We start from the raw sequence: 72,089 nt of genomic DNA, 5'->3' as shown, positions 1-72,089 counted from the left end.
GCTTTATATATTGTTCCGGGTGGGCGTTGTATTGGTTTTTCGGAAGTGTTAGCCCTGTAAGAGAAAAATTTAAATGGTTGGGAAAGGCCATGGGATGTAGAAATATTTTTTTCACATTTTATTTCCTTGTAAAAACAGGTAAATCAATAGGGATTTTCGTACGGATAAGTACCCTGTGAACGGTTCGTTTAGCTTTATATATTGATCCGGGTGGGCGTTGTATTGGTTTTTCGGAAGTGTTAGCCCTGTAAGAGAAAAATTTAAATGGTTGGGAAAGGCCATGGGATGTAGAAATATTTTTTTCACATTTTATTTCCTTGTAAAAACAGGTACATTAATAGGGATGTTCGTACGTATAAGTACCCAGTGAACGGCTCGTTTAGCTTTATATATTGGTCTGGGTGGGCGTTGTATTGGTTTTTCGGAAGTGATAGACCTGTAAGAGAAAAATTTAAATGGTTGGGAAAGACCATGGGATGCAGAAATATTTTTTTCACATTTTATTTCCTTGTAAAAACAGGTAAATCAATAGGGATTTTCGTACGTATAATTACCCAGTGAACGGCTCGTTTAGCTTTATATATTGGTCCGGGTGGGCGTTGTATTGGTTTTTCGGAAGTGTTAGCCCTGTAAGAGAAAAATTTAAATGGTTGGGAAAGGCCATGGGATGTAGAAATATTTTTTTCACATTTTATTTCCTTGTAAAAACAGGTAAATCAATAGGGATTTTCGTACATATAAGTACCCAGTGAACGGCTCGTTTAGCTTTATATATTGGTCCGGGTGTGCGTTGTATTGGTTTTTCGGAAGTGATAGACCTGTAAGAGAAAAATTTAAATGGTTGGGAAAGGCCATGGGATGCAGAAATATTTTTTTCACATTTTATTTCCTTGTAAAAACAGGTAAATCAATAGGGATTTTCGTACGTATAAGTACCCAGTGAACGGCTCGTTTAGCTTTATATATTGGTCCGGGTGGGCATTGTATTGGTTTTTCGGAAGTGTTAGCCCTGTAAGAGAAAAATTTAAATGGTTGGGAAAGGCCATGGGATGTAGAAATATTTTTTTCACATTTTATTTCCTTGTAAAAACAGGTAAATCAATAGGGATTTTCGTACGGATAAGTACCCAGTGAACGGTTCGTTTAGCTTTATATATTGATCCGGGTGGGCGTTGTACTGGTTTTTCGGAAGTGTTAGACTTGTAAGAGAAAAATTTAAATGGTTGGGAAAGGCCATGGGATGTAGAAATATTTTTTTCACATTTTATTTCCTTGTAAAAACTGGTAAATCAATAGGGATTTTCGTACGGATAAGTAACCAGTGAACGGTTCGTTTAGCTTTATATATTGTTCCGCGTGGGCGTTGTATTGGTTTTTCGGAAGTGTTAGACCTGTAAGAGGAAAATTTAAATCGTTGGGAAAGGCCATGGGATGTAGAAATATTTTTTTCACATTTTATTTCCTTGTAAAAACTGGTAAATCAATAGGGATTTTCGTACGGATAAGTACCCAGTGAACGGTTCGTTTAGCTTTATATATTTTTCCGCGTGGGCGTTGTATTGGTTTTTCGGAAGTGTTAGACCTGTAAGAGGAAAATTTAAATCGTTGGGAAAGGCCATGGGATGTAGAAATATTTTTTTCACATTTTATTTCCTTGTAAAAACAGGTAAATCAATAGGGATTTTCGTACATATAAGTACCCAGTGAACGGTTCGTTTAGCTTTATATATTGGTCCGGGTGGGCGTTGTATTGGTTTTTCGGAAGTGTTAGCCCTGTAAGAGAAAAATTTAAATGGTTGGGAAAGGCCATGGGATGTAGAAATATTTTTTTCACATTTTATTTCCTTGTAAAAACAGGTAAATCAATAGGGATTTTCGTACATATAAGTACCCAGTGAACGGTTCGTTTAGCTTTATATATTGTTCTGGGTGGGCGTTGTATTGGTTTTTCGGAAGTGTTAGACTTGTAAGAGAAATATTTAAATGGTTGGGAAAGGCCATGGGATGTAGAAATATTTTTTTCACATTTTATTTCCTTGTAAAAACAGGTAGATCAAAAGGGATTTTCGTACGTATAAGTACCCAGTGAACGGCTCGTTTAGCTTTATATATTGTTCCGGGTGGGCGTTGTATTGGTTTTTCGGAAGTGATAGACCTGTAAGAGAAAAATTTAAATGGTTGGGAAAGGCCATGGGATGTAGAAATATTTTTTCACATTTTATTTCCTTGTAAAAACAGGTAAATCAATAGGGATTTTCGTACGGATAAGTACCCAGTGAACGGTTCGTTTAGCTTTATATATTGATCCGGGTGGGCGTTGTATTGGTTTTTCGGAAGTGTTAGACCTGTAAGAGAAAAATTTAAATGGTTGGGAAAGGCCATGGGATGTAGAAATATTTTTTTCACATTTTGTTTCCTAGTAAAAACAGGTAAATCAATAGGGATTTTCGTACGGATAAGTACCCAGTGAACAGTTCGTTTAGCTTTATATATTGTTCCGGGTGGGCGTTGTATTTGTTTTTCGGAATTGTTAGACCTGTAAGAGAAAAATTTAAATCTTTGGGAAAGGCCATGGGATGTAGAAATATTTTTTTCACATTTTATTTCCTTGTAAAAACCGGTAAATCAATAGGGATTTTCGTACATATAAGTACCCAGTGAACGGTTCGTTTAGCTTTATATATTGGTCCGGGTGGGTGTTGTATTGGTTTTTCGGAAGTGTTAGCCCTTTAAGAGAAAAATTTAAATGGTTGGGAAAGGCCATGGGATGCAGAAATATTTTTTTCACATTTTATTTCCTTGTAAAAACAGGTAAATCAATAGGGATATTCGTACGTATAAGTACCCAGTGAAAGGCTCGTTTAGCTTTATATATTGGTCCGGGTGGGCGTTGTATTGGTTTTTCGGAAGTGTTAGCCCTGTAAGAGAAAAATTTAAATGGTTGGGAAAGGCCATGGGATGTAGAAATATTTTTTCCACATTTTATTTCCTTGTAAAAACAGGTAAATTAATAGGGATTTTCGTACGGATAAGTACCCAGTGAACGGTTCGTTTAGCTTTATATATTGGTCCGGGTGGGCGTTGTATTGGTTTTTTGGAAGTTTTAGACCTGTAAGAGAAAAATTTAAATGGTTGGGAAAGGCCATGGGATGTAGAAATATTTTTTTCACATTTTATTTCCTTGTAAAAACAGGTAAATCAATAGGGATTTTCGTACGTATAAGTACCCAGTGAATGGCTCGTTTAGCTTTATATATTGTTCCGGGTGGGCGTTGTATTGGTTTTTCGGAAGTGATAGACCTGTAAGAGAAAAATTTAAATGGTTGGGAAAGGCCATGGAATGTAGAAATATTTTTTTCACATTTTATTTCCTTGTAAAAACAGGTAAATCAATAGGGATTTTCGTACGTATAAGTACCCAGTGAATGGCTCGTTTAGCTTTATATATTGTTCCGGGTGGGCGTTGTATTGGTTTTTCGGAAGTGATAGACCTGTAAGAGAAAAATTTAAATCTTTGGGAAAGGCCATGGGATGTAGAAATATTTTTTCCACATTTTATTTCCTTGTAAAAACCGGTAAATCAATAGGGATTTTCGTACATATAAGTACCCAGTGAACGGTTCGTTTAGCTTTATATATTGGTCCAGGTGGGTGTTGTATTGGTTTTTCGGAAGTGTTAGCCCTTTAAGAGAAAAATTTAAATGGTTGGGAAAGGCCATGGGATGCAGAAATATTTTTTTCACATTTTATTTCCTTGTAAAAACAGGTAAATCAATAGGGATATTCGTACGTATAAGTACCCAGTGAAAGGCTCGTTTAGCTTTATATATTGGTCCGGGTGGGCGTTGTATTGGTTTTTCGGAAGTGTTAGCCCTGTAAGAGAAAAATTTAAATGGTTGGGAAAGGCCATGGGATGTAGAAATATTTTTTCCACATTTTATTTCCTTGTAAAAACAGGTAAATTAATAGGGATTTTCGTACGGATAAGTACCCAGTGAACGGTTCGTTTAGCTTTATATATTGGTCCGGGTGGGCGTTGTATTGGTTTTTTGGAAGTGTTAGCCCTGTAAGAGAAAAATTTAAATGGTTGGGAAAGGCCATGGGATGTAGAAATATTTTTTTCACATTTTATTTCCTTGTAAAAACAGGTAAATCAATAGGGATTTTCGTACGTATAAGTACCCAGTGAATGGCTCGTTTAGCTTTATATATTGTTCCGGGTGGGCGTTGTATTGGTTTTTCGGAAGTGATAGACCTGTAAGAGAAAAATTTAAATGGTTGGGAAAGGCCATGGAATGTAGAAATATTTTTTTCACATTTTATTTCCTTGTAAAAACAGGTAAATCAATAGGGATTTTCGTACGTATAAGTACCCAGTGAATGGCTCGTTTAGCTTTATATATTGTTCCGGGAGGGCGTTGTATTGGTTTTTCGGAAGTGATAGACCTGTAAGAGAAAAATTTAAATGGTTGGGAAAGGCCATGGGATGTAGAAATATTTTTTCCACATTTTATTTCCTTGTAAAAACAGGTAAATCAATAGGGATTTTCGTACGTATAGGTACCCAGTGAACGGCTCGTTTAGCTTTATATATTGTTCCGGGTGGGCTTTGTATTGGTTTTTCGGAAGTGATAGACCTGTAAGAGAAAAATTTAAATGGTTGGGAAAGGCCATGGGATGCAGAAATATTTTTTTCACATTTTATTTCCTTGTATAAACAGATAAATCAATAGGGATTTTCGTACGTATAAGTACCCAGTGAACGGCTCGTTTAGCTTTATATATTGTTCCGGGTGGGCGTTGTATTGGTTTTTCGGAAGTGTTAGCCCTTTAAGAGAAAAATTTAAATGGTTGGGAAAGGCCATGGGATGCAGAAATATTTTTTTCACATTTTATTTCCTTGTAAAAACAGGTAAATCAATAGGGATTTTCGTACATATAAGTACCCAGTGAACGGTTCGTTTAGCTTTATATATTGGTCCGGGTGGGCGTTGTATTGGTTTTTCGGAAGTTTTAGACCTGTAAGAGAAAAATTTAAATCGTTGGGAAAGGCCATGGGATGTAGAAATATTTTTTTCACATTTTATTTCCTTGTAAAAACAGGTAAATCAATAGGGATTTTCGTACGTATAAGTACCCAGTGAACGGCTCGTTTAGCTTTATATATTGGTCCGGGTGGGCGTTGTATTGGTTTTTCGGAAGTGTTAGCCCTGTAAGAGAAAAATTTAAATGGTTGGGAAAGGCCATGGGATGTAGAAATATTTTTTTCACATTTTATTTCCTTGTAAAAACAGGTAAATCAATAGGGATTTTCGTACGTATAAGTACCCAGTGAACGGCTCGTTTAGCTTTATATATTGGTCCGGGTGGGCGTTGTATTGGTTTTTCGGAAGTGTTAGCCCTGTAAGAGAAAAATTTAAATGGTTGGGAAAGGCCATGGGATGTAGAAATATTTTTTTCACATTTTATTTCCTTGTAAAAACAGGTAAATCAATAGGGATTTTCATACGGATAAGTACCCAGTGAACGGCTCGTTTAGCTTTATATATTGTTCCGGGTGGGCGTTGTATTGGTTTTTCGGAAGTTTTAGACCTGTAAGAGAAAAATTTAAATCGTTGGGAAAGGCCATGGGATGTAGAAATATTTTTTTCACATTTTATTTCCTTGTAAAAACAGGTAAATCAATAGGGATTTTCGTACGTATAAGTACCCAGTGAACGGCTCGTTTAGCTTTATATATTGGTCCGGGTGGGCGTTGTATTGGTTTTTCGGAAGTGTTAGCCCTGTAAGAGAAAAATTTAAATGGTTGGGAAAGGCCATGGAATGTAGAAATATTTTTTTCACATTTTATTTCCTTGTAAAAACAGGTAAATCAATAGGGATTTTCATACGGATAAGTACCCAGTGAACGGCTCGTTTAGCTTTATATATTGGTCCGGGTGGGCGTTGTATTGGTTTTTCGGAAGTGTTAGCCCTGTAAGAGAAAAATTTAAATGGTTGGGAAAGGCCATGGGATGTAGAAATATTTTTTTCACATTTTATTTCCTTGTAAAAACAGGTAAATCAATAGGGATTTTCGTACGGATAAGTACCCAGTGAACGGCTCGTTTAGCTTTATATATTGGTCCGGGTGGGCGTTGTATTGGTTTTTCGGAAGTGTTAGCCCTGTAAGAGAAAAATTTAAATGGTTGGGAAAGGCCATGGGATGTAGAAATATTTTTTTCACATTTTATTTCCTTGTAAAAACAGGTAAATCAATAGGGATTTTCGTACGTATAAGTACCCAGTGAACGGCTCGTTTAGCTTTATATATTGGTCCGGGTGGGCGTTGTATTGGTTTTTTGGAAGTGTTAGCCCTGTAAGAGAAAAATTTAAATGGTTGGGAAAGGCCATGGGATGTAGAAATATTTTTTTCACATTTTATTTCCTTGTAAAAACAGGTAAATCAATAGGGATTTTCGTACGTATAAGTACCCAGTGAACGGCTCGTTTAGCTTTATATATTGGTCCGGGTGGGCGTTGTATTGGTTTTTCGGAAGTGTTAGCCCTGTAAGAGAAAAATTTAAATGGTTGGGAAAGGCCATGGGATGTAGAAATATTTTTTTCACATTTTATTTCCTTGTAAAAACAGGTAAATCAATAGGGATTTTCGTACGTATAAGTACCCAGTGAACGGCTCGTTTAGCTTTATATATTGGTCCGGGTGGGCGTTGTATTGGTTTTTCGGAAGTGTTAGCCCTGTAAGAGAAAAATTTAAATGGTTGGGAAAGGCCATGGGATGTAGAAATATTTTTTTCACATTTTATTTCCTTGTAAAAACAGGTAAATCAATAGGGATTTTCGTACGGATAAGTACCCAGTGATCGGCTCGTTTAGCTTTATATATTGGTCCGGGTGGGCGTTGTATTGGTTTTTCGGAAGTGTTAGCCCTGTAAGAGAAAAATTTAAATGGTTGGGAAAGGCCATGGGATGTAGAAATATTTTTTTCACATTTTATTTCCTTGTAAAATCAGGTAAATCAATAGGGATTTTCGTACGGATAAGTACCCAGTGAACGGTTCGTTTAGCTTTATATATTGGTCCGGGTGGGCGTTGTATTGGTTTTTTGGAAGTGTTAGCCCTGTAAGAGAAAAATTTAAATGGTTGGGAAAGGCCATGGGATGTAGAAATATTTTTTTCACATTTTATTTCCTTGTAAAAACAGGTAAATTAATAGGGATTTTCGTACGTATAAGTACCCAGTGAATGGCTCGTTTAGCTTTATATATTGTTCCGGGTGGGCGTTGTATTGGTTTTTCGGAAGTGATAGACCTGTAAGAGAAAAATTTAAATGGTTGGGAAAGGCCATGGGATGCAGAAATATTTTTTTCACATTTTATTTCCTTGTAAAAACAGGTAAATCAATAGGGATTTTCGTACGTATAAGTACCCAGTGAACGGCTCGTTTAGCTTTATATATTGGTCCGGGTGGGCGTTGTATTGGTTTTTCGGAAGTGTTAGCCCTGTAAGAGAAAAATTTAAATGGTTGGGAAAGGCCATGGGATGTAGAAATATTTTTTTCACATTTTATTTCCTTGTAAAAACAGGTAAATCAATAGGGATTTTCGTACGGATAAGTACCCAGTGAACGGTTCGTTTAGCTTTATATATTGTTCCGGGTGGGCATTGTATTGGTTTTTCGGAAGTGTTAGCCCTGTAAGAGAAAAATTTAAATGGTTGGGAAAGGCCATGGGATGTAGAAATATTTTTTTCACATTTTATTTCCTTGTAAAAACAGGTAAATCAATAGGGATTTTCATACGGATAAGTACCCAGTGAACGGTTCGTTTAGCTTTATATATTGTTCCGGGTGGGCGTTGTATTGGTTTTTCGGAAGTTTTAGACCTGTAAGAGAAAAATTTAAATCGTTGGGAAAGGCCATGGGATGTAGAAATATTTTTTTCACATTTTATTTCCTTGTAAAAACAGGTAAATCAATAGGGATTTTCGTACGTATAAGTACCCAGTAAACGGCTCGTTTAGCTTTATATATTGTTCCGGGTGGGCGTTGTATTGGTTTTTCGGAAGTGTTAGCCCTGTAAGAGAAAAATTTAAATGGTTGGGAAAGGCCATGGGATGTAGAAATATTTTTTTCACATTTTATTTCCTTGTAAAAACAGGTAAATCAATAGGGATTTTCGTACGGATAAGTACCCAGTGAACGGTTCGTTTAGCTTTATATATTGATCCGGGTGGGCGTTGTATTGGTTTTTCGGAAGTGTTAGACCTGTAAGAGAAAAATTTAAATGGTTGGGAAAGGCCATGGGATGTAGAAATATTTTTTCACATTTTATTTCCTTGTAAAAACAGGTAAATCAATAGGGATTTTCGTACGGATAAGTACCCAGTGAACGGTTCGATTAGCTTTATATATTGTTCCGGGTGGGCGTTGTATTGGTTTTTCGGAAGTTTTAGACCTGTAAGAGAAAAATTTAAATCGTTGGGAAAGGCCATGGGATGTAGAAATATTTTTTTCACATTTTATTTCCTTGTAAAAACAGGTAAATCAATAGGGATTTTCATACGGATAAGTACCCAGTGAACGGTTCGTTTAGCTATATATATTGTTCCGGGTGGGCGTTGTATTGGTTTTTCGGAAGTGTTAGCCCTGTAAGAGAAAAATTTAAATGGTTGGGAAAGGCCATGGGATGTAGAAATATTTTTTTCACATTTTATTTCCTTGTAAAAACAGGTAAATCAATAGGGATTTTCGTACGTATAAGTACCCAGTGAACGGCTCGTTTAGCTTTATATATTGGTCCGGGTGGGCGTTGTATTGGTTTTTCGGAAGTGTTAGCCCTGTAAGAGAATAATTTAAATGGTTGGGAAAGGCCATGGGATGTAGAAATATTTTTTTCACATTTTATTTCCTTGTAAAAACAGGTAAATCAATAGGGATTTTCGTACGTATAAGTACCCAGTGAACGGCTCGTTTAGCTTTATATATTGGTCCGGGTGGGCGTTGTATTGGTTTTTCGGAAGTGTTAGCCCTGTAAGAGAAAAATTTAAATGGTTTGGAAAGGCCATGGGATGTAGAAATATTTTTTTCACATTTTATTTCCTTGTAAAAACAGGTAAATCAATAGGGATTTTCGTACGGATAAGTACCCAGTGAACGGTTCGTTTAGCTTTATATATTGTTCCGGGTGGGCGTTGTATTGTTTTTTCGGAAGTTTTAGACCTGTAAGAGAAAAATTTAAATGGTTGGGAAAGGCCATGGGATGTAGAAATATTTTTTTCACATTTTATTTCCTTGTAAAAACAGGTAAATCAATAGGGATTTTCGTACGTATAAGTACCCAGTGAACGGCTCGTTTAGCTTTATATATTGGTCCGGGTGGGCGTTGTATTGGTTTTTCGGAAGTGTTAGCCCTGTAAGAGAAAAATTTAAATGGTTGGGAAAGGCCATGGGATGTAGAAATATTTTTTTCACATTTTATTTCCTTGTAAAAACAGGTAAATCAATAGGGATTTTCGTACGTATAAGTACCCAGTGAACGGCTCGTTTAGCTTTATATATTGGTCCGGGTGGGCGTTGTATTGGTTTTTCGGAAGTGTTAGCCCTGTAAGAGAAAAATTTAAATGGTTGGGAAAGGCCATGGGATGTAGAAATATTTTTTTCACATTTTATTTCCTTGTAAAAACAGGTAAATCAATAGGGATTTTCGTACGGATAAGTACCCAGTGAACGGCTCGTTTAGCTTTATATATTGGTCCGGGTGGGCGTTGTATTGGTTTTTCGGAATTGTTAGCCCTGTAAGAGAAAAATTTAAATGGTTGGGAAAGGCCATGGGATGTAGAAATATTTTTTTCACATTTTATTTCCTTGTAAAAACAGGTAAATCAATAGGGATTTTCGTACGGATAAGTACCCTGTGAACGGTTCGTTTAGCTTTATATATTGTTCCGGGTGGGCGTTGTATTGGTTTTTCGGAAGTTTTAGACCTGTAAGAGAAAAATTTAAATCGTTGGGAAAGGCCATGGGATGTAGAAATATTTTTTTCACATTTTATTTCCTTGTAAAAACAGGTAAATCAATAGGGATTTTCGTACGTATAAGTACCCAGTGAACGGCTCATTTAGCTTTATATATTGGTCCGGGTGGGCGTTGTATTGGTTTTTCGGAAGTGTTAGCCCTGTAAGAGAAAAATTTAAATGGTTGGGAAAGGCCATGGGATGTAGAAATATTTTTTTCACATTTTATTTCCTTGTAAAAACAGGTAAATCAATAGGGATTTTCGTACGTATAAGTACCCAGTGAACGGCTCGTTTAGCTTTATATATTGGTCCGGGTGGGCGTTGTATTGGTTTTTCGGAAGTGTTAGCCCTGTAAGAGAAAAATTTAAATGGTTGGGAAAGGCCATGGGATGTAGAAATATTTTTTTCACATTTTATTTCCTTGTAAAAACAGGTAAATCAATAGGGATTTTCGTACGGATAAGTACCCAGTGAACGGTTCGTTTAGCTTTATATATTGATCCGGGTGGGCATTGTATTGGTTTGTCGGAAGTGTTAGCCCTGTAAGGGAAAAATTTAAATGGTTGGGAAAGGCCATGGGATGCAGAAATATTTTTTTCACATTTTATTTCCATGTAAAAACAGGTAAATCAATAGGGATTTTCGTACGTATAAGTACCCAGTGAACGGCTCGTTTAGCTTTATATATTGGTCCGGGTGGGCGTTGTATTGGTTTTTCGGAAGTGATAGACCTGTAAGAGAAAAATTTAAATGGTTGGGAAAGGCCATGGGATGTAGAAATATATTTTCACATTTTATTTCCTTGTAAAAACAGGTAAATCAATAGGGATTTTCGTACGGATAAGTACCCAGTGAACGGTTCGTTTAGCTTTATATATTGATCCGGGTGGGCGTTGTATTGGTTTTTCGGAAGTGTTAGACCTGTAAGAGAAAAATTTCAATGGTTGGGAAAGGCCATGGGATGTAGAAATATTTTTTTCACATTTTATTTCCTTGTAAAAACAGGTAAATCAATAGGGATTTTCATACGGATAAGTACCCAGTGAACGGTTCGTTTAGCTTTATATATTGTTCCGGGTGGGCGTTGTATTGGTTTTTCGGAAGTTTTAGACCTGTAAGAGAAAAATTTAAATCGTTGGGAAAGGCCATGGGATGTAGAAATAATTTTTTCACATTTTATTTCCTTGTAAAAACAGGTAAATCAATAGTGATTTTCGTACGTATAAGTACCCAGTGAACGGCTCGTTTAGCTTTATATATTGTTCCGGGTGGGCGTTGTATTGGTTTTTCGGAAGTGATAGACCTGTAAGAGAAAAATTTAAATGGTTGGGAAAGGCCATGGGATGTAGAAATATATTTTCACATTTTATTTCCTTGTAAAAACAGGTAAATCAATAGGGATTTTCGTACGGATAAGTACCAAGTGAACGGTTCGTTTAGCTTTATATATTGTTCCGGGTGGGCATTGTATTGGTTTTTCGGAAGTGTTAGACCTGTAAGAGAAAAATTTAAATGGTTGGGAAAGGCCATGGGATGTAGAGATATTTTTTTCACATTTTATTTCCTTGTAAAAACAGGTAAATCAATAGGGATTTTCGTACGTATAAGTACCCAGTGAACGGCTCGTTTAGCTTTATATATTGGTCCGGGTGGGCGTTGTATTGGTTTTTCGGAAGTGTTAGACCTGTAAGAGAAAAATTTAAATGGTTGGGAAAGGCCATGGGATGTAGAAATATTTTTTTCACATTTTATTTCCTTGTAAAAACAGGTAAATCAATAGGGATTTTCGTACGGATAAGTACCCAGTGAACGGTTCGTTTAGCTTTATATATTGATCCGGGTGGGCGTTGTATTGGTTTTTCGGAAGTGTTAGACCTGTAAGAGAAAAATTTCAATGGTTGGGAAAGGCCATGGGATGTAGAAATATTTTTTTCACATTTTATTTCCTTGTAAAAACAGGTAAATCAATAGGGATTTTCATACGGATAAGTACCCAGTGAACGGTTCGTTTAGCTTTATATATTGTTCCGGGTGGGCGTTGTATTGGTTTTTCGGAAGTTTTAGACCTGTAAGAGAAAAATTTAAATCGTTGGGAAAGGCCATGGGATGTAGAAATATTTTTTTCACATTTTATTTCCTTGTAAAAACAGGTAAATCAATAGGGATTTTCGTACGGATAAGTACCCAGTGAACGGCTCGTTTAGCTTTATATATTGTTCCGGGTGGGCGTTGTATTGGTTTTTCGGAAGTGATAGACATGTAAGAGAAAAATTTAAATGGTTGGGAAAGGCCATGGGATGCAGAAATATTTTTTTCACATTTTATTTCCTTGTAAAAACAGGTAAATCAATAGGGATTTTCGTACGGATAAGTACCCAGTGAACGGTTCGTTTAGCTTTATATATTGATCCGGGTGGGCGTTGTATTGGTTTTTCGGAAGTGTTAGCCCTGTAAGAGAAAAATTTAAATGGTTGGGAAAGGCCATGGGATGTAGAAATACTTTTTTCACATTTTATTTCCTTGTAAAAACAGGTAAATCAATAGTGATTTTCGTACGTATAAGTACCCAGTGAACGGCTCGTTTAGCTTTATATATTGTTCCGGGTGGGCGTTGTATTGGTTTTTCGGAAGTGATAGACCTGTAAGAGAAAAATTTAAATGGTTGGGAAAGGCCATGGGATGTAGAAATATATTTTCACATTTTATTTCCTTGTAAAAACAGGTAAATCAATAGGGATTTTCGTACGGATAAGTACCAAGTGAACGGTTCGTTTAGCTTTATATATTGTTCCGGGTGGGCATTGTATTGGTTTTTCGGAAGTGTTAGACATGTAAGAGAAAAATTTAAATGGTTGGGAAAGGCCATGGGATGTAGAGATATTTTTTTCACATTTTATTTCCTTGTAAAAACAGGTAAATCAATAGGGATTTTCGTACGTATAAGTACCCAGTGAACGGCTCGTTTAGCTTTATATATTGGTCCGGGTGGGCGTTGTATTGGTTTTTCGGAAGTGTTAGACCTGTAAGAGAAAAATTTAAATGGTTGGGAAAGGCCATGGGATGTAGAAATATTTTTTTCACATTTTATTTCCTTGTAAAAACAGGTAAATCAATAGGGATTTTCGTACGGATAAGTACCCAGTGAACGGTTCGTTTAGCTTTATATATTGATCCGGGTGGGCGTTGTATTGGTTTTTCGGAAGTGTTAGACCTGTAAGAGAAAAATTTCAATGGTTGGGAAAGGCCATGGGATGTAGAAATATTTTTTTCACATTTTATTTCCTTGTAAAAACAGGTAAATCAATAGGGATTTTCATACGGATAAGTACCCAGTGAACGGTTCGTTTAGCTTTATATATTGTTCCGGGTGGGCGTTGTATTGGTTTTTCGGAAGTTTTAGACCTGTAAGAGAAAAATTTAAATCGTTGGGAAAGGCCATGGGATGTAGAAATATTTTTTTCACATTTTATTTCCTTGTAAAAACAGGTAAATCAATAGGGATTTTCGTACGGATAAGTACCCAGTGAACGGCTCGTTTAGCTTTATATATTGTTCCGGGTGGGCGTTGTATTGGTTTTTCGGAAGTGATAGACATGTAAGAGAAAAATTTAAATGGTTGGGAAAGGCCATGGGATGCAGAAATATTTTTTTCACATTTTATTTCCTTGTAAAAACAGGTAAATCAATAGGGATTTTCGTACGGATAAGTACCCAGTGAACGGTTCGTTTAGCTTTATATATTGATCCGGGTGGGCGTTGTATTGGTTTTTCGGAAGTGTTAGCCCTGTAAGAGAAAAATTTAAATGGTTGGGAAAGGCCATGGGATGTAGAAATACTTTTTTCACATTTTATTTCCTTGTAAAAACAGGTAAATCAATAGGGATTTTCGTACGTATAAGTACCCAGTGAACGGCTCGTTTAGCTTTATATATTGTTCCGGGTGGGCGTTGTATTGGTTTTTCGGAAGTGATATACATGTAAGAGAAAAATTTTAAATGGTTGGGAAAGGCCATGGGATGCAGAAATATTTTTTCACATTTTATTTCCTTATAAAAACAGGTAAATCAATAGGGATTTTCGTACGTATAAGTACCCAGTGAACGGCTCGTTTAGCTTTATATATTGGTCCGGGTGGGCGTTGTATTGGTTTTTCGGAAGTGTTAGCCCTGTAAGAGAAAAATTTAAATGGTTGGGAAAGGCCATGGGATGTAGAAATATTTTTTTCACATTTTATTTCCTTGTAAAAACAGGTAAATCAATAGGGATTTTCGTACGGATAAGTACCCAGTGAACGGTTCGTTTAGCTTTATATATTGATCCGGGTGGGCGTTGTATTGGTTTTTCGGAAGTGTTAGACCTGTAAGAGAAAAATTTAAATGGTTGGGAAAGGCCATGGGATATAGAAATATTTTTTTCACATTTTATTTCCTTGTAAAAACAGGTAAATCAATAGGGATTTTCATACGGATAAGAACCCAGTGAACGGTTCGTTTAGCTTTATATATTGTTCCGGGTGGGCGTTGTATTGGTTTTTCGGAAGTTTTAGACCTGTAAGAGAAAAATTTAAATGGTTGGGCAAGGCCATGGGATGTAGAAATATTTTTTCACATTTTATTTCCTTGTAAAAACAGGTAAATCAATAGGGATTTTCGTATGGATAAGTACCAAGTGAACGGTTCGTTTAGCTTTATATATTGTTCCGGGTGGGCATTGTATTGGTTTTTCGGAAGTGTTAGACCTGTAAGAGAAAAATTTAAATGGTTGGGAAAGGCCATGGGATGTAGAGATATTTTTTTCACATTTTATTTCCTTGTAAAAACAGGTAAATCAATAGGGATTTTCGTACGTATAAGTACCCAGTGAACGGCTCGTTTAGCTTTATATATTGGTCCGGGTGGGCGTTGTATTGGTTTTTTGGAAGTGTTAGCCCTGTAAGAGAAAAATTTAAATGGTTGGGAAAGGCCTTGGGATGTAGAAATATTTTTTTCACATTTTATTTCCTTGTAAAAACAGGTAAATCAATAGGGATTTTCGTACGGATAAGTACCCAGTGAACGGTTCGTTTAGCTTTATATATTGATCCGGGTGGGCGTTGTATTGGTTTTTCAGAAGTGTTAGACCTGTAAGAGAAAAATTTCAATGGTTGGGAAAGGCCATGGGATGTAGAAATATTTTTTTCACATTTTATTTCCTTGTAAAAACAGGTAAATCAATAGGGATTTTCATACGGATAAGAACCCAGTGAACGGTTCGTTTAGCTTTATATATTGATCCGGGTGGGCGTTGTATTGGTTTTTCGGAAGTGTTAGCCCTGTAAGAGAAAAATTTAAATGGTTGGGAAAGGCCATGGGATGTAGAAATTTTTTTTCACATTTTATTTCCTTGTAAAAACAGGTAAATCAATAGGGATTTTCGTACATATAAGTACCCAGTGAACGGTTCATTTAGCTTTATATATTGTTCCGGGTGGGCGTTGTATTGGTTTTTAGGAAGTGTTAGACCTGTAAGAGAAAAATTTAAATCTTTGGGAAAGGCCATGGGATGTAGAAATATTTTTTTCACATTTTATTTCCTTGTAAAAACAGGTAAATCAATAGGGATTTTTGTACGGATAAGTACCCAGTGAACGGTTCGTTTAGCTTTATATATTGTTCCGGGTGGGCGTTGTATTGGTTTTTCGGAAGTGTTAGACCTGTAAGAGAAAAATTTAAATGGTTGGGAAAGGCCATGGGATGTAGAAATATTTTTTTCACATTTTATTTCCTTGTAAAAACAGGTAGATCAATAGGGATTTTCGGACGTATAAGTACCCAGTGAACGGCTCGTTTAGCTTTATATATTGTTCCGGGTGGGCGTTGTATTGGTTTTTCGGAAGTGTTAGACCTGTAAGAGAAAAATTTAAATGGTTGGGAAAGGCCATGGGATGTAGAAATATTTTTTTCACATTTTATTTCCTTGTAAAAACAGGTAGATCAATAGGGATTTTCGTACGGATAAGTACCCAGTGAACAGTTCGTTTAGCTTTATATATTGTTCCGGGTGGGCGTTGTATTGGTTTTTCGGAAGTGTTAGACCTGTAAGAAAAATTTAAATCTTTGGGAAAGGCCATGGGATGTAGAAATATATTTTTCACATTTTATTTCCTTGTAAAAACAGGTAAATCAATAGGGATTTTCGTACATATAAGTACCCAGTGAACGGTTCGTTTAGCTTTATACATTGGTCCGGGTGGGTGTTGTATTGGTTTTTCGGAAGTGTTAGCCCTGTAAGAGAAAAATTTAAATGGTTGGGAAAGGCCATGGGATGTAGAAATATTTTTTTCACATTTTATTTCCTTGTAAAAACAGGTAAATCAATAGGGATTTTCGGACGTATAAGTACCCAGTGAACGGTTCGTTTAGCTTTATATATTGGACCGGGTGGGCGTTGTATTGGTTTTTCGGAAGTGTTAGCCCTGTAAGAGAAAAATTTAAATGGTTGGGAAAGGCCATGGGATGTAGAAATATTTTTTTCACATTTTATTTCCTTGTAAAAACAGGTAAATCAATAGGGATTTTCGGACGTATAAGTACCCAGTGAACGGCTCGTTTAGCTTTATATATTGTTCCGGGTGGGCGTTGTATTGGTTTTTCGGAAGTGTTAGACCTGTAAGAGAAAAATTTAAATGGTTGGGAAAGGCCATGGGATGTAGAAATATTTTTTTCACATTTTATTTCCTTGTAAAAACAGGTAGATCAATAGGGATTTTCGTACGGATAAGTACCCAGTGAACAGTTCGTTTAGCTTTATATATTGTTCCGGGTGGGCGTTGTATTGGTTTTTCGGAAGTGTTAGACCTGTAAAAAAAATTTAAATCTTTGGGAAAGGCCATGGGATGTAGAAATATATTTTTCACATTTTATTTCCTTGTAAAAACAGGTAAATCAATAGGGATTTTCGTACATATAAGTACCCAGTGAACGGTTCGTTTAGCTTTATACATTGGTCCGGGTGGGCGTTGTATTGGTTTTTCGGAAGTGTTAACCCTGTAAGAGAAAAATTTAAATGGTTGGGAAAGGCCATGGGATGTAGAAATATTTTTTTCACATTTTATTTCCTTGTAAAAACAGGTAAATCAATAGGGATTTTCGTACGGATAAGTACCCAGTGAACGGTTCGTTTAGCTTTATATATTGGTCCGGGTGGGCGTTGTATTGGTTTTTCGGAAGTGTTAGCCCTGTAAGAGAAAAATTTAAATGGTTGGGAAAGGCCATGGGATGTAGAAATATTTTTTTCACATTTTATTTCCTTGTAAAAACAGGTAAATCAATAGGGATTTTCGGACGTATAAGTACCCAGTGAACGGCTCGTTTAGCTTTATATATTGTTCCGGGTGGGCGTTGTATTGGTTTTTCGGAAGTGTTAGACCTGTAAGAGAAAAATTTAAATGGTTGGGAAAGGCCATGGGATGTAGAAATATTTTTTTCACATTTTATTTCCTTGTAAAAACAGGTAGATCAATAGGGATTTTCGTACGGATAAGTACCCAGTGAACAGTTCGTTTAGCTTTATATATTGTTCCGGGTGGGCGTTGTATTGGTTTTTCGGAAGTGTTAGACCTGTAAGAGAAATTTAAATCTTTGGGAAAGGCCATGGGATGTAGAAATATATTTTTCACATTTTATTTCCTTGTAAAAACAGGTAAATCAATAGGGATTTTCGTACATATAAGTACCCAGTGAACGGTTCGTTTAGCTTTATACATTGGTCCGGGTGGGCGTTGTATTGGTTTTTCGGAAGTGTTAGCCCTGTAAGAGAAAAATTTATATGGTTGGGAAAGGCCATGGGATGCAGAAATATTTTTTTCACATTTTATTTCCTTGTAAAAACAGGTAAATCAATAGGGATTTTCGTACGTATAAGTACCCAGTGAAAGGCTGGTTTAGCTTTATATATTGATCCGGGTGGGCGTTGTATTGGTTTTTCGGAAGTGTTAGACCTGTAAGAGAAAAATTTAAATGGTTGGGAAAGGCCATGGGATGTAGAAATATTTTTTTCACATTTTGTTTCCTAGTAAAAACAAGTAAATCAATATTGATTTTCGTACGGATAAGTACCCAGTGAACAGTTCGTTTAGCTTTATATATTGTTCCGGGTGGGCGTTGTATTGGTTTTTCGGAAGTGTTAGACCTGTAAGAAAAATTTAAATCTTTGGGAAAGGCCATGGGATGTAGAAATATTTTTTTCACATTTTATTTCCTTGTAAAAACAGGTAAATCAATAGGGATTTTCGTACATATAAGTACCCAGTGAACGGTTCGTTTAGCTTTATACATTGGTCCGGGTGGGCGTTGTATTGGTTTTTCAGAAGTGTTAGCCCTGTAAGAGAAAAATTTAAATGGTTGGGAAAGGCCATGGGATGTAGAAAATTTTTTTCACATTTTATTTCCTTGTAAAAACAGGTAAATCAATAGGGATTTTCGTACATATAAGTACCCAGTGAACGGTTCGTTTAGCTTTATATATTGTTCCGGGTGGGCGTTGTATTGGTTTTTCGGAAGTGTTAGACCTGTAAGAGAAAAATTTAAATGGTTGGGAAAGGCCATGGGATGTAGAAATATTTTTTCACATTTTATTTCCTTGTAAAAACAGGTAAATCAATAGGGATTTTCGTACGGATAAGTACCCAGTGAACGGTTCGTTTAGCTTTATATATTGATCCGGGTGGGCGTTGTATTGGTTTTTCGGAAGTGTTAGACCTGTAAGAGAAAAATTTAAATGGTTGGGAAAGGCCATGGGATGTAGAAATATTTTTTTCACATTTTATTTCCTTGTAAAAACAGGTAAATCAATAGGGATTTTCGTACGTATAAGTACCCAGTGAAAGGTTCGTTTAGCTTTATATATTGGTCCGGTTGAGCATTCTATTGGTTTTTCGGAAGTGTTAGCCCTGTAGGAGAAAAATTTAAACGGTTGGGAAAGGCCATGGGATGTAGAAATATTTTTTTCACATTTTATTTCCCTGTACAAACAGGTAAATCAATAGGGATTTTCGTACGGATAAGTACCCAGTGAACGGTTCGTTTAGCTTTATATATTGGTCCGGGTGGGCGTTGTATTGGTTTTTCGGAAGTGTTAGCCTTGTAAGAGAAAAATTTAAATGGTTGGGAAAGGCCATGGGATGTAGAAATATTTTTTTCACATTTTATTTCCTTGTAAAAACAGGTAAATCAATAGGGATTTTCGTACGGATAAGTACCCAGTGAACGGTTCGTTTAGCTTTATATATTGTTCCGGGTGGGCGTTGTATTGGTTTTTCAGAAGTGTTAGACCTGTAAGAGAAAAATTTAAATGGTTGGGAAAGGCCATGGGATGTAGAAATATTTTTTTCACATTTTATTTCCTTGTAAAACAGGTAAATCAATAGGGTTTTTCGTACGGATAAGTACCCAGTGAACGGTTCGTTTAGCTTTATATATTGGTCCGGGTGGGCGTTGTATTGGTTTTTCGGAAGTGTTAGCCCTGTAAGAGAAAAATTTAAATGGTTGGGAAAGGCCATGGGATGTAGAAATATTTTTTTCACATTTTATTTCCTTGTAAAAAAAGGTAAATCAATAGGGATTTTTGTACGGATAAGTACCCAGTGAACGGTTCGTTTAGCTTTATATATTGGTCCGGGTGGGCGTTGTATTGGTTTTTCGGAAGTGGTAGCCCTGTAAGAGAAAAATTTAAATGGTTGGGAAAGGCCATGGGATGTAGAAATATTTTTTTCACATTTTATTTCCTTGTAAAAACAGGTAAATCAATAGGGATTTTCGTACGTATAAGTACCCAGTGAACCGCTCGTTTAGCTTTATATATTGTTCCGGGTGAGCGTTGTATTGGTTTTTCGGAAGTGATAGACCTGTAAGAGAAAAATTAAAATGGTTGGGAAAGGCCATGGGATGCAGAAATATTTTTTTCACATTTTATTTCCTTGTAAAAACAGGTAAATCAATAGGGATTTTCGTACGTATAAGTACCCAGTGAACGGCTCGTTTAGCTTTATATATTGGTCCAGGTGGGCGTTGTATTGGTTTTTCAGAAGTGTTAGCCCTGTAAGAGAAAAATTTAAATGGTTGGGAAAGGACATGGGATGTAGAAATATTTTTTTCACATTTTATTTCCCTGTAAAAACAGGTAAATCAATAGGGATTTTCGTACGTATATGTACCCAGTGAACGGCTCGTTTAGCTTTATATATTGTTCCGGGGGGGCGTTGTATTGGTTTTTCGGAAGTGATAGACCTGTAAGAGAAAAATTGAAATGGTTGGGAAAGGCCATGGGATGCAGAAATATTTTTTTCACATTTTATTTCCTTGTAAAAACAGGTATATCAATAGGGATTTTCGTACGTATAAGTACCCAGTGAACGGCTCGTTTAGCTTTATTTATTGTTCCGGGTGGGCGTTGTATTGGTTTTTCGGAAGTGATAGACCTGTAAGAGAAAAATTTAAATGGTTGGGAAAGGCCATGGGATGCAGAAATATTTTTTTCACATTTTATTTCCTTGTAAAAACAGGTAAATCAATAGGGATTTTCGTACGTATAAGTACCCAGTGAACGGCTCGTTTAGCTTTATATATTGGTCCGGGTGGGCGTTGTATTGGTTTTTCGGAAGTGTTAGCCCTGTAAGAGAAAAATTTAAATGGTTGGGAAAGGCCATGGGATGTAGAAATATTTTTTTTACATTTTATTTCCTTGTAAAAACAGGTAAATCAATAGGGATTTTCGTACGGATAAGTACCCTGTGAACGGTTCGTTTAGCTTTATATATTGATCCGGGTGGGCGTTGTATTGGTTTTTCGGAAGTGTTAGCCCTGTAAGAGAAAAATTTAAATGGTTGGGAAAGGCCATGGGATGTAGAAATATTTTTTTCACATTTTATTTCCTTGTAAAAACAGGTAAATTAATACGGATGTTCGTACGTATAAGTACCCAGTGAACGGCTCGTTTAGCTTTATATATTGTTCCGGGTGGGCGTTGTATTGGTTTTTCGGAAGTGTTAGACCTGTAAGAAAAATTTAAATCTTTGGGAAAGGCCATGGGATGTAGAAATATTTTTTTCACATTTTATTTCCTTGTAAAAACAGGTAAATCAATAGGGATTTTCGTACATATAAGTACCCAGTGAACGGTTCGTTTAGCTTTATACATTGGTCCGGGTGGGCGTTGTATTGGTTTTTCAGAAGTGTTAGCCCTGTAAGAGAAAAATTTAAATGGTTGGGAAAGGCCATGGGATGTAGAAAATTTTTTTCACATTTTATTTCCTTGTAAAAACAGGTAAATCAATAGGGATTTTCGTACATATAAGTACCCAGTGAACGGTTCGTTTAGCTTTATATATTGTTCCGGGTGGGCGTTGTATTGGTTTTTCGGAAGTGTTAGACCTGTAAGAGAAAAATTTAAATGGTTGGGAAAGGCCATGGGATGTAGAAATATTTTTTCACATTTTATTTCCTTGTAAAAACAGGTAAATCAATAGGGATTTTCGTACGGATAAGTACCCAGTGAACGGTTCGTTTAGCTTTATATATTGATCCGGGTGGGCGTTGTATTGGTTTTTCGGAAGTGTTAGACCTGTAAGAGAAAAATTTAAATGGTTGGGAAAGGCCATGGGATGTAGAAATATTTTTTTCACATTTTATTTCCTTGTAAAAACAGGTAAATCAATAGGGATTTTCGTACGTATAAGTACCCAGTGAAAGGTTCGTTTAGCTTTATATATTGGTCCGGTTGAGCATTCTATTGGTTTTTCGGAAGTGTTAGCCCTGTAGGAGAAAAATTTAAACGGTTGGGAAAGGCCATGGGATGTAGAAATATTTTTTTCACATTTTATTTCCCTGTAAAAACAGGTAAATCAATAGGGATTTTCGTACGGATAAGTACCCAGTGAACGGTTCGTTTAGCTTTATATATTGGTCCGGGTGGGCGTTGTATTGGTTTTTCGGAAGTGTTAGCCTTGTAAGAGAAAAATTTAAATGGTTGGGAAAGGCCATGGGATGTAGAAATATTTTTTTCACATTTTATTTCCTTGTAAAAACAGGTAAATCAATAGGGATTTTCGTACGGATAAGTACCCAGTGAACGGTTCGTTTAGCTTTATATATTGTTCCGGGTGGGCGTTGTATTGGTTTTTCGGAAGTGTTAGACCTGTAAGAGAAAAATTTAAATGGTTGGGAAAGGCCATGGGATGTAGAAATATTTTTTTCACATTTTATTTCCTTGTAAAACAGGTAAATCAATAGGGTTTTTCGTACGGATAAGTACCCAGTGAACGGTTCGTTTAGCTTTATATATTGGTCCGGGTGGGCATTGTATTGGTTTTTCGGAAGTGTTAGCCCTGTAAGAGAAAAATTTAAATGGTTGGGAAAGGCCATGGGATGTAGAAATATTTTTTTCACATTTTATTTCCTTGTAAAAAAAGGTAAATCAATAGGGATTTTTGTACGGATAAGTACCCAGTGAACGGTTCGTTTAGCTTTATATATTGGTCCGGGTGGGCGTTGTATTGGTTTTTCGGAAGTGGTAGCCCTGTAAGAGAAAAATTTAAATGGTTGGGAAAGGCCATGGGATGTAGAAATATTTTTTTCACATTTTATTTCCTTGTAAAAACAGGTAAATCAATAGGGATTTTCGTACGTATAAGTACCCAGTGAACCGCTCGTTTAGCTTTATATATTGTTCCGGGTGAGCGTTGTATTGGTTTTTCGGAAGTGATAGACCTGTAAGAGAAAAATTAAAATGGTTGGGAAAGGCCATGGGATGCAGAAATATTTTTTTCACATTTTATTTCCTTGTAAAAACAGGTAAATCAATAGGGATTTTCGTACGTATAAGTACCCAGTGAACGGCTCGTTTAGCTTTATATATTGGTCCAGGTGGGCGTTGTATTGGTTTTTCAGAAGTGTTAGCCCTGTAAGAGAAAAATTTAAATGGTTGGGAAAGGCCATGGGATGTAGAAATATTTTTTTCACATTTTATTTCCCTGTAAAAACAGGTAAATCAATAGGGATTTTCGTACGTATATGTACCCAGTGAACGGCTCGTTTAGCTTTATATATTGTTCCGGGGGGGCGTTGTATTGGTTTTTCGGAAGTGATAGACCTGTAAGAGAAAAATTGAAATGGTTGGGAAAGGCCATGGGATGCAGAAATATTTTTTTCACATTTTATTTCCTTGTAAAAACAGGTATATCAATAGGGATTTTCGTACGGATAAGTACCCAGTGAACGGTTCGTTAAGCTTCATATATTGGTCCGGGTGGGCATTGTATTGGTTTTTCGGAAGTGTTAGCCCTGTAAGAGAAAAATTTAAATGGTTGGGAAAGGCCATGGGATGTAGAAATATTTTTTTCACATTTTATTTCCTTGTAAAAACAGGTAAATCAATAGGGATTTTCGTACGTATAAGTACCCAGTGAACGGCTCGTTTAGCTTTATTTATTGTTCCGGGTGGGCGTTGTATTGGTTTTTCGGAAGTGATAGACCTGTAAGAGAAAAATTTAAATGGTTGGGAAAGGCCATGGGATGCAGAAATATTTTTTTCACATTTTATTTCCTTGTAAAAACAGGTAAATCAATAGGGATTTTCGTACGTATAAGTACCCAGTGAACGGCTCGTTTAGCTTTATATATTGGTCCGGGTGGGCGTTGTATTGGTTTTTCGGAAGTGTTAGCCCTGTAAGAGAAATATTTAAATGGTTGGGAAAGGCCATGGGATGTAGAAATATTTTTTTTACATTTTATTTCCTTGTAAAAACAGGTAAATCAATAGGGATTTTCGTACGGGTAAGTACCCTGTGAACGGTTCGTTTAGCTTTATATATTGATCCGGGTGGGCGTTGTATTGGTTTTTCGGAAGTGTTAGCCCTGTAAGAGAAAAATTTAAATGGTTGGGAAAGGCCATGGGATGTAGAAATATTTTTTTCACATTTTATTTCCTTGTAAAAACAGGTAAATTAATAGGGATGTTCGTACGTATAAGTACCCAGTGAACGGCTCGTTTAGCTTTATATATTGGTCCGGGTGGGCGTTGTATTGGTTTTTCGGAAGTGATAGACCTGTAAGAGAAAAATTTAAATGGTTGGGAAAGGCCATGGGATGCAGAAATATTTTTTTCACATTTTATTTCCTTGTAAAAAAAGGTAAATCAATAGGGATTTTTGTACGGATAAGTACCCAGTGAACGGTTCGTTTAGCTTTATATATTGGTCCGGGTGGGCGTTGTATTGGTTTTTCGGAAGTGGTAGCCCTGTAAGAGAAAAATTTAAATGGTTGGGAAAGGCCATGGGATGTAGAAATATTTTTTTCACATTTTATTTCCTTGTAAAAACAGGTAAATCAATAGGGATTTTCGTACGTATAAGTACCCAGTGAACCGCTCGTTTAGCTTTATATATTGTTCCGGGTGAGCGTTGTATTGGTTTTTCGGAAGTGATAGACCTGTAAGAGAAAAATTAAAATGGTTGGGAAAGGCCATGGGATGCAGAAATATTTTTTTCACATTTTATTTCCTTGTAAAAACAGGTAAATCAATAGGGATTTTCGTACGTATAAGTACCCAGTGAACGGCTCGTTTAGCTTTATATATTGGTCCAGGTGGGCGTTGTATTGGTTTTTCAGAAGTGTTAGCCCTGTAAGAGAAAAATTTAAATGGTTGGGAAAGGCCATGGGATGTAGAAATTTTTTTTCACATTTTATTTCCTTGTAAAAACAGGTAAATCAATAGGGATTTTCGTACGTATAAGTACCCAGTGAACGGCTCGTTTAGCTTTATATATTGTTCCGGGGGGGCGTTGTATTGGTTTTTCGGAAGTGATAGACCTGTAAGAGAAAAATTGAAATGGTTGGGAAAGGCCATGGGATGCAGAAATATTTTTTTCACATTTTATTTCCTTGTAAAAACAGGTATATCAATAGGGATTTTCGTACGGATAAGTACCCAGTGAACGGTTCGTTAAGCTTCATATATTGGTCCGGGTGGGCATTGTATTGGTTTTTCGGAAGTGTTAGCCCTGTAAGAGAAAAATTTAAATGGTTGGGAAAGGCCATGGGATGTAGAAATATTTTTTTCACATTTTATTTCCTTGTAAAAACAGGTAAATCAATAGGGATTTTCGTACGTATAAGTACCCAGTGAACGGCTCGTTTAGCTTTATATATTGTTCCGGGTGGGCGTTGTATTGGTTTTTCGGAAGTGATAGACCTGTAAGAGAAAAATTAAAATGGTTGGGAAAGGCCATGGGATGCAGAAATATTTTTTTCACATTTTATTTCCTTGTAAAAACAGGTAAATCAATAGGGATTTTCGTACGTATAAGTACCCAGTGAACGGCTCGTTTAGCTTTATATATTGGTCCAGGTGGGCGTTGTATTGGTTTTTCAGAAGTGTTAGCCCTGTAAGAGAAAAATTTAAATGGTTGGGAAAGGCCATGGGATGTAGAAATTTTTTTTCACATTTTATTTCCTTGTAAAAACAGGTAAATCAATAGGGATTTTCGTACGTATAAGTACCCAGTGAACGGCTCGTTTAGCTTTATATATTGTTCCGGGGGGGCGTTGTATTGGTTTTTCGGAAGTGATAGACCTGTAAGAGAAAAATTGAAATGGTTGGGAAAGGCCATGGGATGCAGAAATATTTTTTTCACATTTTATTTCCTTGTAAAAACAGGTATATCAATAGGGATTTTCGTACGGATAAGTACCCAGTGAACGGTTCGTTAAGCTTCATATATTGGTCCGGGTGGGCATTGTATTGGTTTTTCGGAAGTGTTAGCCCTGTAAGAGAAAAATTTAAATGGTTGGGAAAGGCCATGGGATGTAGAAATATTTTTTTCACATTTTATTTCCTTGTAAAAACAGGTAAATCAATAGGGATTTTCGTACGTATAAGTACCCAGTGAACGGCTCGTTTAGCTTTATATATTGTTCCGGGTGGGCGTTGTATTGGTTTTTCGGAAGTGATAGACCTGTAAGAGAAAAATTTAAATGGTTGGGAAAGGCCATGGGATGCAGAAATATTTTTTTCACATTTTATTTCCTTGTAAAAACAGGTAAATCAATAGGGATTTTCGTACGTATAAGTACCCAGTGAACGGCTCGTTTAGCTTTATATATTGGTCCGGGTGGGCGTTGTATTGGTTTTTCGGAAGTGTTAGCCCTGTAAGAGAAAAATTTAAATTGTTGGGAAAGGCCATGGGATGTAGAAATATTTTTTTTACATTTTATTTCCTTGTAAATACAGGTAAATCAATAGGGATTTTCGTACGGATAAGTACCCTGTGAACGGTTCGTTTAGCTTTATATATTGTTCCGGGTGGGCGTTGTATTGGTTTTTCGGAAGTGTTAGACCTGTAAGAGAAAAATTTAAATGGTTGGGAAAGGCCATGGGATGTAGAAATATTTTTTTTACATTTTATTTCCTTGTAAAACAGGTAAATCAATAGGGTTTTTCGTACGGATAAGTACCCAGTGAACGGTTCGTTTAGCTTTATATATTGGTCCGGGTGGGCATTGTATTGGTTTTTCGGAAGTGTTAGCCCTGTAAGAGAAAAATTTAAATGGTTGGGAAAGGCCATGGGATGTAGAAATATTTTTTTCACATTTTATTTCCTTGTAAAAAAAGGTAAATCAATAGGGATTTTTGTACGGATAAGTACCCAGTGAACGGTTCGTTTAGCTTTATATATTGGTCCGGGTGGGCGTTGTATTGGTTTTTCGGAAGTGGTAGCCCTGTAAGAGAAAAATTTAAATGGTTGGGAAAGGCCATGGGATGTAGAAATATTTTTTTCACATTTTATTTCCTTGTAAAAACAGGTAAATCAATAGGGATTTTCGTACGTATAACTACCCAGTGAACCGCTCGTTTAGCTTTATATATTGTTCCGGGTGAGCGTTGTATTGGTTTTTCGGAAGTGATAGACCTGTAAGAGAAAAATTAAAATGGTTGGGAAAGGCCATGGGATGCAGAAATATTTTTTTCACATTTTATTTCCTTGTAAAAACAGGTAAATCAATAGGGATTTTCGTACGTATAAGTACCCAGTGAACGGCTCGTTTAGCTTTATATATTGGTCCAGGTGGGCGTTGTATTGGTTTTTCAGAAGTGTTAGCCCTGTAAGAGAAAAATTTAAATGGTTGGGAAAGGCCATGGGATGTAGAAATATTTTTTTCACATTTTATTTCCCTGTAAAAACAGGTAAATTAATAGGGATTTTCGTACGTATATGTACCCAGTGAACGGCTCGTTTAGCTTTATATATTGTTCCGGGGGGGCGTTGTATTGGTTTTTCGGAAGTGATAGACCTGTAAGAGAAAAATTGAAATGGTTGGGAAAGGCCATGGGATGCAGAAATATTTTTTTCACATTTTATTTCCTTGTAAAAACAGGTATATCAATAGGGATTTTCGTACGGATAAGTACCCAGTGAACGGTTCGTTAAGCTTCATATATTGGTCCGGGTGGGCATTGTATTGGTTTTTCGGAAGTGTTAGCCCTGTAAGAGAAAAATTTAAATGGTTGGGAAAGGCCATGGGATGTAGAAATATTTTTTTCACATTTTATTTCCTTGTAAAAACAGGTAAATCAATAGGGATTTTCGTACGTATAAGTACCCAGTGAACGGCTCGTTTAGCTTTATTTATTGTTCCGGGTGGGCGTTGTATTGGTTTTTCGGAAGTGATAGACCTGTAAGAGAAAAATTTAAATGGTTGGGAAAGGCCATGGGATGCAGAAATATTTTTTTCACATTTTATTTCCTTGTAAAAACAGGTAAATCAATAGGGATTTTCGTACGTATAAGTACCCAGTGAACGGCTCGTTTAGCTTTATATATTGGTCCGGGTGGGCGTTGTATTGGTTTTTCGGAAGTGTTAGCCCTGTAAGAGAAAAATTTAAATGGTTGGGAAAGGCCATGGGATGTAGAAATATTTTTTTTACATTTTATTTCCTTGTAAAAACAGGTAAATCAATAGGGATTTTCGTACGGATAAGTACCCTGTGAACGGTTCGTTTAGCTTTATATATTAATCCGGGTGGGCGTTGTATTGGTTTTTCGGAAGTGTTAGCCCTGTAAGAGAAAAATTTAAATGGTTGGGAAAGGCCATGGGATGTAGAAATATTTTTTTCACATTTTATTTCCTTGTAAAAACAGGTAAATTAATAGGGATGTTCGTACGTATAAGTACCCAGTGAACGGCTCGTTTAGCTTTATATATTGGTCCGGGTGGGCGTTGTATTGGTTTTTCGGAAGTGATAGACCTGTAAGAGAAAAATTTAAATGGTTGGGAAAGGCCATGGGATGCAGAAATATTTTTTTCACATTTTATTTCCTTGTAAAAAAAGGTAAATCAATAGGGATTTTTGTACGGATAAGTACCCAGTGAACGGTTCGTTTAGCTTTATATATTGGTCCGGGTGGGCGTTGTATTGGTTTTTCGGAAGTGGTAGCCCTGTAAGAGAAAAATTTAAATGGTTGGGAAAGGCCATGGGATGTAGAAATATTTTTTTCACATTTTATTTCCTTGTAAAAACAGGTAAATCAATAGGGATTTTCGTACGTATAAGTACCCAGTGAACCGCTCGTTTAGCTTTATATATTGTTCCGGGTGAGCGTTGTATTGGTTTTTCGGAAGTGATAGACCTGTAAGAGAAAAATTAAAAAGGTTGGGAAAGGCCATGGGATGCAGAAATATTTTTTTCACATTTTATTTCCTTGTAAAAACAGGTAAATCAATAGGGATTTTCGTACGTATAAGTACCCAGTGAACGGCTCGTTTAGCTTTATATATTGGTCCAGGTGGGCGTTGTATTGGTTTTTCAGAAGTGTTAGCCCTGTAAGAGAAAAATTTAAATGGTTGGGAAAGGCCATGGGATGTAGAAATTTTTTTTCACATTTTATTCCCTTGTAAAAACAGGTAAATCAATAGGGATTTTCGTACGTATAAGTACCCAGTGAACGGCTCGTTTAGCTTTATATATTGTTCCGGGGGGGCGTTGTATTGGTTTTTCGGAAATGATAGACCTGTAAGAGAAAAATTGAAATGGTTGGGAAAGGCCATGGGATGCAGAAATATTTTTTTCACATTTTATTTCCTTGTAAAATCAGGTATATCAATAGGGATTTTCGTACGGATAAGTACCCAGTGAACGGTTCGTTAAGCTTCATATATTGGTCCGGGTGGGCATTGTATTGGTTTTTCGGAAGTGTTAGCCCTGTAAGAGAAAAATTTAAATGGTTGGGAAATGCCATGGGATGTAGAAATATTTTTTTCACATTTTATTTCCTTGTAAAAACAGGTAAATCAATAGGGATTTTCGTACGTATAAGTACCCAGTGAACGGCTCGTTTAGCTTTATATATTGTTCCGGGTGGGCGTTGTATTGGTTTTTCGGAAGTGATAGACCTGTAAGAGAAAAATTTAAATGGTTGGGAAAGGCCATGGGATGCAGAAATATTTTTTTCACATTTTATTTCCTTGTAAAAACAGGTAAATCAATAGGGATTTTCGTACGTATAAGTACCCAGTGAACGGCTCGTTTAGCTTTATATATTGGTCCGGGTGGGCGTTGTATTGGTTTTTCGGAAGTGTTAGCCCTGTAAGAGAAAAATTTAAATGGTTGGGAAAGGCCATGGGATGTAGAAATATTTTTTTTACATTTTATTTCCTTGTAAAAACAGGTAAATCAATAGGGATTTTCGTACGGATAAGTACCCTGTGAACGGTTCGTTTAGCTTTATATATTGATCCGGGTGGGCGTTGTATTGGTTTTTCGGAAGTGTTAGCCCTGTAAGAGAAAAATTTAAATGGTTGGGAAAGGCCATGGGATGTAGAAATATTTTTTTCACATTTTATTTCCTTGTAAAAACAGGTAAATTAATAGGGATGTTCGTACGTATAAGTACCCAGTGAACGGCTCGTTTAGCTTTATATATTGGTCCGGGTGGGCGTTGTATTGGTTTTTCGGAAGTGATAGACCTGTAAGAGAAAAATTTAAATGGTTGGGAAAGGCCATGGGATGCAGAAATATTTTTTTCACATTTTATTTCCTTGTAAAAACAGGTAAATCAATAGGGTTTTTCGTACGGATAAGTACCCAGTGAACGGTTCGTTTAGCTTTATATATTGGTCCGGGTGGGCGTTGTATTGGTTTTTCAGAAGTGTTAGCCCTGTAAGAGAAAAATTTAAATGGTTGGGAAAGGCCATGGGATGTAGAAATATTTTTTTCACATTTTATTTCCTTGTAAAAACAGGTAAATCAATAGGGATTTTCGTACGGATAAGTACCCAGTGAACGGTTCGTTAAGCTTTATATATTGGTCCGGGTGGGCGTTGTATTGGTTTTTCGGAAGTGTTAGCCCTGTAAGAGAAAAATTTAAATGGTTGGGAAAGGCCATGGGATGTAGAAATATTTTTTTCACATTTTATTTCCTTGTAAAAACAGGTAAATCAATACGGATTTTCGTACGTATAAGTACCCAGTGAACGGCTCGTTTAGCTTTATATATTGTTCCGGGTGTGCGTTGTATTGGTTTTTCGGAAGTGATAGACCTGTAAGAGAAAAATTTAAATGGTTGGGAAAGGCCATGGGATGCAGAAATATTTTTTTCACATTTTATTTCCTTGTAAAAACAGGTAAATCAATAGGGATTTTCGTACGTATAAGTACCCAGTGAACGGCTCGTTTAGCTTTATATATTGTTCCGGGTGGGCGTTGTATTGGTTTTTCGGAAGTGTTAGCCCTGTAAGAGAAAAATTTAAATGGTTGGGAAAGGCCATGGGATGTAGAAATATTTTTTTCACATTTTATTTCCTTGTAAAAACAGGTAAATCAATAGGGATTTTCGTACGGATAAGTACCCTGTGAACGGTTCGTTTAGCTTTATATATTGATCCGGGTGGGCGTTGTATTGGTTTTTCGGAAGTGTTAGCCCTGTAAGAGAAAAATTTAAATGGTTGGGAAAGGCCATGGGATGTAGAAATATTTTTTTCACATTTTATTTCCTTGTAAAAACAGGTACATTAATAGGGATGTTCGTACGTATAAGTACCCAGTGAACGGCTCGTTTAGCTTTATATATTGGTCTGGGTGGGCGTTGTATTGGTTTTTCGGAAGTGATAGACCTGTAAGAGAAAAATTTAAATGGTTGGGAAAGACCATGGGATGCAGAAATATTTTTTTCACATTTTATTTCCTTGTAAAAACAGGTAAATCAATAGGGATTTTCGTACGTATAATTACCCAGTGAACGGCTCGTTTAGCTTTATATATTGGTCCGGGTGGGCGTTGTATTGGTTTTTCGGAAGTGTTAGCCCTGTAAGAGAAAAATTTAAATGGTTGGGAAAGGCCATGGGATGTAGAAATATTTTTTTCACATTTTATTTCCTTGTAAAAACAGGTAAATCAATAGGGATTTTCGTACATATAAGTACCCAGTGAACGGCTCGTTTAGCTTTATATATTGGTCCGGGTGTGCGTTGTATTGGTTTTTCGGAAGTGATAGACCTGTAAGAGAAAAATTTAAATGGTTGGGAAAGGCCATGGGATGCAGAAATATTTTTTTCACATTTTATTTCCTTGTAAAAACAGGTAAATCAATAGGGATTTTCGTACGTATAAGTACCCAGTGAACGGCTCGTTTAGCTTTATATATTGGTCCGGGTGGGCATTGTATTGGTTTTTCGGAAGTGTTAGCCCTGTAAGAGAAAAATTTAAATGGTTGGGAAAGGCCATGGGATGTAGAAATATTTTTTTCACATTTTATTTCCTTGTAAAAACAGGTAAATCAATAGGGATTTTCGTACGGATAAGTACCCAGTGAACGGTTCGTTTAGCTTTATATATTGATCCGGGTGGGCGTTGTACTGGTTTTTCGGAAGTGTTAGACTTGTAAGAGAAAAATTTAAATGGTTGGGAAAGGCCATGGGATGTAGAAATATTTTTTTCACATTTTATTTCCTTGTAAAAACTGGTAAATCAATAGGGATTTTCGTACGGATAAGTAACCAGTGAACGGTTCGTTTAGCTTTATATATTGTTCCGCGTGGGCGTTGTATTGGTTTTTCGGAAGTGTTAGACCTGTAAGAGGAAAATTTAAATCGTTGGGAAAGGCCATGGGATGTAGAAATATTTTTTTCACATTTTATTTCCTTGTAAAAACTGGTAAATCAATAGGGATTTTCGTACGGATAAGTACCCAGTGAACGGTTCGTTTAGCTTTATATATTTTTCCGCGTGGGCGTTGTATTGGTTTTTCGGAAGTGTTAGACCTGTAAGAGGAAAATTTAAATCGTTGGGAAAGGCCATGGGATGTAGAAATATTTTTTTCACATTTTATTTCCTTGTAAAAACAGGTAAATCAATAGGGATTTTCGTACATATAAGTACCCAGTGAACGGTTCGTTTAGCTTTATATATTGGTCCGGGTGGGCGTTGTATTGGTTTTTCGGAAGTGTTAGCCCTGTAAGAGAAAAATTTAAATGGTTGGGAAAGGCCATGGGATGTAGAAATATTTTTTTCACATTTTATTTCCTTGTAAAAACAGGTAAATCAATAGGGATTTTCGTACATATAAGTACCCAGTGAACGGTTCGTTTAGCTTTATATATTGTTCTGGGTGGGCGTTGTATTGGTTTTTCGGAAGTGTTAGACTTGTAAGAGAAATATTTAAATGGTTGGGAAAGGCCATGGGATGTAGAAATATTTTTTTCACATTTTATTTCCTTGTAAAAACAGGTAGATCAAAAGGGATTTTCGTACGTATAAGTACCCAGTGAACGGCTCGTTTAGCTTTATATATTGTTCCGGGTGGGCGTTGTATTGGTTTTTCGGAAGTGATAGACCTGTAAGAGAAAAATTTAAATGGTTGGGAAAGGCCATGGGATGTAGAAATATTTTTTCACATTTTATTTCCTTGTAAAAACAGGTAAATCAATAGGGATTTTCGTACGGATAAGTACCCAGTGAACGGTTCGTTTAGCTTTATATATTGATCCGGGTGGGCGTTGTATTGGTTTTTCGGAAGTGTTAGACCTGTAAGAGAAAAATTTAAATGGTTGGGAAAGGCCATGGGATGTAGAAATATTTTTTTCACATTTTGTTTCCTAGTAAAAACAGGTAAATCAATAGGGATTTTCGTACGGATAAGTACCCAGTGAACAGTTCGTTTAGCTTTATATATTGTTCCGGGTGGGCGTTGTATTTGTTTTTCGGAATTGTTAGACCTGTAAGAGAAAAATTTAAATCTTTGGGAAAGGCCATGGGATGTAGAAATATTTTTTTCACATTTTATTTCCTTGTAAAAACCGGTAAATCAATAGGGATTTTCGTACATATAAGTACCCAGTGAACGGTTCGTTTAGCTTTATATATTGGTCCGGGTGGGTGTTGTATTGGTTTTTCGGAAGTGTTAGCCCTTTAAGAGAAAAATTTAAATGGTTGGGAAAGGCCATGGGATGCAGAAATATTTTTTTCACATTTTATTTCCTTGTAAAAACAGGTAAATCAATAGGGATATTCGTACGTATAAGTACCCAGTGAAAGGCTCGTTTAGCTTTATATATTGGTCCGGGTGGGCGTTGTATTGGTTTTTCGGAAGTGTTAGCCCTGTAAGAGAAAAATTTAAATGGTTGGGAAAGGCCATGGGATGTAGAAATATTTTTTCCACATTTTATTTCCTTGTAAAAACAGGTAAATTAATAGGGATTTTCGTACGGATAAGTACCCAGTGAACGGTTCGTTTAGCTTTATATATTGGTCCGGGTGGGCGTTGTATTGGTTTTTTGGAAGTTTTAGACCTGTAAGAGAAAAATTTAAATGGTTGGGAAAGGCCATGGGATGTAGAAATATTTTTTTCACATTTTATTTCCTTGTAAAAACAGGTAAATCAATAGGGATTTTCGTACGTATAAGTACCCAGTGAATGGCTCGTTTAGCTTTATATATTGTTCCGGGTGGGCGTTGTATTGGTTTTTCGGAAGTGATAGACCTGTAAGAGAAAAATTTAAATGGTTGGGAAAGGCCATGGAATGTAGAAATATTTTTTTCACATTTTATTTCCTTGTAAAAACAGGTAAATCAATAGGGATTTTCGTACGTATAAGTACCCAGTGAATGGCTCGTTTAGCTTTATATATTGTTCCGGGTGGGCGTTGTATTGGTTTTTCGGAAGTGATAGACCTGTAAGAGAAAAATTTAAATCTTTGGGAAAGGCCATGGGATGTAGAAATATTTTTTCCACATTTTATTTCCTTGTAAAAACCGGTAAATCAATAGGGATTTTCGTACATATAAGTACCCAGTGAACGGTTCGTTTAGCTTTATATATTGGTCCAGGTGGGTGTTGTATTGGTTTTTCGGAAGTGTTAGCCCTTTAAGAGAAAAATTTAAATGGTTGGGAAAGGCCATGGGATGCAGAAATATTTTTTTCACATTTTATTTCCTTGTAAAAACAGGTAAATCAATAGGGATATTCGTACGTATAAGTACCCAGTGAAAGGCTCGTTTAGCTTTATATATTGGTCCGGGTGGGCGTTGTATTGGTTTTTCGGAAGTGTTAGCCCTGTAAGAGAAAAATTTAAATGGTTGGGAAAGGCCATGGGATGTAGAAATATTTTTTCCACATTTTATTTCCTTGTAAAAACAGGTAAATTAATAGGGATTTTCGTACGGATAAGTACCCAGTGAACGGTTCGTTTAGCTTTATATATTGGTCCGGGTGGGCGTTGTATTGGTTTTTTGGAAGTGTTAGCCCTGTAAGAGAAAAATTTAAATGGTTGGGAAAGGCCATGGGATGTAGAAATATTTTTTTCACATTTTATTTCCTTGTAAAAACAGGTAAATCAATAGGGATTTTCGTACGTATAAGTACCCAGTGAATGGCTCGTTTAGCTTTATATATTGTTCCGGGTGGGCGTTGTATTGGTTTTTCGGAAGTGATAGACCTGTAAGAGAAAAATTTAAATGGTTGGGAAAGGCCATGGAATGTAGAAATATTTTTTTCACATTTTATTTCCTTGTAAAAACAGGTAAATCAATAGGGATTTTCGTACGTATAAGTACCCAGTGAATGGCTCGTTTAGCTTTATATATTGTTCCGGGAGGGCGTTGTATTGGTTTTTCGGAAGTGATAGACCTGTAAGAGAAAAATTTAAATGGTTGGGAAAGGCCATGGGATGTAGAAATATTTTTTCCACATTTTATTTCCTTGTAAAAACAGGTAAATCAATAGGGATTTTCGTACGTATAGGTACCCAGTGAACGGCTCGTTTAGCTTTATATATTGTTCCGGGTGGGCTTTGTATTGGTTTTTCGGAAGTGATAGACCTGTAAGAGAAAAATTTAAATGGTTGGGAAAGGCCATGGGATGCAGAAATATTTTTTTCACATTTTATTTCCTTGTATAAACAGATAAATCAATAGGGATTTTCGTACGTATAAGTACCCAGTGAACGGCTCGTTTAGCTTTATATATTGTTCCGGGTGGGCGTTGTATTGGTTTTTCGGAAGTGTTAGCCCTTTAAGAGAAAAATTTAAATGGTTGGGAAAGGCCATGGGATGCAGAAATATTTTTTTCACATTTTATTTCCTTGTAAAAACAGGTAAATCAATAGGGATTTTCGTACATATAAGTACCCAGTGAACGGTTCGTTTAGCTTTATATATTGGTCCGGGTGGGCGTTGTATTGGTTTTTCGGAAGTTTTAGACCTGTAAGAGAAAAATTTAAATCGTTGGGAAAGGCCATGGGATGTAGAAATATTTTTTTCACATTTTATTTCCTTGTAAAAACAGGTAAATCAATAGGGATTTTCGTACGTATAAGTACCCAGTGAACGGCTCGTTTAGCTTTATATATTGGTCCGGGTGGGCGTTGTATTGGTTTTTCGGAAGTGTTAGCCCTGTAAGAGAAAAATTTAAATGGTTGGGAAAGGCCATGGGATGTAGAAATATTTTTTTCACATTTTATTTCCTTGTAAAAACAGGTAAATCAATAGGGATTTTCGTACGTATAAGTACCCAGTGAACGGCTCGTTTAGCTTTATATATTGGTCCGGGTGGGCGTTGTATTGGTTTTTCGGAAGTGTTAGCCCTGTAAGAGAAAAATTTAAATGGTTGGGAAAGGCCATGGGATGTAGAAATATTTTTTTCACATTTTATTTCCTTGTAAAAACAGGTAAATCAATAGGGATTTTCATACGGATAAGTACCCAGTGAACGGCTCGTTTAGCTTTATATATTGTTCCGGGTGGGCGTTGTATTGGTTTTTCGGAAGTTTTAGACCTGTAAGAGAAAAATTTAAATCGTTGGGAAAGGCCATGGGATGTAGAAATATTTTTTTCACATTTTATTTCCTTGTAAAAACAGGTAAATCAATAGGGATTTTCGTACGTATAAGTACCCAGTGAACGGCTCGTTTAGCTTTATATATTGGTCCGGGTGGGCGTTGTATTGGTTTTTCGGAAGTGTTAGCCCTGTAAGAGAAAAATTTAAATGGTTGGGAAAGGCCATGGAATGTAGAAATATTTTTTTCACATTTTATTTCCTTGTAAAAACAGGTAAATCAATAGGGATTTTCATACGGATAAGTACCCAGTGAACGGCTCGTTTAGCTTTATATATTGGTCCGGGTGGGCGTTGTATTGGTTTTTCGGAAGTGTTAGCCCTGTAAGAGAAAAATTTAAATGGTTGGGAAAGGCCATGGGATGTAGAAATATTTTTTTCACATTTTATTTCCTTGTAAAAACAGGTAAATCAATAGGGATTTTCGTACGGATAAGTACCCAGTGAACGGCTCGTTTAGCTTTATATATTGGTCCGGGTGGGCGTTGTATTGGTTTTTCGGAAGTGTTAGCCCTGTAAGAGAAAAATTTAAATGGTTGGGAAAGGCCATGGGATGTAGAAATATTTTTTTCACATTTTATTTCCTTGTAAAAACAGGTAAATCAATAGGGATTTTCGTACGTATAAGTACCCAGTGAACGGCTCGTTTAGCTTTATATATTGGTCCGGGTGGGCGTTGTATTGGTTTTTTGGAAGTGTTAGCCCTGTAAGAGAAAAATTTAAATGGTTGGGAAAGGCCATGGGATGTAGAAATATTTTTTTCACATTTTATTTCCTTGTAAAAACAGGTAAATCAATAGGGATTTTCGTACGTATAAGTACCCAGTGAACGGCTCGTTTAGCTTTATATATTGTTCCGGGTGGGCGTTGTATTGGTTTTTCGGAAGTGATAGACCTGTAAGAGAAAAATTTAAATGGTTGGGAAAGGCCATGGGATGTAGAAATATTTTTTTCACATTTTATTTCCTTGTAAAAACAGGTAAATCAATAGGGATTTTCGTACGTATAAGTACCCAGTGAACGGCTCGTTTAGCTTTATATATTGGTCCGGGTGGGCGTTGTATTGGTTTTTCGGAAGTGTTAGCCCTGTAAGAGAAAAATTTAAATGGTTGGGAAAGGCCATGGGATGTAGAAATATTTTTTTCACATTTTATTTCCTTGTAAAAACAGGTAAATCAATAGGGATTTTCGTACGTATAAGTACCCAGTGAACGGCTCGTTTAGCTTTATATATTGGTCCGGGTGGGCGTTGTATTGGTTTTTCGGAAGTGTTAGCCCTGTAAGAGAAAAATTTAAATGGTTGGGAAAGGCCATGGGATGTAGAAATATTTTTTTCACATTTTATTTCCTTGTAAAAACAGGTAAATCAATAGGGATTTTCGTACGGATAAGTACCCAGTGATCGGCTCGTTTAGCTTTATATATTGGTCCGGGTGGGCGTTGTATTGGTTTTTCGGAAGTGTTAGCCCTGTAAGAGAAAAATTTAAATGGTTGGGAAAGGCCATGGGATGTAGAAATATTTTTTTCACATTTTATTTCCTTGTAAAATCAGGTAAATAAATAGGGATTTTCGTACGGATAAGTACCCAGTGAACGGTTCGTTTAGCTTTATATATTGGTCCGGGTGGGCGTTGTATTGGTTTTTTGGAAGTGTTAGCCCTGTAAGAGAAAAATTTAAATGGTTGGGAAAGGCCATGGGATGTAGAAATATTTTTTTCACATTTTATTTCCTTGTAAAAACAGGTAAATTAATAGGGATTTTCGTACGTATAAGTACCCAGTGAATGGCTCGTTTAGCTTTATATATTGTTCCGGGTGGGCGTTGTATTGGTTTTTCGGAAGTGATAGACCTGTAAGAGAAAAATTTAAATGGTTGGGAAAGGCCATGGGATGCAGAAATATTTTTTTCACATTTTATTTCCTTGTAAAAACAGGTAAATCAATAGGGATTTTCGTACGTATAAGTACCCAGTGAACGGCTCGTTTAGCTTTATATATTGGTCCGGGTGGGCGTTGTATTGGTTTTTCGGAAGTGTTAGCCCTGTAAGAGAAAAATTTAAATGGTTGGGAAAGGCCATGGGATGTAGAAATATTTTTTTCACATTTTATTTCCTTGTAAAAACAGGTAAATCAATAGGGATTTTCGTACGGATAAGTACCCAGTGAACGGTTCGTTTAGCTTTATATATTGTTCCGGGTGGGCATTGTATTGGTTTTTCGGAAGTGTTAGCCCTGTAAGAGAAAAATTTAAATGGTTGGGAAAGGCCATGGGATGTAGAAATATTTTTTTCACATTTTATTTCCTTGTAAAAACAGGTAAATCAATAGGGATTTTCATACGGATAAGTACCCAGTGAACGGTTCGTTTAGCTTTATATATTGTTCCGGGTGGGCGTTGTATTGGTTTTTCGGAAGTTTTAGACCTGTAAGAGAAAAATTTAAATCGTTGGGAAAGGCCATGGGATGTAGAAATATTTTTTTCACATTTTATTTCCTTGTAAAAACAGGTAAATCAATAGGGATTTTCGTACGTATAAGTACCCAGTAAACGGCTCGTTTAGCTTTATATATTGTTCCGGGTGGGCGTTGTATTGGTTTTTCGGAAGTGTTAGCCCTGTAAGAGAAAAATTTAAATGGTTGGGAAAGGCCATGGGATGTAGAAATATTTTTTTCACATTTTATTTCCTTGTAAAAACAGGTAAATCAATAGGGATTTTCGTACGGATAAGTACCCAGTGAACGGTTCGTTTAGCTTTATATATTGATCCGGGTGGGCGTTGTATTGGTTTTTCGGAAGTGTTAGACCTGTAAGAGAAAAATTTAAATGGTTGGGAAAGGCCATGGGATGTAGAAATATTTTTTCACATTTTATTTCCTTGTAAAAACAGGTAAATCAATAGGGATTTTCGTACGGATAAGTACCCAGTGAACGGTTCGATTAGCTTTATATATTGTTCCGGGTGGGCGTTGTATTGGTTTTTCGGAAGTTTTAGACCTGTAAGAGAAAAATTTAAATCGTTGGGAAAGGCCATGGGATGTAGAAATATTTTTTTCACATTTTATTTCCTTGTAAAAACAGGTAAATCAATAGGGATTTTCATACGGATAAGTACCCAGTGAACGGTTCGTTTAGCTATATATATTGTTCCGGGTGGGCGTTGTATTGGTTTTTCGGAAGTGTTAGCCCTGTAAGAGAAAAATTTAAATGGTTGGGAAAGGCCATGGGATGTAGAAATATTTTTTTCACATTTTATTTCCTTGTAAAAACAGGTAAATCAATAGGGATTTTCGTACGTATAAGTACCCAGTGAACGGCTCGTTTAGCTTTATATATTGGTCCGGGTGGGCGTTGTATTGGTTTTTCGGAAGTGTTAGCCCTGTAAGAGAATAATTTAAATGGTTGGGAAAGGCCATGGGATGTAGAAATATTTTTTTCACATTTTATTTCCTTGTAAAAACAGGTAAATCAATAGGGATTTTCGTACGTATAAGTACCCAGTGAACGGCTCGTTTAGCTTTATATATTGGTCCGGGTGGGCGTTGTATTGGTTTTTCGGAAGTGTTAGCCCTGTAAGAGAAAAATTTAAATGGTTTGGAAAGGCCATGGGATGTAGAAATATTTTTTTCACATTTTATTTCCTTGTAAAAACAGGTAAATCAATAGGGATTTTCGTACGGATAAGTACCCAGTGAACGGTTCGTTTAGCTTTATATATTGTTCCGGGTGGGCGTTGTATTGTTTTTTCGGAAGTTTTAGACCTGTAAGAGAAAAATTTAAATGGTTGGGAAAGGCCATGGGATGTAGAAATATTTTTTTCACATTTTATTTCCTTGTAAAAACAGGTAAATCAATAGGGATTTTCGTACGTATAAGTACCCAGTGAACGGCTCGTTTAGCTTTATATATTGGTCCGGGTGGGCGTTGTATTGGTTTTTCGGAAGTGTTAGCCCTGTAAGAGAAAAATTTAAATGGTTGGGAAAGGCCATGGGATGTAGAAATATTTTTTTCACATTTTATTTCCTTGTAAAAACAGGTAAATCAATAGGGATTTTCGTACGTATAAGTACCCAGTGAACGGCTCGTTTAGCTTTATATATTGGTCCGGGTGGGCGTTGTATTGGTTTTTCGGAAGTGTTAGCCCTGTAAGAGAAAAATTTAAATGGTTGGGAAAGGCCATGGGATGTAGAAATATTTTTTTCACATTTTATTTCCTTGTAAAAACAGGTAAATCAATAGGGATTTTCGTACGGATAAGTACCCAGTGAACGGCTCGTTTAGCTTTATATATTGGTCCGGGTGGGCGTTGTATTGGTTTTTCGGAATTGTTAGCCCTGTAAGAGAAAAATTTAAATGGTTGGGAAAGGCCATGGGATGTAGAAATTTTTTTTTCACATTTTATTTCCTTGTAAAAACAGGTAAATCAATAGGGATTTTCGTACGGATAAGTACCCTGTGAACGGTTCGTTTAGCTTTATATATTGTTCCGGGTGGGCGTTGTATTGGTTTTTCGGAAGTTTTAGACCTGTAAGAGAAAAATTTAAATCGTTGGGAAAGGCCATGGGATGTAGAAATATTTTTTTCACATTTTATTTCCTTGTAAAAACAGGTAAATCAATAGGGATTTTCGTACGTATAAGTACCCAGTGAACGGCTCATTTAGCTTTATATATTGGTCCGGGTGGGCGTTGTATTGGTTTTTCGGAAGTGTTAGCCCTGTAAGAGAAAAATTTAAATGGTTGGGAAAGGCCATGGGATGTAGAAATATTTTTTTCACATTTTATTTCCTTGTAAAAACAGGTAAATCAATAGGGATTTTCGTACGTATAAGTACCCAGTGAACGGCTCGTTTAGCTTTATATATTGGTCCGGGTGGGCGTTGTATTGGTTTTTCGGAAGTGTTAGCCCTGTAAGAGAAAAATTTAAATGGTTGGGAAAGGCCATGGGATGTAGAAATATTTTTTTCACATTTTATTTCCTTGTAAAAACAGGTAAATCAATAGGGATTTTCGTACGGATAAGTACCCAGTGAACGGTTCGTTTAGCTTTATATATTGATCCGGGTGGGCATTGTATTGGTTTGTCGGAAGTGTTAGCCCTGTAAGGGAAAAATTTAAATGGTTGGGAAAGGCCATGGGATGCAGAAATATTTTTTTCACATTTTATTTCCATGTAAAAACAGGTAAATCAATAGGGATTTTCGTACGTATAAGTACCCAGTGAACGGCTCGTTTAGCTTTATATATTGGTCCGGGTGGGCGTTGTATTGGTTTTTCGGAAGTGATAGACCTGTAAGAGAAAAATTTAAATGGTTGGGAAAGGCCATGGGATGTAGAAATATATTTTCACATTTTATTTCCTTGTAAAAACAGGTAAATCAATAGGGATTTTCGTACGGATAAGTACCCAGTGAACGGTTCGTTTAGCTTTATATATTGATCCGGGTGGGCGTTGTATTGGTTTTTCGGAAGTGTTAGACCTGTAAGAGAAAAATTTCAATGGTTGGGAAAGGCCATGGGATGTAGAAATATTTTTTTCACATTTTATTTCCTTGTAAAAACAGGTAAATCAATAGGGATTTTCATACGGATAAGTACCCAGTGAACGGTTCGTTTAGCTTTATATATTGTTCCGGGTGGGCGTTGTATTGGTTTTTCGGAAGTTTTAGACCTGTAAGAGAAAAATTTAAATCGTTGGGAAAGGCCATGGGATGTAGAAATAATTTTTTCACATTTTATTTCCTTGTAAAAACAGGTAAATCAATAGTGATTTTCGTACGTATAAGTACCCAGTGAACGGCTCGTTTAGCTTTATATATTGTTCCGGGTGGGCGTTGTATTGGTTTTTCGGAAGTGATAGACCTGTAAGAGAAAAATTTAAATGGTTGGGAAAGGCCATGGGATGTAGAAATATATTTTCACATTTTATTTCCTTGTAAAAACAGGTAAATCAATAGGGATTTTCGTACGGATAAGTACCAAGTGAACGGTTCGTTTAGCTTTATATATTGTTCCGGGTGGGCATTGTATTGGTTTTTCGGAAGTGTTAGACCTGTAAGAGAAAAATTTAAATGGTTGGGAAAGGCCATGGGATGTAGAGATATTTTTTTCACATTTTATTTCCTTGTAAAAACAGGTAAATCAATAGGGATTTTCGTACGTATAAGTACCCAGTGAACGGCTCGTTTAGCTTTATATATTGGTCCGGGTGGGCGTTGTATTGGTTTTTCGGAAGTGTTAGACCTGTAAGAGAAAAATTTAAATGGTTGGGAAAGGCCATGGGATGTAGAAATATTTTTTTCACATTTTATTTCCTTGTAAAAACAGGTAAATCAATAGGGATTTTCGTACGGATAAGTACCCAGTGAACGGTTCGTTTAGCTTTATATATTGATCCGGGTGGGCGTTGTATTGGTTTTTCGGAAGTGTTAGACCTGTAAGAGAAAAATTTCAATGGTTGGGAAAGGCCATGGGATGTAGAAATATTTTTTTCACATTTTATTTCCTTGTAAAAACAGGTAAATCAATAGGGATTTTCATACGGATAAGTACCCAGTGAACGGTTCGTTTAGCTTTATATATTGTTCCGGGTGGGCGTTGTATTGGTTTTTCGGAAGTTTTAGACCTGTAAGAGAAAAATTTAAATCGTTGGGAAAGGCCATGGGATGTAGAAATATTTTTTTCACATTTTATTTCCTTGTAAAAACAGGTAAATCAATAGGGATTTTCGTACGGATAAGTACCCAGTGAACGGCTCGTTTAGCTTTATATATTGTTCCGGGTGGGCGTTGTATTGGTTTTTCGGAAGTGATAGACATGTAAGAGAAAAATTTAAATGGTTGGGAAAGGCCATGGGATGCAGAAATATTTTTTTCACATTTTATTTCCTTGTAAAAACAGGTAAATCAATAGGGATTTTCGTACGGATAAGTACCCAGTGAACGGTTCGTTTAGCTTTATATATTGATCCGGGTGGGCGTTGTATTGGTTTTTCGGAAGTGTTAGCCCTGTAAGAGAAAAATTTAAATGGTTGGGAAAGGCCATGGGATGTAGAAATACTTTTTTCACATTTTATTTCCTTGTAAAAACAGGTAAATCAATAGTGATTTTCGTACGTATAAGTACCCAGTGAACGGCTCGTTTAGCTTTATATATTGTTCCGGGTGGGCGTTGTATTGGTTTTTCGGAAGTGATAGACCTGTAAGAGAAAAATTTAAATGGTTGGGAAAGGCCATGGGATGTAGAAATATATTTTCACATTTTATTTCCTTGTAAAAACAGGTAAATCAATAGGGATTTTCGTACGGATAAGTACCAAGTGAACGGTTCGTTTAGCTTTATATATTGTTCCGGGTGGGCATTGTATTGGTTTTTCGGAAGTGTTAGACCTGTAAGAGAAAAATTTAAATGGTTGGGAAAGGCCATGGGATGTAGAGATATTTTTTTCACATTTTATTTCCTTGTAAAAACAGGTAAATCAATAGGGATTTTCGTACGTATAAGTACCCAGTGAACGGCTCGTTTAGCTTTATATATTGGTCCGGGTGGGCGTTGTATTGGTTTTTCGGAAGTGTTAGACCTGTAAGAGAAAAATTTAAATGGTTGGGAAAGGCCATGGGATGTAGAAATATTTTTTTCACATTTTATTTCCTTGTAAAAACAGGTAAATCAATAGGGATTTTCGTACGGATAAGTACCCAGTGAACGGTTCGTTTAGCTTTATATATTGATCCGGGTGGGCGTTGTATTGGTTTTTCGGAAGTGTTAGACCTGTAAGAGAAAAATTTCAATGGTTGGGAAAGGCCATGGGATGTAGAAATATTTTTTTCACATTTTATTTCCTTGTAAAAACAGGTAAATCAATAGGGATTTTCATACGGATAAGTACCCAGTGAACGGTTCGTTTAGCTTTATATATTGTTCCGGGTGGGCGTTGTATTGGTTTTTCGGAAGTTTTAGACCTGTAAGAGAAAAATTTAAATCGTTGGGAAAGGCCATGGGATGTAGAAATATTTTTTTCACATTTTATTTCCTTGTAAAAACAGGTAAATCAATAGGGATTTTCGTACGGATAAGTACCCAGTGAACGGCTCGTTTAGCTTTATATATTGTTCCGGGTGGGCGTTGTATTGGTTTTTCGGAAGTGATAGACATGTAAGAGAAAAATTTAAATGGTTGGGAAAGGCCATGGGATGCAGAAATATTTTTTTCACATTTTATTTCCTTGTAAAAACAGGTAAATCAATAGGGATTTTCGTACGGATAAGTACCCAGTGAACGGTTCGTTTAGCTTTATATATTGATCCGGGTGGGCGTTGTATTGGTTTTTCGGAAGTGTTAGCCCTGTAAGAGAAAAATTTAAATGGTTGGGAAAGGCCATGGGATGTAGAAATACTTTTTTCACATTTTATTTCCTTGTAAAAACAGGTAAATCAATAGGGATTTTCGTACGTATAAGTACCCAGTGAACGGCTCGTTTAGCTTTATATATTGTTCCGGGTGGGCGTTGTATTGGTTTTTCGGAAGTGATATACATGTAAGAGAAAAATTTTAAATGGTTGGGAAAGGCCATGGGATGCAGAAATATTTTTTCACATTTTATTTCCTTATAAAAACAGGTAAATCAATAGGGATTTTCGTACGTATAAGTACCCAGTGAACGGCTCGTTTAGCTTTATATATTGGTCCGGGTGGGCGTTGTATTGGTTTTTCGGAAGTGTTAGCCCTGTAAGAGAAAAATTTAAATGGTTGGGAAAGGCCATGGGATGTAGAAATATTTTTTTCACATTTTATTTCCTTGTAAAAACAGGTAAATCAATAGGGATTTTCGTACGGATAAGTACCCAGTGAACGGTTCGTTTAGCTTTATATATTGATCCGGGTGGGCGTTGTATTGGTTTTTCGGAAGTGTTAGACCTGTAAGAGAAAAATTTAAATGGTTGGGAAAGGCCATGGGATATAGAAATATTTTTTTCACATTTTATTTCCTTGTAAAAACAGGTAAATCAATAGGGATTTTCATACGGATAAGAACCCAGTGAACGGTTCGTTTAGCTTTATATATTGTTCCGGGTGGGCGTTGTATTGGTTTTTCGGAAGTTTTAGACCTGTAAGAGAAAAATTTAAATGGTTGGGCAAGGCCATGGGATGTAGAAATATTTTTTCACATTTTATTTCCTTGTAAAAACAGGTAAATCAATAGGGATTTTCGTATGGATAAGTACCAAGTGAACGGTTCGTTTAGCTTTATATATTGTTCCGGGTGGGCATTGTATTGGTTTTTCGGAAGTGTTAGACCTGTAAGAGAAAAATTTAAATGGTTGGGAAAGGCCATGGGATGTAGAGATATTTTTTTCACATTTTATTTCCTTGTAAAAACAGGTAAATCAATAGGGATTTTCGTACGTATAAGTACCCAGTGAACGGCTCGTTTAGCTTTATATATTGGTCCGGGTGGGCGTTGTATTGGTTTTTTGGAAGTGTTAGCCCTGTAAGAGAAAAATTTAAATGGTTGGGAAAGGCCTTGGGATGTAGAAATATTTTTTTCACATTTTATTTCCTTGTAAAAACAGGTAAATCAATAGGGATTTTCGTACGGATAAGTACCCAGTGAACGGTTCGTTTAGCTTTATATATTGATCCGGGTGGGCGTTGTATTGGTTTTTCAGAAGTGTTAGACCTGTAAGAGAAAAATTTCAATGGTTGGGAAAGGCCATGGGATGTAGAAATATTTTTTTCACATTTTATTTCCTTGTAAAAACAGGTAAATCAATAGGGATTTTCATACGGATAAGAACCCAGTGAACGGTTCGTTTAGCTTTATATATTGTTCCGGGTGGGCGTTGTATTGGTTTTTCGGAAGTTTTAGACCTGTAAGAGAAAAATTTAAATCGTTGGGAAAGGCCATGGGATGTAGAAATATTTTTTTCACATTTTATTTCCTTGTAAAAACAGGTAAATCAATAGGGATTTTCGTACGTATAAGTACCCTGTGAACGGCTCGTTTAGCTTTATATATTGTTCCGGGTGGGCGTTGTATTGGTTTTTCGGAAGTGATAGACCTGTAAGAGAAAAATTTAAATGGTTGGGCAAGGCCATGGGATGTAGAAATATTTTTTCACATTTTATTTCCTTGTAAAAACAGGTAAATCAATAGGGATTTTCGTACGGATAAGTACCAAGTGAACGGCTCGTTTAGCTTTATATATTGTTCCGGGTGGGCGTTGTATTGGTTTTTCGGAAGTTTTAGACCTGTAAGAGAAAAATTTAAATCGTTGGGAAAGGCCATGGGATGTAGAAATATTTTTTATACATTTTATTTCCTTGTAAAAACAGGTAAATCAATAGGGATTTTCGTACGTATAAGTACCCAGTGAACGGCTCGTTTAGCTTTATATATTGTCCCGGGTGGGCCTTGTATTGGTTTTTCGGAAGTGATAGACCTGTAAGAGAAAAATTTAAATGGTTGGGAAAGGCCATGGGATGTAGAAATATATTTTCACATTTTATTTCCTTGTAAAAATAGGTAAATCAATAGGGATTTTCGTACGGATAAGTACCAAGTGAACGGTTCGTTTAGCTTTATATATTGTTCCGGGTGGGCATTGTATTGGTTTTTCGGAAGTGTTAGACCTGTAAGAGAAAAATTTAAATGGTTGGGAAAGGCCATGGGATGTAGAGATATTTTTTTCACATTTTATTTCCTTGTAAAAACAGGTAAATCAATAGGGATTTTCGTACGTATAAGTACCCAGTGAACGGCTCGTTTAGCTTTATATATTGGTCCGGGTGGGCGTTGTATTGGTTTTTTGGAAGTGTTAGCCCTGTAAGAGAAAAATTTAAATGGTTGGGAAAGGCCTTGGGATGTAGAAATATTTTTTTCACATTTTATTTCCTTGTAAAAACAGGTAAATCAATAGGGATTTTCGTACGGATAAGTACCCAGTGAACGGTTCGTTTAGCTTTATATATTGATCCGGGTGGGCGTTGTATTGGTTTTTCGGAAGTGTTAGACCTGTAAGAGAAAAATTTCAATGGTTGGGAAAGGCCATGGGATGTAGAAATATTTTTTTCACATTTTATTTCCTTGTAAAAACAGGTAAATCAATAGGGATTTTCATACGGATAAGTACCCAGTGAACGGTTCGTTTAGCTTTATATATTGGTCCGGGTGGGCGTTGTATTGGTTTTTCGGAAGTTTTAGACCTGTAAGAGAAAAATTTAAATCGTTGGGAAAGGCCATGGGATGTAGAAATATTTTTTTCACATTTTATTTCCTTGTAAAAACAGGTAAATCAATAGGGATTTTCGTACGGATAAGTACCCAGTGAACGGCTCGTTTAGCTTTATATATTGTTCCGGGTGGGCGTTGTATTGGTTTTTCGGAAGTGATAGACATGTAAGAGAAAAATTTAAATGGTTGGGAAAGGCCATGGGAAGCAGAAATATTTTTTTCACATTTTATTTCCTTGTAAAAACAGGTAAATCAATAGGGATTTTCGTACGTATAAGTACCCAGTGAACGGCTCGTTTAGCTTTATATATTGGTCCGGGTGGGCGTTGTATTGGTTTTTCGGAAGTGTTAGCCCTGTAAGAGAAAAATTTAAATGGTTGGGAAAGGCCGTGGGATGTAGAAATATTTTTTTCACATTTTATTTCCTTGTAAAAACAGGTAAATCAATAGGGATTTTCGTACGGATAAGTACCCAGTGAACGGTTCGTTTAGCTTTATATATTGATCCGGGTGGGCGTTGTATTGGTTTTTCAGAAGTGTTAGCCCTGTAAGAGAAAAATTTAAATGGTTGGGAAAGGCCATGGGATGTAGAAATACTTTTTTCACATTTTATTTCCTTGTAAAAACAGGTAAATCAATAGGGATTTTCGTACGTATAAGTACCCAGTGAACGGCTCGTTTAGCTTTATATATTGTTCCGGGTGGGCGTTGTATTGGTTTTTCGGAAGTGATATACATGTAAGAGAAAAATTTTAAATGGTTGGGAAAGGCCATGGGATGCAGAAATATTTTTTTCACATTTTATTTCCTTATAAAAACAGGTAAATCAATAGGGATTTTCGTACGTATAAGTACCCAGTGAACGGCTCGTTTAGCTTTATATATTGGTCCGGGTGGGCGTTGTATTGGTTTTTCGGAAGTGTTAGCCCTGTAAGAGAAAAATTTAAATGGTTGGGAAAGGCCATGGGATGTAGAAATATTTTTTTCACATTTTATTTCCTTGTAAAAACAGGTAAATCAATAGGGATTTTCGTACGGATAAGTACCCAGTGAACGGTTCGTTTAGCTTTATATATTGATCCGGGTGGGCGTTGTATTGGTTTTTCGGAAGTGTTAGACCTGTAAGAGAAAAATTTAAATGGTTGGGAAAGGCCATGGGATGTAGAAATATTTTTTTCACATTTTATTTCCTTGTAAAAACAGGTAAATCAATAGGGATTTTCATACGGATAAGAACCCAGTGAACGGTTCGTTTAGCTTTATATATTGTTCCGGGTGGGCGTTGTATTGGTTTTTCGGAAGTTTTAGACCTGTAAGAGAAAAATTTAAATCGTTGGGAAAGGCCATGGGATGTAGAAATATTTTTTTCACATTTTATTTCCTTGTAAAAACAGGTAAATCAATAGGGATTTTCGTACGTATAAGTACCCTGTGAACGGCTCGTTTAGCTTTATATATTGTTCCGGGTGGGCGTTGTTTTTTTTTTTTTTCGGAAGTGATAGACCTGTAAGAGAAAAATTTAAATGGTTGGGCAAGGCCATGGGATGTAGAAATATTTTTTCACATTTTATTTCCTTGTAAAAACAGGTAAATCAATAGGGATTTTCGTACGGATAATTACCAAGTGAACGGCTCGTTTAGCTTTATATATTGTTCCGGGTGGGCGTTGTATTGGTTTTTCGGAAGTTTTAGACCTGTAAGAGAAAAATTTAAATCGTTGGGAAAGGCCATGGGATGTAGAAATATTTTTTTCACATTTTATTTCCTTGTAAAAACAGGTAAATCAATAGGGATTTTCGTACGTATAAGTACCCAGTGAACGGCTCGTTTAGCTTTATATATTGTTCCGGGTGGGCGTTGTATTGGTTTTTCGGAAGTGTTAGACCTGTAAGAGAAAAATTTAAATGGTTGGGAAAGGCCATGGGATATAGAAATATTTTTTTCACATTTTATTTCCTTGTAAAAACAGGTAAATCAATAGGGATTTTCATACGGATAAGAACCCAGTGAACGGTTCGTTTAGCTTTATATATTGTTCCGGGTGGGCGTTGTATTGGTTTTTCGGAAGTTTTAGACCTGTAAGAGAAAAATTTAAATGGTTGGGCAAGGCCATGGGATGTAGAAATATTTTTTCACATTTTATTTCCTTGTAAAAACAGGTAAATCAATAGGGATTTTCGTATGGATAAGTACCAAGTGAACGGTTCGTTTAGCTTTATATATTGTTCCGGGTGGGCATTGTATTGGTTTTTCGGAAGTGTTAGACCTGTAAGAGAAAAATTTAAATGGTTGGGAAAGGCCATGGGATGTAGAGATATTTTTTTCACATTTTATTTCCTTGTAAAAACAGGTAAATCAATAGGGATTTTCGTACGTATAAGTACCCAGTGAACGGCTCGTTTAGCTTTATATATTGGTCCGGGTGGGCGTTGTATTGGTTTTTTGGAAGTGTTAGCCCTGTAAGAGAAAAATTTAAATGGTTGGGAAAGGCCTTGGGATGTAGAAATATTTTTTTCACATTTTATTTCCTTGTAAAAACAGGTAAATCAATAGGGATTTTCGTACGGATAAGTACCCAGTGAACGGTTCGTTTAGCTTTATATATTGATCCGGGTGGGCGTTGTATTGGTTTTTCAGAAGTGTTAGACCTGTAAGAGAAAAATTTCAATGGTTGGGAAAGGCCATGGGATGTAGAAATATTTTTTTCACATTTTATTTCCTTGTAAAAACAGGTAAATCAATAGGGATTTTCATACGGATAAGAACCCAGTGAACGGTTCGTTTAGCTTTATATATTGTTCCGGGTGGGCGTTGTATTGGTTTTTCGGAAGTTTTAGACCTGTAAGAGAAAAATTTAAATCGTTGGGAAAGGCCATGGGATGTAGAAATATTTTTTTCACATTTTATTTCCTTGTAAAAACAGGTAAATCAATAGGGATTTTCGTACGTATAAGTACCCTGTGAACGGCTCGTTTAGCTTTATATATTGTTCCGGGTGGGCGTTGTATTGGTTTTTCGGAAGTGATAGACCTGTAAGAGAAAAATTTAAATGGTTGGGCAAGGCCATGGGATGTAGAAATATTTTTTCACATTTTATTTCCTTGTAAAAACAGGTAAATCAATAGGGATTTTCGTACGGATAAGTACCAAGTGAACGGCTCGTTTAGCTTTATATATTGTTCCGGGTGGGCGTTGTATTGGTTTTTCGGAAGTTTTAGACCTGTAAGAGAAAAATTTAAATCGTTGGGAAAGGCCATGGGATGTAGAAATATTTTTTATACATTTTATTTCCTTGTAAAAACAGGTAAATCAATAGGGATTTTCGTACGTATAAGTACCCAGTGAACGGCTCGTTTAGCTTTATATATTGTCCCGGGTGGGCCTTGTATTGGTTTTTCGGAAGTGATAGACCTGTAAGAGAAAAATTTAAATGGTTGGGAAAGGCCATGGGATGTAGAAATATATTTTCACATTTTATTTCCTTGTAAAAATAGGTAAATCAATAGGGATTTTCGTACGGATAAGTACCAAGTGAACGGTTCGTTTAGCTTTATATATTGTTCCGGGTGGGCATTGTATTGGTTTTTCGGAAGTGTTAGACCTGTAAGAGAAAAATTTAAATGGTTGGGAAAGGCCATGGGATGTAGAGATATTTTTTTCACATTTTATTTCCTTGTAAAAACAGGTAAATCAATAGGGATTTTCGTACGTATAAGTACCCAGTGAACGGCTCGTTTAGCTTTATATATTGGTCCGGGTGGGCGTTGTATTGGTTTTTTGGAAGTGTTAGCCCTGTAAGAGAAAAATTTAAATGGTTGGGAAAGGCCTTGGGATGTAGAAATATTTTTTTCACATTTTATTTCCTTGTAAAAACAGGTAAATCAATAGGGATTTTCGTACGGATAAGTACCCAGTGAACGGTTCGTTTAGCTTTATATATTGATCCGGGTGGGCGTTGTATTGGTTTTTCGGAAGTGTTAGACCTGTAAGAGAAAAATTTCAATGGTTGGGAAAGGCCATGGGATGTAGAAATATTTTTTTCACATTTTATTTCCTTGTAAAAACAGGTAAATCAATAGGGATTTTCATACGGATAAGTACCCAGTGAACGGTTCGTTTAGCTTTATATATTGGTCCGGGTGGGCGTTGTATTGGTTTTTCGGAAGTTTTAGACCTGTAAGAGAAAAATTTAAATCGTTGGGAAAGGCCATGGGATGTAGAAATATTTTTTTCACATTTTATTTCCTTGTAAAAACAGGTAAATCAATAGGGATTTTCGTACGGATAAGTACCCAGTGAACGGCTCGTTTAGCTTTATATATTGTTCCGGGTGGGCGTTGTATTGGTTTTTCGGAAGTGATAGACATGTAAGAGAAAAATTTAAATGGTTGGGAAAGGCCATGGGAAGCAGAAATATTTTTTTCACATTTTATTTCCTTGTAAAAACAGGTAAATCAATAGGGATTTTCGTACGTATAAGTACCCAGTGAACGGCTCGTTTAGCTTTATATATTGGTCCGGGTGGGCGTTGTATTGGTTTTTCGGAAGTGTTAGCCCTGTAAGAGAAAAATTTAAATGGTTGGGAAAGGCCGTGGGATGTAGAAATATTTTTTTCACATTTTATTTCCTTGTAAAAACAGGTAAATCAATAGGGATTTTCGTACGGATAAGTACCCAGTGAACGGTTCGTTTAGCTTTATATATTGATCCGGGTGGGCGTTGTATTGGTTTTTCAGAAGTGTTAGCCCTGTAAGAGAAAAATTTAAATGGTTGGGAAAGGCCATGGGATGTAGAAATACTTTTTTCACATTTTATTTCCTTGTAAAAACAGGTAAATCAATAGGGATTTTCGTACGTATAAGTACCCAGTGAACGGCTCGTTTAGCTTTATATATTGTTCCGGGTGGGCGTTGTATTGGTTTTTCGGAAGTGATATACATGTAAGAGAAAAATTTTAAATGGTTGGGAAAGGCCATGGGATGCAGAAATATTTTTTTCACATTTTATTTCCTTATAAAAACAGGTAAATCAATAGGGATTTTCGTACGTATAAGTACCCAGTGAACGGCTCGTTTAGCTTTATATATTGGTCCGGGTGGGCGTTGTATTGGTTTTTCGGAAGTGTTAGCCCTGTAAGAGAAAAATTTAAATGGTTGGGAAAGGCCATGGGATGTAGAAATATTTTTTTCACATTTTATTTCCTTGTAAAAACAGGTAAATCAATAGGGATTTTCGTACGGATAAGTACCCAGTGAACGGTTCGTTTAGCTTTATATATTGATCCGGGTGGGCGTTGTATTGGTTTTTCGGAAGTGTTAGACCTGTAAGAGAAAAATTTAAATGGTTGGGAAAGGCCATGGGATGTAGAAATATTTTTTTCACATTTTATTTCCTTGTAAAAACAGGTAAATCAATAGGGATTTTCATACGGATAAGAACCCAGTGAACGGTTCGTTTAGCTTTATATATTGTTCCGGGTGGGCGTTGTATTGGTTTTTCGGAAGTTTTAGACCTGTAAGAGAAAAATTTAAATCGTTGGGAAAGGCCATGGGATGTAGAAATATTTTTTTCACATTTTATTTCCTTGTAAAAACAGGTAAATCAATAGGGATTTTCGTACGTATAAGTACCCTGTGAACGGCTCGTTTAGCTTTATATATTGTTCCGGGTGGGCGTTGTTTTTTTTTTTTTTCGGAAGTGATAGACCTGTAAGAGAAAAATTTAAATGGTTGGGCAAGGCCATGGGATGTAGAAATATTTTTTCACATTTTATTTCCTTGTAAAAACAGGTAAATCAATAGGGATTTTCGTACGGATAATTACCAAGTGAACGGCTCGTTTAGCTTTATATATTGTTCCGGGTGGGCGTTGTATTGGTTTTTCGGAAGTTTTAGACCTGTAAGAGAAAAATTTAAATCGTTGGGAAAGGCCATGGGATGTAGAAATATTTTTTTCACATTTTATTTCCTTGTAAAAACAGGTAAATCAATAGGGATTTTCGTACGTATAAGTACCCAGTGAACGGCTCGTTTAGCTTTATATATTGTTCCGGGTGGGCGTTGTATTGGTTTTTCGGAAGTGATAGACCTGTAAGAGAAAAATTTAAATGGTTGGGAAAGGCCATGGGATGTAGAAATATATTTTCACATTTTATTTCCTTGTAAAAACAGGTAAATCAATAGGGATTTTCGTACGGATAAGTACCAAGTGAACGGTTCGTTTAGCTTTATATATTGTTCCGGGTGGGCATTGTATTGGTTTTTCGGAAGTGTTAGACCTGTAAGAGAAAAATTTAAATGGTTGGGAAAGGCCATGGGATGTAGAGATATTTTTTTCACATTTTATTTCCTTGTAAAAACAGGTAAATCAATATGGATTTTCGTACGTATAAGTACCCAGTGAACGGCTCGTTTAGCTTTATATATTGGTCCGGGTGGGCGTTGTATTGGTTTTTTGGAAGTGTTAGCCCTGTAAGAGAAAAATTTAAATGGTTGGGAAAGGCCTTGGGATGTAGAAATATTTTTTTCACATTTTATTTCCTTGTAAAAACAGGTAAATCAATAGGGATTTTCGTACGGATAAGTACCCAGTGAACGGTTCGTTTAGCTTTATATATTGATCCGGGTGGGCGTTGTATTGGTTTTTCGGAAGTGTTAGACCTGTAAGAGAAAAATTTCAATGGTTGGGAAAGGCCATGGGATGTAGAAATATTTTTTTCACATTTTATTTCCTTGTAAAAACAGGTAAATCAATAGGGATTTTCATACGGATAAGTACCCAGTGAACGGTTCGTTTAGCTTTATATATTGGTCCGGGTGGGCGTTGTATTGGTTTTTCGGAAGTTTTAGACCTGTAAGAGAAAAATTTAAATCGTTGGGAAAGGCCATGGGATGTAGAAATATTTTTTTCACATTTTATTTCCTTGTAAAAACAGGTAAATCAATAGGGATTTTCGTACGTATAAGTACCCAGTGAACGGCTCGTTTAGCTTTATATATTGTTCCGGGTGGGCGTTGTATTGGTTTTTCGGAAGTGATAGACATGTAAGAGAAAAATTTAAATGGTTGGGAAAGGCCATGGGATGCAGAAATATTTTTTTCACATTTTATTTCCTTGTAAAAACAGGTAAATCAATAGGGATTTTCGTACGTATAAGTACCCAGTGAACGGCTCGTTTAGCTTTATATATTGGTCCGGGTGGGCGTTGTATTGGTTTTTCGGAAGTGTTAGCCCTGTAAGAGAAAAATTTAAATGGTTGGGAAAGGCCATGGGATGTAGAAATATTTTTTTCACATTTTATTTCCTTGTAAAAACAGGTAAATCAATAGGGATTTTCGTACGGATAAGTACCCAGTGAACGGTTCGTTTAGCTTTATATATTGATCCGGGTGGGCGTTGTATTGGTTTTTCGGAAGTGTTAGACCTGTAAGAGAAAAATTTAAATGGTTGGGAAAGGCCATGGGATGTAGAAATATTTTTTTCACATTTTATTTCCTTGTAAAAACAGGTAAATCAATAGGGATTTTCATACGGATAAGAACCCAGTGAACGGTTCGTTTAGCTTTATATATTGTTCCGGGTGGGCGTTGTATTGGTTTTTCGGAAGTTTTAGACCTGTAAGAGAAAAATTTAAATCGTTGGGAAAGGCCATGGGATGTAGAAATATTTTTTTCACATTTTATTTCCTTGTAAAAACAGGTAAATCAATAGGGATTTTCGTACGTATAAGTACCCTGTGAACGGCTCGTTTAGCTTTATATATTGTTCCGGGTGGGCGTTGTATTGGTTTTTCGGAAGTGATAGACCTGTAAGAGAAAAATTTAAATGGTTGGGCAAGGCCATGGGATGTAGAAATATTTTTTCACATTTTATTTCCTTGTAAAAACAGGTAAATCAATAGGGATTTTCGTACGGATAAGTACCAAGTGAACGGCTCGTTTAGCTTTATATATTGTTCCGGGTGGGCGTTGTATTGGTTTTTCGGAAGTTTTAGACCTGTAAGAGAAAAATTTAAATCGTTGGGAAAGGCCATGGGATGTAGAAATATTTTTTTCACATTTTATTTCCTTGTAAAAACAGGTAAATCAATAGGGATTTTCGTACGTATAAGTACCCAGTGAACGGCTCGTTTAGCTTTATATATTGTTCCGGGTGGGCGTTGTATTGGTTTTTCGGAAGTGATAGACCTGTAAGAGAAAAATTTAAATGGTTGGGAAAGGCCATGGGATGTAGAAATATATTTTCACATTTTATTTCCTTGTAAAAACAGGTAAATCAATAGGGATTTTCGTACGGATAAGTACCAAGTGAACGGTTCGTTTAGCTTTATATATTGTTCCGGGTGGGCATTGTATTGGTTTTTCGGAAGTGTTAGACCTGTAAGAGAAATATTTAAATGGTTGGGAAAGGCCATGGGATGTAGAGATATTTTTTTCACATTTTATTTCCTTGTAAAAACAGGTAAATCAATAGGGATTTTCGTACGTATAAGTACCCAGTGAACGGCTCGTTTAGCTTTATATATTGGTCCGGGTGGGCGTTGTATTGGTTTTTTGGAAGTGTTAGCCCTGTAAGAGAAAAATTTAAATGGTTGGGAAAGGCCTTGGGATGTAGAAATATTTTTTTCACATTTTATTTCCTTGTAAAAACAGGTAAATCAATAGGGATTTTCGTACGGATAAGTACCCAGTGAACGGTTCGTTTAGCTTTATATATTGATCCGGGTGGGCGTTGTATTGGTTTTTCGGAAGTGTTAGACCTGTAAGAGAAAAATTTCAATGGTTGGGAAAGGCCATGGGATGTAGAAATATTTTTTTCACATTTTATTTCCTTGTAAAAACAGGTAAATCAATAGGGATTTTCATACGGATAAGTACCCAGTGAACGGTTCGTTTAGCTTTATATATTGGTCCGGGTGGGCGTTGTATTGGTTTTTCGGAAGTTTTAGACCTGTAAGAGAAAAATTTAAATCGTTGGGAAAGGCCATGGGATGTAGAAATATTTTTTTCACATTTTATTTCCTTGTAAAAACAGGTAAATCAATAGGGATTTTCGTACGTATAAGTACCCAGTGAACGGCTCGTTTAGCTTTATATATTGTTCCGGGTGGGCGTTGTATTGGTTTTTCGGAAGTGATAGACATGTAAGAGAAAAATTTAAATGGTTGGGAAAGGCCATGGGATGCAGAAATATTTTTTTCACATTTTATTTCCTTGTAAAAACAGGTAAATCAATAGGGATTTTCGTACGTATAAGTAACCAGTGAACGGCTCGTTTAGCTTTATATATTGGTCCGGGTGGGCGTTGTATTGGTTTTTCGGAAGTGTTAGCCCTGTAAGAGAAAAATTTAAATGGTTGGGAAAGGCCGTGGGATGTAGAAATATTTTTTTCACATTTTATTTCCTTGTAAAAACAGGTAAATCAATAGGGATTTTCGTACGGATAAGTACCCGGTGAACGGTTCGTTTAGCTTTATATATTGATCCGGGTGGGCGTTGTATTGGTTTTTCGGAAGTGTTAGCCCTGTAAGAGAAAAATTTAAATGGTTGGGAAAGGCCATGGGATGTAGAAATACTTTTTTCACATTTTATTTCCTTGTAAAAACAGGTAAATCAATAGGGATTTTCGTACGTATAAGTACCCAGTGAACGGCTCGTTTAGCTTTATATATTGTTCCGGGTGGGCGTTGTATTGGTTTTTCGGAAGTGTTAGACCTGTAAGAGAAAAATTTCAATGGTTGGGAAAGGCCATGGGATGTAGAAATATTTTTTTCACATTTTATTTCCTTGTAAAAACAGGTAAATCAATAGGGATTTTCATACGGATAAGTACCCAGTGAACGGTTCGTTTAGCTTTATATATTGTTCCGGGTGGGCGTTGTATTGGTTTTTCGGAAGTGTTAGACCTGTAAGAGAAAAATTTCAATGGTTGGGAAAGGCCATGGGATGTAGAAATATTTTTTTCACATTTTATTTCCTTGTAAAAACAGGTAAATCAATAGGGATTTTCATACGGATAAGTACCCAGTGAACGGTTCGTTTAGCTTTATATATTGTTCCGGGTGGGCGTTGTATTGGTTTTTCGGAAGTTTTAGACCTGTAAGAGAAAAATTTAAATCGTTGGGAAAGGCCATGGGATGTAGAAATAATTTTTTCACATTTTATTTCCTTGTAAAAACAGGTAAATCAATAGGGATTTTCGTACGTATAAGTACCCAGTGAACGGCTCGTTTAGCTTTATATATTGTTCCGGGTGGGCGTTGTATTGGTTTTTCGGAAGTGATAGACCTGTAAGAGAAAAATTTAAATGGTTGGGAAAGGCCATGGGATGTAGAAATATATTTTCACATTTTATTTCCTTGTAAAAACAGGTAAATCAATAGGGATTTTCGTACGGATAAGTACCAAGTGAACGGTTCGTTTAGCTTTATATATTGTTCCGGGTGGGCATTGTATTGGTTTTTCGGAAGTGTTAGACCTGTAAGAGAAAAATTTAAATGGTTGGGAAAGGCCATGGGATGTAGAGATATTTTTTTCACATTTTATTTCCTTGTAAAAACAGGTAAATCAATAGGGATTTTCGTACGTATAAGTACCCAGTGAACGGCTCGTTTAGCTTTATATATTGGTCCGGGTGGGCGTTGTATTGGTTTTTCGGAAGTGTTAGACCTGTAAGAGAAAAATTTAAATGGTTGGGAAAGGCCATGGGATGTAGAAATATTTTTTTCACATTTTATTTCCTTGTAAAAACAGGTAAATCAATAGGGATTTTCGTACGGATAAGTACCCAGTGAACGGTTCGTTTAGCTTTATATATTGATCCGGGTGGGCGTTGTATTGCTTTTTCGGAAGTGTTAGACCTGTAAGAGAAAAATTTCAATGGTTGGGAAAGGCCATGGGATGTAGAAATATTTTTTTCACATTTTATTTCCTTGTAAAAACAGGTAAATCAATAGGGATTTTCGTACGTATAAGTACCCAGTGAACGGCTCGTTTAGCTTTATATATTGTTCCGGGTGGGCGTTGTATTGGTTTTTCGGAAGTGTTAGACCTGTAAGAGAAAAATTTAAATGGTTGGGAAAGGCCATGGGATGTAGAAATATTTTTTTCACATTTTATTTCCTTGTAAAAACAGGTAAATCAATAGGGATTTTCGTACGGATAAGTACCCAGTGAACGGTTCGTTTAGCTTTATATATTGTTCCGGGTGGGCGTTGTATTGGTTTTTCGGAAGGGTTAGACCTGTAAGAGAAAAATTTAAATGGTTGGGAAAGGCCATGGGATGTAGAAATATTTTTTTCACATTTTATTTCCTTGTAAAAACAGGTAAATCAATAGAGATTTTCGTACGGATAAGTACCCAGTGAACGGTTCGTTTAGCTTTATATATTGGTCCGGGTGGGCGTTGTATTGGTTTTTCGGAAGTGTTAGCCCTGTAAGAGAAAAATTTAAATGGTTGGGAAAGGCCATGGGATGTAGAAATTTTTTTTTCACATTTTATTAACTTGTAAAAACAGGTAAATCAATAGGGATTTTCGTACATATAAGTACCCAGTGAACGGTTCGTTTAGCTTTATATATTGTTCCGGGTGGGCGTTGTATTGGTTTTTCGGAAGTGTTAGACCTGTAAGAGAAAAATTTAAATGGTTGGGAAAGGCCATGGGATGTAGAAATATTTTTTTAACATTTTATTTCCTTGTAAAAACAGGTAAATCAATAGGGATTTTCGTACGGATAAGTACCCAGTGAACGGTTCGTTTAGCTTTATATATTGGTCCGGGTGGGTGTTGTATTGGTTTTTCGGAAGTGTTAGCCCTGTAAGAGAAAAATTTAAATGGTTGGGAAAGGCCATGGGATGTAGAAATATTTTTTTCACATTTTATTTCCTTGTAAAAACAGGTAAATCAATAGGGATTTTCATACGGATAAGTACCCAGTGAACGGTTCATTTAGCTTTATATATTGGTCCGGGTGGGCGTTGTATTGGTTTTTCGGAAGTGTAAGCCCTGTAAGAGAAAAATTTAAATGGTTGGGAAAGGCCATGGGATGTAGAAATATTTTTTTCACATTTTATTTCCTTGTAAAAACAGGTCAATCAATAGGGATTTTCGTACGTATAAGTACCCAGTGAACGGCTCGTTTAGCTTTATATATTGTTCCGGGTGGGCGTTGTATTGGTTTTTCGGAAGTGATAGACCTGTAAGAGAAAAATTTAAATGGTTGGGAAAGGCCATGGGATGCAGAAATATTTTTTTCACATTTTATTTCCTTGTAAAAACAGGTAAATCAATAGGGATTTTCGTACGTATAAGTACCCAGTGAACGGCTCGTTTAGCTTTATATATTGGTCCGGGTGGGCGTTGTATTGGTTTTTCGGAAGTGTTAGCCCTGTAAGAGAAAATTTTAAATGGTTGGGAAAGGCCATGGGATGTAGAAATATTTTTTTCACATTTTATTTCCTTGTAAAAACAGGTATATCAATAGAGATTCTCGTACGGTTAAGTACACAGTGAACGGTTCGTTTAGCTTTATATATTGGTCCGGGTGGGCGTTGTATTGGTTTTTCGGAAGTGTTAGCCCTGTAAGAGAAAAATTTAAATGGTTGGGAAAGGCCATGGGATGTAGAAATATTTTTTTCACATTTTATTTCATTGTAAAAACGGGTAAATCAATAGGGATTTTCGTACTTATAAGTACCCAGTGAACGGCTCGTTTAGCTTTATATATTGTTCCGGGTGGGCGTTGTATTGGTTTTTCGGAAGTGATAGACCTGTAAGAGAAAAATTTAAATGGTTGGGAAAGGCCATGGGATGTAGAAATATTTTTTTCACATTTTATTTCCTTGTAAAAACAGGTAAATCAATAGGGATTTTCTTACGTATAAGTACCCAGTGAATGGCTCGTTTAGCTTTATATATTGTTCCGGGTGGGCGTTGTATTGGTTTTTCGGAAGTGATAGACCTGTAAGAGAAAAATTTAAATGGTTGGGAAAGGCCATGGGATGCAGAAATATTTTTTTCACATTTTATTTCCTTGTAAAAACAGGTAAATCAATAGGGATTTTCGTACGTATAAGTACCCAGTGAACGGCTCGTTTAGCTTTATATATTGGTCCGGGTGGGCGTTGTATTGGTTTTTCGGAAGTGTTAGCCCTGTAAGAGAAAAATTTAAATGGTTGGGAAAGGCCATGGGATGTAGAAATATTTTTTTCACATTTTATTTCCTTGTAAAAACAGGTAAATCAATAGGGATTTTCGTACGTATAAGTACCCAGTGAACGGCTCGTTTAGCTTTATATATTGTTCCGGGTGGGCGTTGTATTGGTTTTTCGGAAGTGATAGACATGTAAGAGAAAAATTTAAATGGTTGGGAAAGGCCATGGGATGCAGAAATATTTTTTTCACATTTTATTTCCTTGTAAAAACAGGTAAATCAATAGGGATCCTCGTACGTATAAGTACCCAGTGAACGGCTCGTTTAGCTTTATATATTGGTCCGGGTGGGCGTTGTATTGGTTTTTCGGAAGTGTTAGATCTGTAAGAGAAAAATTTAAATGGTTGGGAAAGGCCATGGGATGTAGAAATATTTTTTTCACATTTTATTTCCTTGTAAAAACAGGTAAATCAATAGGGATTTTCGTTCGGATAAGTACCCAGTGAACGGTTCGTTTAGCTTTATATATTGATCCGGGTGGGCGTTGTATTGGTTTTTCGGAAGTGTTAGCCCTGTAAGAGAAAAATTTAAATGGTTGGGAAAGGCCATGGGATGTAGAAATATTTTTTTCACATTTTATTTCCTTGTAAAAACAGGTAAATCAATAGGGATTTTCGTACGTATAAGTACCCAGTGAACGGCTCGTTTAGCTTTATATATTGTTCCGGGTGGGCGTTGTATTGGTTTTTCGGAAGTGATAGACATGTAAGAGAAAAATTTAAATGGTTGGGAAAGGCCATGGGATGCAGAAATATTTTTTTCACATTTTATTTCCTTGTAAAAACAGGTAAATCAATAGGGATCCTCGTACGTATAAGTACCCAGTGAACGGCTCGTTTAGCTTTATATATTGGTCCGGGTGGGCGTTGTATTGGTTTTTCGGAAGTGTTAGATCTGTAAGAGAAAAATTTAAATGGTTGGGAAAGGCCATGGGATGTAGAAATATTTTTTTCACATTTTATTTCCTTGTAAAAACAGGTAAATCAATAGGGATTTTCGTTCGGATAAGTACCCAGTGAACGGTTCGTTTAGCTTTATATATTGATCCGGGTGGGCGTTGTATTGGTTTTTCGGAAGTGTTAGCCCTGTAAGAGAAAAATTTAAATGGTTGGGAAAGGCCATGGGATGTAGAAATATTTTTTTCACATTTTATTTCCTTGTAAAAACAGGTAAATCAATAGGGATTTTCGTACGTATAAGTACCCAGTGAACGGCTCGTTTAGCTTTATATATTGGTCCGGGTGGGCGTTGTATTGCTTTTTCGGAAGTGTTAGCCCTGTAAGAGAAAAATTTAAATGGTTGGGAAAGGCCATGGGATGTAGAAATATTTTTTTCACATTTTATTTCCTTGTAAAAACACGTAAATCAATAGGGATTTTCGTACGGATAAGTACCCAGTGAACGGCTCGTTTAGCTTTATATATTGTTCCGGGTGGGCGTTGTATTGGTTTTTCGGAAGTGATAGACATGTAAGAGAAAAATTTAAATGGTTGGGAAAGGCCATGGGATGCAGAAATATTTTTTTCACATTTTATTTCCTTGTTAAAACAGGTAAATCAATAGGGATTTTCGTACGTATAAGTACCCAGTGAACGGCTCGTTTAGCTTTATATATTGTTCCGGGTGGGCGTTGTATTGGTTTTTCGGAAGTGTTAGACCTGTAAGAGAAAAATTTAAATGGTTGGGAAAGGCCATGGGATGTAGAAATATTTTTTTCACATTTTATTTCCTTGTAAAAACAGGTAAATCAATAGGGATTTTCGTACGGATAAGTACCCAGTGAACGGTTCGTTTAGCTTTATATATTGTTCCGGGTGGGCGTTGTATTGGTTTTTCGGAAGTGTTAGACCTGTAAGAGAAAAATTTAAATGGTTGGGAAAGGCCATGGGATGTAGAAATATTTTTTTCACATTTTATTTCCTTGTAAAAACAGGTAAATCAATAGGGATTTTCGTACGTATAAGTACCCAGTGAACGGCTCGTTTAGCTTTATATATTGTTCCGGGTGGGCGTTGTATTGGTTTTTCGGAAGTGTTAGACCTGTAAGAGAAAAATTTAAATGGTTGGGAAAGGCCATGGGATGTAGAAATATTTTTTTCACATTTTATTTCCTTGTAAAAACAGGTAAATCAATAGGGATTTTCGTACGGATAAGTACCCAGTGAACGGTTCGTTTAGCTTTATATATTGTTCCGGGTGGGCGTTGTATTGGTTTTTCGGAAGTGTTAGACCTGTAAGAGAAAAATTTAAATGGTTGGGAAAGGCCATGGGATGTAGAAATATTTTTTTCACATTTTATTTCCTTGTAAAAACAGGTAAATCAATAGGGATTTTCGTACGGATAAGTACCCAGTGAACGGTTCGTTTAGCTTTATATATTGGTCCGGGTGGGCGTTGTATTGGTTTTTCAGAAGTGTTAGCCCTGTAAGAGAAAAATTTAAATGGTTGGGAAAGGCCATGGGATGTAGAAATATTTTTTTAACATTTTATTTCCTTGTAAAAACAGGTAAATCAATAGGGATTTTCGTACGGATAAGTACCCAGTGAACGGTTCGTTTAGCTTTATATATTGGTCCGGGTGGGCGTTGTATTGGTTTTTCGGAAGTGTTAGCCCTGTAAGAGAAAAATTTAAATGGTTGGGAAAGGCCATGGGATGTAGAAATATTTTTTTAACATTTTATTTCCTTGTAAAAACAGGTAAATCAATAGGGATTTTCGTACGGATAAGTACCCAGTGAACGGTTCGTTTAGCTTTATATATTGGTCCGGGTGGGCGTTGTATTGGTTTTTCGGAAGTGTTAGCCCTGTAAGAGAAAAATTTAAATGGTTGGGAAAGGCCATGGGATGTAGAAATATTTTTTTCACATTTTATTTCCTTGTAAAAACAGGTAAATCAATAGGGATTTTCGTACGTATAAGTACCCAGTGAACGGCTCGTTTAGCTTTATATATTGTTCCGGGTGGGCGTTGTATTGGTTTTTCGGAAGTGATAGACATGTAAGAGAAAAATTTAAATGGTTGGGAAAGGCCATGGGATGCAGAAATATTTTTTTCACATTTTATTTCCTTGTAAAAACAGGTAAATCAATAGGGATTTTCGTACGGATAAGTACCCAGTGAACGGCTCGTTTAGCTTTATATATTGTTCCGGGTGGGCGTTGTATTGGTTTTTCGGAAGTGTTAGACCTGTAAGAGAAAAATTTAAATGGTTGGGAAAGGCCATGGGATGTAGAAATATTTTTTTCACATTTTATTTCCTTGTAAAAACAGGTAAATCAATAGGGATTTTCGTACGGATAAGTACCCAGTGAACGGTTCGTTTAGCTTTATATATTGTTCCGGGTGGGCGTTGTATTGGTTTTTCGGAAGTGTTAGACCTGTAAGAGAAAAATTTAAATGGTTGGGAAAGGCCATGGGATGTAGAAATATTTTTTTCACATTTTATTTCCTTGTAAAAACAGGTAAATCAATAGGGATTTTCGTACGGATAAGTACCCAGTGAACGGTTCGTTTAGCTTTATATATTGGTCCGGGTGGGCGTTGTATTGGTTTTTCAGAAGTGTTAGCCCTGTAAGAGAAAAATTTAAATGGTTGGGAAAGGCCATGGGATGTAGAAATTTTTTTTTCACATTTTATTAACTTGTAAAAACAGGTAAATCAATAGGGATTTTCGTACATATAAGTACCCAGTGAACGGTTCGTTTAGCTTTATATATTGTTCCGGGTGGGCGTTGTATTGGTTTTTCGGAAGTGTTAGACCTGTAAGAGAAAAATTTAAATGGTTGGGAAAGGCCATGGGATGTAGAAATATTTTTTTAACATTTTATTTCCTTGTAAAAACAGGTAAATCAATAGGGATTTTCGTACGGATAAGTACCCAGTGAACGGTTCGTTTAGCTTTATATATTGGTCCGGTTGGGCGTTGTATTGGTTTTTCGGAAGTGTTAGCCCTGTAAGAGAAAAATTTAAATGGTTGGGAAAGGCCATGGGATGTAGAAATATTTTTTTCACATTTTATTTCCTTGTAAAAACAGGTAAATCAATAGGGATTTTCGTACGTATAAGTACCCAGTGAACGGCTCGTTTAGCTTTATATATTGTTCCGGGTGGGCGTTGTATTGGTTTTTCGGAAGTGATAGACATGTAAGAGAAAAATTTAAATGGTTGGGAAAGGCCATGGGATGCAGAAATATTTTTTTCACATTTTATTTCCTTGTAAAAACAGGTAAATCAATAGGGATCCTCGTACGTATAAGTACCCAGTGAACGGCTCGTTTAGCTTTATATATTGGTCCGGGTGGGCGTTGTATTGGTTTTTCGGAAGTGTTAGATCTGTAAGAGAAAAATTTAAATGGTTGGGAAAGGCCATGGGATGTAGAAATATTTTTTTCACATTTTATTTCCTTGTAAAAACAGGTAAATCAATAGGGATTTTCGTTCGGATAAGTACCCAGTGAACGGTTCGTTTAGCTTTATATATTGATCCGGGTGGGAGTTGTATTGGTTTTTCGGAAGTGTTAGCCCTGTAAGAGAAAAATTTAAATGGTTGGGAAAGGCCATGGGATGTAGAAATATTTTTTTCACATTTTATTTCCTTGTAAAAATAGGTAAATCAATAGGGATTTTCGTACGTATAAGTACCCAGTGAACGGCTCGTTTAGCTTTATATATTGGTCCGGGTGGGCGTTGTATTGCTTTTTCGGAAGTGTTAGCCCTGTAAGAGAAAAATTTAAATGGTTGGGAAAGGCCATGGGATGTAGAAATATTTTTTTCACATTTTATTTCCTTGTAAAAACACGTAAATCAATAGGGATTTTCGTACGGATAAGTACCCAGTGAACGGCTCGTTTAGCTTTATATATTGTTCCGGGTGGGCGTTGTATTGGTTTTTCGGAAGTGATAGACATGTAAGAGAAAAATTTAAATGGTTGGGAAAGGCCATGGGATGCAGAAATATTTTTTTCACATTTTATTTCCTTGTTAAAACAGGTAAATCAATAGGGATTTTCGTACGTATAAGTACCCAGTGAACGGCTCGTTTAGCTTTATATATTGTTCCGGGTGGGCGTTGTATTGGTTTTTCGGAAGTGTTAGACCTGTAAGAGAAAAATTTAAATGGTTGGGAAAGGCCATGGGATGTAGAAATATTTTTTTCACATTTTATTTCCTTGTAAAAACAGGTAAATCAATAGGGATTTTCGTACGGATAAGTACCCAGTGAACGGTTTGTTTAGCTTTATATATTGTTCCGGGTGGGCGTTGTATTGGTTTTTCGGAAGTGTTAGACCTGTAAGAGAAAAATTTAAATGGTTGGGAAAGGCCATGGGATGTAGAAATATTTTTTTCACATTTTATTTCCTTGTAAAAACAGGTAAATCAATAGGGATTTTCGTACGTATAAGTACCCAGTGAACGGCTCGTTTAGCTTTATATATTGTTCCGGGTGGGCGTTGTATTGGTTTTTCGGAAGTGTTAGACCTGTAAGAGAAAAATTTAAATGGTTGGGAAAGGCCATGGGATGTAGAAATATTTTTTTCACATTTTATTTCCTTGTAAAAACAGGTAAATCAATAGGGATTTTCGTACGGATAAGTACCCAGTGAACGGTTCGTTTAGCTTTATATATTGTTCCGGGTGGGCGTTGTATTGGTTTTTCGGAAGTGTTAGACCTGTAAGAGAAAAATTTAAATGGTTGGGAAAGGCCATGGGATGTAGAAATATTTTTTTCACATTTTATTTCCTTGTAAAAACAGGTAAATCAATAGGGATTTTCGTACGGATAAGTACCCAGTGAACGGTTCGTTTAGCTTTATATATTGGTCCGGGTGGGCGTTGTATTGGTTTTTCAGAAGTGTTAGCCCTGTAAGAGAAAAATTTAAATGGTTGGGAAAGGCCATGGGATGTAGAAATTTTTTTTTCACATTTTATTAACTTGTAAAAACAGGTAAATCAATAGGGATTTTCGTACATATAAGTACCCAGTGAACGGTTCGTTTAGCTTTATATATTGTTCCGGGTGGGCGTTGTATTGGTTTTTCGGAAGTGTTAGACCTGTAAGAGAAAAATTTAAATGGTTGGGAAAGGCCATGGGATGTAGAAATATTTTTTTAACATTTTATTTCCTTGTAAAAACAGGTAAATCAATAGGGATTTTCGTACGGATAAGTACCCAGTGAACGGTTCGTTTAGCTTTATATATTGGTCCGGGTGGGCGTTGTATTGGTTTTTCGGAAGTGTTAGCCCTGTAAGAGAAAAATTTAAATGGTTGGGAAAGGCCATGGGATGCAGAAATATTTTTTTCACATTTTATTTCCTTGTAAAAACAAGTAAATCAATAGGGATTTTCGTACGGATAAGTACCCAGTGAACGGCTCGTTTAGCTTTATATATTGGTCCGGGTGGGCGTTGTATTGGTTTTTCGGAAGTGTTAGCCCTGTAAGAGAAAAATTTAAATGGTTGGGAAAGGCCATGGGATGTAGAAATATTTTTTTCACATTTTATTTCCTTGTAAAAACAGGTATATCAATAGAGATTCTCGTACGGTTAAGTACACAGTGAACGGTTCGTTTAGCTTTATATATTGGTCCGGGTGGGCGTTGTATTGGTTTTTCGGAAGTGTTAGCCCTGTAAGAGAAAAATTTAAATGGTTGGGAAAGGCCATGGGATGTAGAAATATTTTTTTCACATTTTATTTCATTGTAAAAACGGGTAAATCAATAGGGATTTTCGTACTTATAAGTACCCAGTGAACGGCTCGTTTAGCTTTATATATTGTTCCGGGTGGGCGTTGTATTGGTTTTTCGGAAGTGATAGACCTGTAAGAGAAAAATTTAAATGGTTGGGAAAGGCCATGGGATGTAGAAATATTTTTTTCACATTTTATTTCCTTGTAAAAACAGGTAAATCAATAGGGATTTTCTTACGTATAAGTACCCAGTGAATGGCTCGTTTAGCTTTATATATTGTTCCGGGTGGGCGTTGTATTGGTTTTTCGGAAGTGATAGACCTGTAAGAGAAAAATTTAAATGGTTGGGAAAGGCCATGGGATGCAGAAATATTTTTTTCACATTTTATTTCCTTGTAAAAACAGGTAAATCAATAGGGATTTTCGTACGTATAAGTATCCAGTGAACGGCTCGTTTAGCTTTATATATTGGTCCGGGTGGGCGTTGTATTGGTTTTTCGGAAGTGTTAGCCCTGTAAGAGAAAAATTTAAACGGTTGGGAAAGGCCATGGGATGTAGAAATATTTTTTTCACATTTTATTTCCTTGTAAAAACAGGTATATCAATAGAGATTCTCGTACGGTTAAGTACACAGTGAACGGTTCGTTTAGCTTTATATATTGGTCCGGGTGGGCGTTGTATTGGTTTTTCGGAAGTGTTAGCCCTGTAAGAGAAAAATTTAAATGGTTGGGAAAGGCCATGGGATGTAGAAATATTTTTTTCACATTTTATTTCCTTGTAAAAACAGGTAAATCAATAGGGATTTTCGTACGTATAAGAACCCAGTGAACGGCTCGTTTAGCTTTATATATATTGTTCCGGGTGGGCGTTGTATTGCTTTTTAAGAAGTGTTAGCCCTGTAAGAGAAAAATTTAAATGGTTGGGAAAGGCCGTGGGATGTAGAAATATTTTTTTAACATTTTATTTCCTTGTAAAAACGGGTAAATCAATAGGGATTTTTGTACGTATAAGTACCCAGTGAACGGCTCGTTTAGCTTTATATATTGTTCCGGGTGGGCGTTGTATTGGTTTTTCGGAAGTGATAGACCTGTAAGAGAAAAATTTAAATGGTTGGGAAAGGCCATGGGATGTAGAAATATTTTTTCACATTTTATTTCCTTGTAAAAACAGGTAAATCAATAGGGATTTTCGTACGGATAAGTACCCAGTGAACGGTTCGTTTAGCTTTATATATTGTTCCGGGTGGGCGTTGTATTGGTTTTTCGGAAGTGATAGACCTGTAAGAGAAAAATTTAAATGGTTGGGAAAGGCCATGGGATGTAGAGATATTTTTTTCACATTTTATTTCCTTGTAAAAACAGGTAAATCAATAGGGATTTTCGTACATATAAGTACCCAGTGAACGGTTCGTTTAGCTTTATATATTGGTCCGGGTGGGCGTTGTATTGGTTTTTCGGAAGTGTTAGCCCTGTAAGAGAAAAATTTAAATGGTTGGGAAAGGCCATGGGATGTAGAAATATTTTTTTCACATTTTATTTCCTTGTAAAAACAGGTAAATCAATAGGGATTTTCGTACATATAAGTACCCAGTGAACGGTTCGTTTAGCTTTATATATTGTTCCGGGTGGGCGTTGTATTGGTTTTTCGGAAGTGTTAGACCTGTAAGAGAAAAATTTAAATGGTTGGGAAAGGCCATGGGATGTAGAAATATTTTTTTCACATTTTATTTCCTTGTAAAAACAGGTAGATCAATAGGGATTTTCGTACGGATAAGTAACAAGTGAACGGTTCGTTTAGCTTTATATATTTGTCTGGGTGGGCGTTGTATTGGTTTTTCGGAAGTGTTAGCCCTGTAAGAGAAAAATTTAAATGGTTGGGAAAGGCCATGGGATGTAGAAATATTTTTTTCACATTTTATTTCCTTGTAAAAACAGGTAGATCAATAGGGATTTTCGTACGGATAAGGAACAAGTGAACGGTTCGTTTAGCTTTATATATAGGTCCGGGTGGGCGTTGTATTGGTTTTTCGGAAGTTTTAGCCCTGTAAGAGAAAAATGTAAATGGTTGGGAAAGCCATGGGATGTAGAAATATTTTTTTCACATTTTATTTCCTTGTAAAAACAGGTAAATCAATAGGGATTTTCGTACGTATAAGTACCCAGTGAACGGCTCGTTTAGCTTTATATATTGGTCCGGGTGGGCGTTGTATTGCTTTTTCGGAAGTGTTAGCCCTGTAAGAGAAAAATTTAAATGGTTGGGAAAGGCCATGGGATGTAGAAATATTTTTTTCACATTTTATTTCCTTGTAAAAACACGTAAATCAATAGGGATTTTCGTACGGATAAGTACCCAGTGAACGGCTCGTTTAGCTTTATATATTGTTCCGGGTGGGCGTTGTATTGGTTTTTCGGAAGTGATAGACATGTAAGAGAAAAATTTAAATGGTTGGGAAAGGCCATGCGATGCAGAAATATTTTTTTCACATTTTATTTCCTTGTTAAAACAGGTAAATCAATAGGGATTTTCGTACGTATAAGTACCCAGTGAACGGCTCGTTTAGCTTTATATATTGTTCCGGGTGGGCGTTGTATTGGTTTTTCGGAAGTGTTAGACCTGTAAGAGAAAAATTTAAATGGTTGGGAAAGGCCATGGGATGTAGAAATATTTTTTTCACATTTTATTTCCTTGTAAAAACAGGTAAATCAATAGGGATTTTCGTACGGATAAGTACCCAGTGAACGGTTCGTTTAGCTTTATATATTGTTCCGGGTGGGCGTTGTATTGGTTTTTCGGAAGTGTTAGACCTGTAAGAGAAAAATTTAAATGGTTGGGAAAGGCCATGGGATGTAGAAATATTTTTTTCACATTTTATTTCCTTGTAAAAACAGGTAAATCAATAGGGATTTTCGTACGTATAAGTACCCAGTGAACGGCTCGTTTAGCTTTATATATTGTTCCGGGTGGGCGTTGTATTGGTTTTTCGGAAGTGTTAGACCTGTAAGAGAAAAATTTAAATGGTTGGGAAAGGCCATGGGATGTAGAAATATTTTTTTCACATTTTATTTCCTTGTAAAAACAGGTAAATCAATAGGGATTTTCGTACGGATAAGTACCCAGTGAACGGTTCGTTTAGCTTTATATATTGTTCCGGGTGGGCGTTGTATTGGTTTTTCGGAAGTGTTAGACCTGTAAGAGAAAAATTTAAATGGTTGGGAAAGGCCATGGGATGTAGAAATATTTTTTTCACATTTTATTTCCTTGTAAAAACAGGTAAATCAATAGGGATTTTCGTACGGATAAGTACCCAGTGAACGGTTCGTTTAGCTTTATATATTGGTCCGGGTGGGCGTTGTATTGGTTTTTCAGAAGTGTTAGCCCTGTAAGAGAAAAATTTAAATGGTTGGGAAAGGCCATGGGATGTAGAAATTTTTTTTTCACATTTTATTAACTTGTAAAAACAGGTAAATCAATAGGGATTTTCGTACATATAAGTACCCAGTGAACGGTTCGTTTAGCTTTATATATTGTTCCGGGTGGGCGTTGTATTGGTTTTTCGGAAGTGTTAGACCTGTAAGAGAAAAATTTAAATGGTTGGGAAAGGCCATGGGATGTAGAAATATTTTTTTAACATTTTATTTCCTTGTAAAAACAGGTAAATCAATAGGGATTTTCGTACGGATAAGTACCCAGTGAACGGTTCGTTTAGCTTTATATATTGGTCCGGGTGGGCGTTGTATTGGTTTTTCGGAAGTGTTAGCCCTGTAAGAGAAAAATTTAAATGGTTGGGAAAGGCCATGGGATGTAGAAATATTTTTTTCACATTTTATTTCCTTGTAAAAACAGGTAAATCAATAGGGATTTTCGTACGGATAAGTACCCAGTGAACGGTTCATTTAGCTTTATATATTGGTCCGGGTGGGCGTTGTATTGGTTTTTCGGAAGTGTTAGCCCTGTAAGAGAAAAATTTAAATGGTTGGGAAAGGCCATGGGATGCAGAAATATTTTTTTCACATTTTATTTCCTTGTAAAAACAGGTAAATCAATAGGGATTTTCGTACGTATAAGTACCCAGTGAACGGCTCGTTTAGCTTTATATATTGGTCCGGGTGGGCGTTGTATTGGTTTTTCGGAAGTGTTAGCCCTGTAAGAGAAAAATTTAAATGGTTGGGAAAGGCCATGGGATGTAGAAATATTTTTTTCACATTTTATTTCCTTGTAAAAACAGGTATATCAATAGAGATTCTCGTACGGTTAAGTACACAGTGAACGGTTCGTTTAGCTTTATATATTGGTCCGGGTGGGCGTTGTATTGGTTTTTCGGAAGTGTTAGCCCTGTAAGAGAAAAATTTAAATGGTTGGGAAAGGCCATGGGATGTAGAAATATTTTTTTCACATTTTATTTCATTGTAAAAACGGGTAAATCAATAGGGATTTTCGTACTTATAAGTACCCAGTGAACGGCTCGTTTAGCTTTATATATTGTTCCGGGTGGGCGTTGTATTGGTTTTTCGGAAGTGATAGACCTGTAAGAGAAAAATTTAAATGGTTGGGAAAGGCCATGGGATGTAGAAATATTTTTTTCACATT

The sequence above is a fragment of the Paroedura picta genome, chromosome 9 (genome assembly GCF_049243985.1).
Source record: "Paroedura picta isolate Pp20150507F chromosome 9, Ppicta_v3.0, whole genome shotgun sequence".
In the NCBI taxonomy this organism is placed as follows: Eukaryota; Metazoa; Chordata; class Lepidosauria; order Squamata; family Gekkonidae; genus Paroedura; species Paroedura picta.
Note: the sequence above shows the minus strand (reverse complement) of the source record.